This window comes from Taurulus bubalis, assembly GCF_910589615.1.
Source record: "Taurulus bubalis genome assembly, chromosome: 18".
Taxonomy (NCBI): domain Eukaryota; kingdom Metazoa; phylum Chordata; class Actinopteri; order Perciformes; family Cottidae; genus Taurulus; species Taurulus bubalis.
In genome coordinates this window covers 14,518,919-14,591,007 of record NC_136606.1, presented here as the reverse complement: position 1 = coordinate 14,591,007, position 72,089 = coordinate 14,518,919, and the positions used below count along the sequence as shown (strand labels likewise).

The window sequence follows — 72,089 nt, the reverse complement described above, 5'->3', positions numbered from 1 at the left end:
TTGTTGAGTTTAAAAAAGATAAACAAACATTAAAACAAGGATCAAAGATAAACATGACAGTGTCACCAACATGAGGTCAGCGGCAGTTTTGACCCTCAGACTGAAGAATCTGCGTCAAGCCTTCAGACGTCATTACTCAGAGAGCCAATCGACTTGCTGCTAAACAGAAGCTTTGTTCATTTGTTTCCAACAGTATATCGTTGGCCCTCAGCTGTAATTTTCCGCTCTTATTTCCTGTTCCCAACAACAAGATAAAGAGGATTTTATGCTGAAGGATGTCCATTGAAACGGTCCGCAGTGGCTGAGGTCTTATGATGTGAAAGGCAATGCGAGGTCAAGAAATATTTCTTGTGTCATTGTTGAAAACACTTCAGGGCAGCTGTCGTCGTATTCAACCGGTGCTGTGACAGCAAATTATGGTGCAGAGGTTTCTCAGAAATAAACATTTCAGCCCAGTGCAACTGGCTTTGCAGCATCAAATAAACCCCTCTGTGAAAAGAGCGCCTGACTGTAATGTTATAATGGCAGCTGTTGTGGCGTTGAGGGTGCTGGCGAATCCTCAGGCCGCATGTCACAGCTCATCGTTTATGCACATATTCAAATATTTTTTTTAAAAGAGGCTCAAAACTGCTGCACAGCAGGAAACTAACTGACATTAAAGGAGCGCTTGAAGGCTTGATTAAAACTCCTCTTGGCGTCACAAAGTGTTTTTCATTTCACAGGAAAGACAAAATCCCAGCTGGGACTGTTTAGAAGCACTGAGAGAGTCATGAGACAACATTTGTGTTCAAAAACAACAAAATGTTACTCATTATCGAACAAAAGGACCGTTTTTATAAGACTCTCGGATGTATCCAAGCTACGGTAAATTACAGTATCAAAGACACAAAATACACACAGATTAGATAGCAGACATTTACAGAAGCGCTAAGGTACAAGACTATTTATGCAATCTGAATATGATTGAAGGCGAACCAAAAGTATTGTAATTGTTTAGGATACCTTTTTCAAATTCCTTATTTCTACAGTATTTCTTACTGTATTTTTGGGCAAATGGAGGAACAGAAAAACAAATCCTAGAGATTGGTACGTGTGCGAACAATTGCAAAATATAACCATTAAATTGACAATGGTAGTAGTTATGAATGTCACAATTATCCTTGAAACCTTTATTTCCCCTGTCGGTAGTGTTGCTCCACTCTGTGTTTGCTCAATAATTCAAACTGCTGGACCGCCTTCATAGTATCAGAGGGAAAAGTAGTTATTTCTCTGTCATGAACACTTTTAAGCCATTTAGCTTTCAGTTCGTGTTCAGTGGTAAAATACATGGCACAGAGCCACCTCCTCAAAGAATAAAGAACTATTGGGTCTCTTTTTTCTGTCTTTCTCTCTTGCAGAAGACAGAGATAATTAGCCAGACAGTGAAGACAAGGGAGGGAGAGTCTGGATGGAATAAGAAACAAGGACATGGCACACTGCCAGCAACGTTCATCCAAAAGGATCTATAGCATCATCCATGAAGAAATCATCCATTTCTCCTCATATATCTTTGGCTCCTCCCTAATGCACTGTAATTCAAATATCCCATGAAGTCAGTAATCTACGTAATCATGAAACAGTAAGCATAATGCCATGTTCACACAAAATATTCGCACGTCCACATTACATGTTAAGTCAATGCACAGACACGTTAGGTTGCGAAAAAGCGGATTTTTTGCCGGGCGTCGCAATAAAGGCAAAGTAGCGTTGCGAATATTCACAAATCCGCTTTTCCGCCTTTTCGCCGGCGTTGAAATTTTTCATCTCCAGCGAATAATTTGCCCCGACACGGAGTTGCGAAAGCCAATCGCCGTTGAGAAGCTCCGCCCGGCATCACCGCCATCCTGCCGTTACTGAATCAAACTGCTGGTCCGCTGAAGGAGCGCTGGAAGCGGCTTCATTCAGACACTCGCAGAGCTGCCAACTTTTCAAAAAACCTTGGAGTGAGATTTTGTTGGGGGTGACCAACATTTTGCCGCGCACGCAGCCACACACGTTGGTGGCTCAAATATCAGGAAATTTGAATTATTTTGCCGTTGTACCCATGTCGTACCCTGCATTCTGGTGGTTTGTGGGGCCCAAAGTCGTTGATAGGGGCGGCCTACTGGAGATGGACAACATTGGTTACATTCTGTGAAGCAAAGACATAGCTGATGGTCCACCCCCAGGACATTTTGGTTTAAGTAGATGTTATTTCATGCATTCTAGTGGATTTTTGGGTGGTATGCTAAAGATGTAGCCTGGTACCAGCCGAATTTAGCCCCGCCCACAACATTTGATGTCTGGAAGTTCGGTCTGGCACTGCTCCGTTGGGGAGAAATTATCCAAAAGCAAAAATAAAAAAATAATATTGTGTGTGCAGTCACATGGTAATAAAAACAATATCAGTACACTCCTTTAAAGGTTTACGCGTTGATGCCTTGCTGTCGAATCACACTTAAAAGCGGCTTCGTCTGCGAGCGAGTGACGCAAGATCCCCTTAGTACTGGGCCGCACAGAAAGAATGGAAAAAATAATAATCGAAAAATAGGTTTTATTTTGAAGAATGACCGGATATATCCTTCTGTGCATCTTGACACATGTCAAGAGGTTACGTGATAACGTTACTCGTTTACGTTTCAACTCTGCTGGAGTGCCGGTGTTCTGGATTAAATTAATGGCAGAATATCCTGAAAACCTGCAAGCAACATCCAAACCATGAATGTGAATACAGATCGTGATCAGTAGTGTTGCATGCTGCTGGAAACCATGAGTGTGAGTAGAGACGTGAGGACTACATGTCAGTCAGTGATCATCATCATTATGTATTAGAGTAAATTTAACGTTTAGGATGTCTATGCAGCGAATAGGTTTACAGATGCGCTCCTTAGCGCCACCATCTATCATCGGGAGTTTGAAAAGGAACGAACGCGCCTCGGCCCAAAATTAGAAAAAAAAAATTGCCGTGAGAAATTGGTTGTGTGGCGTGAGTGCGTGTGAAAACATGCAAAAGCGTGTGTCACACGGCGAAACCGTAAGAGTTGGTAGCTCTGCACTCGTCCTGGAGGAGTCGGAGCTGTTTGTGACTACGGATAATATTATGAACCCAGACACGGAGGCGGTTGATGTTCCGACGTGTGTGGGACTTCCTCAACAAGTATAAAGCAGAACTAGTGGTTATTTCAATGGTGGATGGCGGAAATAGTAAATGTTTTCACAGACACAGAGATAAGCCCCGCCCCCTTTCCCCAGCGAATGGTTGCGAAAAACGAATTAACCACAGAGCGATTTTTTCACTGGCGGCATGATATAGGCGAAGTGGCGTTTGGTGTGAACACGGCATAAGAGGTGAGGTCTCTGGACGGGGATGTCGTATGTGTACAGATTGTAAAGTCCTATGAGGCAAATTTGTTATTTTTTATTTTGGGCTGTACAAAGTAACCTGAATTTAATTTAATTGAAGAGCGACAAACTCTGCGTAGGGAGGAAAGAAGGGATCAAGCAATGAGGAAGCACAGAAGCAAATTTGGGAAGTGGCCAATCCGTAACTTCAACTTCCGGGTTTGTCATGTGATGCCAATGGGCCCATATGGACTTTTTTCCAATAGACTTACATTATAAAAGAGACCACTTTAAATCAGCGGATACTTTTTTTCTTTTTTGTTAAGTCAACTTCCAACTAGATGAAGCGGTCGGGAGGCGGGCTAAAAGGAAACAAGCCCACAGTTCCAGTTCTATGCATCCACGCTATGGATGGCTGCGTCCAAAATCACTGCACTTTCACCCAGGAGACGCCATTCATGTCCTGTGTGAAACCAAAAAGTTGACTTATTTGTAACCACTCTCCTTAAACATATTCAAGTGGTTTTGTTGCCAAAATCTAACCAAGTTGTTTCCCATAAAAGCAGATGTTTATTTAGAACAACTGTATAACTGTAGCATGCTGAAAAGGACAAGTTTTGCTGGACATTCGTAACGTTCTCTCTAAGATATTATACGAGCCGTTGTATGAGTATTCGTAAAATGATGACAATGGTCACAGGAGAGAGTCCCAGAGGTATCGTGGATTACTTTGCATGCATATGTGAGCATATAATGTCTGATACCTGCAGCAGCGCTCACAGGAGCATGCACACAAATGTCTCCTCTCCTGTGGATTCACAGTAATCTCAGCCTCGGGACGCATTCTCACAGTATCTGCCCCAAATCTTCTCTCTCTCTCGCTCTCAGCTGTATCTTCATATGCAAAACTTCCCAGCCCACTATCAGCTGTCACTCAGCCCGAGATCGAGTGGGATTCTGGCCGGTCGCCATGGCAACATAACGGCGCTTAATGATTGCTGTCTGGCTGTCAATCCCACAGCTGAAAAAATACTTTGTGTCATGTGTTATTTATATCTTTTAACCGTCTGAACCCCAATCAGCTTTAGGGCGTTTTTTTTGCTCCTGTCACATTTGACTCACTAAGGCCTCGGTTCTCACGACAGTATATGATTATGTGATTGTTGCCGCTCTCGGTAAACAGTCATGGCTAGAAGTAAGTTAAATCCAAAAGAGTCTGTTGCGCAGTATACCACAACTATAATGCTATAAATCATCCCAAAAAAAATACAAGCATATATTGAGTGGTGGAACGGATCTTTAAATCAACAAAAAAAATCTTGTTTCACAAACAAATGAAAACACCAAATTGGGGATTGTTGCAACCTGTCATATAGAAGCATGAGGCGTGTGCATGCAAATAGAAACCTGCTGTAAAAACATTTAATAATATATATGTATATATACAAATCAGCAGCAATGGCAAACATCCCATTGTCTTCCCCTGCAAAAATGTATTGTATTGCATTGAAAGCTGCAGGAATGGGTAGAATTTAAATGTTTGCGCTGGTATTTGTGATATCCTGCAGGGACAGATTCACCTTCGGCTGCTTCACCCTCTGTGACACTAGACTGTTTCTCCTCTCCCTGTGTTGACGCCTCAATACAAAGACTTGGCAGCAGCAGATTGAGGGCCGAGGAGGTCTGCCGGACACGAGGCCACACCTCCAGCTGATGCCTACCTGCTCGCATGAGATTCACACCACGCTGTTTGTATACTCACAGAGCAGCCCTCACAGCCTTTATACGGATACTCAATGAAAAACACACAGCCTGCTGCTGACATGTGGATTATAACACACACGGACACGAACACACAACTCTATGTGGCAAAAGGTCATTTCAGACCCACGCTTACCATCAAAAAGTCAAATGAACGTACCGTTTTTTGATTAAGCAGTCAGGAGGTTTTTCTCAAATTCAAGACGACGGTTTTCTTTTGATATGTGTTAACATCTTAAAGTGACCATTTAACTTGAATACAGCTCGAGTTGCATGAGGCTTTCATAGGAGGGTAATGACACAGGGAGCATCTGAAGTGTTGGTTGGATGTGTAGCTTCTCTGCATCCTTTTGACTCCTCTGACAGCTTTCACTGACTCATTCACTTTGTGGTTCATGTGAATCTCAGGGAGAATAGCAGAACTTCCATGGGGTACACAAACACCCACTCATACAACTCTGAATAAGTATTCCTTGTGAATACAGTCTAAGAGTAATAATATGACATCTTTTGTATATGAATTAGTTAATAAATGAATAAATCAATTTGCAGCCACTTCATAAAAGCTTTTATAGTTGATGTGGTGTCAGATTCAGTCTTTGCAGTGAAGGACCATGACAGAAAAACGAGAGATGTCTTTTACATTTCTAGCAGCAGAAGCTGTTTGTTGGGATGACTGGAAGATGAACGGTGTGATTACTGAACAGGCAACAGTATAGCAAGTTTAATTCAAACTTCATCAATGACATACGGACAAAGGAAGAAAGACATGTTCTGGACTTTAAGCAATTAATTCAGAGTGGCTCTAGATTGAAATATCTGTTATATGTTGTTTATGCAAAATTGTTTGTATGAAAACCTGTTAATGGTATAGGTAAAAGAAGTAAAGATCTCAATGTCCCTTTTTCTCTTTCTTTCTTTCTTTATGTCTTGCAATGTCCTTCTTTCTCTGTCTTTCCTCTTCTGGCAATGTAGTCTGAATAAATACTAATTTGTACTGTAAAAAGAAAGAGTGCATTGATAAATATGTACATAGAAAAATAATCTCCAGGGTTTTTATTCTCAGTTTCTATCTACTTAAAACATTTTTTTTTTTAATGTTTAACCCCGGCAATCTTCTTCAAGGTGAGTTTTCTTCTTCAATAAGAAAAGAAAAAGTGCTTCAAGCTACATCCGTATGCGGTGTGTTGGGATTATATTCTTGTGTCCCTTGTCATCCCTCAGACACTATTTCTGTCTCCTGCTTGAGATCAGTCTCTCCTGGAGCCGGGCGAGCCTCTGTGTCTGGAAGTGTGTGATGTGAATCAATGACTCATTTCGTGGCACGCTAATAAATCAAACCTCTTCTGCAGACCACAGTGGGTTTCATTCTTTGCCTGGATGCAGATGAAAAAAAGCTTCACGCAACACGAGATGCAGAGACCGATGATGTCACAGGAAATCCTGTTTAGATACAGTTTAGCTGGTTTACTGGTGCATTGTGGGAAGTCACACAGTAGGCCAGCAAGCATAGGTTTCAAACTGAAAAATATAAACATATGTATGTTCACGTGTGTCTGTGTGTGCAAGTGTGTATAAGTGCAAGAATAGGTGTAAACAGGAAGAGAGACCTTTTTTTTATTTTTAAAATACCTCTTTGAATCCACTTTTGTACTCGCAGCAGCAGGATGCAACACCCAGAATACAACAAGGCACAAACACGTCACCGGAAAAGTGAAACTGACTTCTGAGGTTAGAAATAACTCAGAGATACTTTAAACATAAAACGATCCTTACGGATAAATTGTACGTCATCCATCAACGTATTCACATATTTCTTATAATATAATATTTGCATGCATGCAAATGATTCTCCTCAAAACTGTTCGTACCGACAGCGATGCAAATTGCCAATTTGTGACAGCTTCAATAAAAGATTACAATAGATTGACGCAGAGAGAAGACCAACTATTAGGATCCTCCTATTGGCCGTCTGTATCAGGTCAGTTGATGGAGAGCCTCGGCTACTGTAAACTATTCCATTGAGTTTCATTTTTAGTGAAACGGTCAGAATGACTTTGAGTTCCCTTTGGTAAACAGCTACACACTGCACATGTTTAGGGATTGTATTGTGAAAGGAAAGTGCTTAACACTAAATTGTTGGCTATTAGTCTCAGTGAAAGTTCATTTTAAAAACAAATATTGTGTGGTTGATGATAATAAAGCTTATTGATAGAACACACATCAAATCGAGCAGCAAAGTGTTTCACGGGCAGACAGAAAATAAAAAAGGATGTACAAAACATACAATACAAATACACGCACATTTCTACATAAATAAATATTTACAAACACATATGAATACATCTGAACGAGGTCTGTAAACTACAAGTAGCCTACAGATCTAACAGGAAGTAACTGTTCCTTTGACTTCCTGTGGATTCTTTAAAGGCGGCTGAAAATTGTCCGACTTGATTGCAGTTTTTTGTCAACGCCCCCTGCTGCTGCCGCCTGCTCTCGTCCACTTTCCAGTTCATCTTGTGTATAATGTTGAGTGTTTAATCACACCCATTGATTGATCAAATTTTGTCGGGGGTTCAACTTCCATTTCATTGACTGGGGTTTGTAGAAGTGACAACCACATAGCAAATACTATTAATTGAGATAGAATGTTTTCCAGAAAGACACTTTACATAATAGAGTGGTATTAAATCTTCTCATTTGTCTCTAAACAAGAAAGCAAATATGCATATTTTACAAGATCTGACAGCGTTTACTCTGTCGCATTCTACATCATTTGGCAGAATAAATATATAATCCTGAAAAAAGTAAGCTTTGCTTATTTTATATTTCTGGAAACTGGTCTTCTTGCATGAAGATTTGAGTGAGAATAGCAAATGTTACTGATGCATTCTGGTCTATAAAGTCATGTGATGCATACATGCACTAGTTTCCTATCAATCCCATGCACCACAGGGTTTTTCCTACTAAAGTCATACCCAGCAGCTTCTAGAAAAGTCTCTGCTAACGGAATATATTTCCAGCTGAATGACTGCTGTGTTACATTAACATAGCGAAGAAGTAACAAGATGTGGAAACTGCAAACATCTGGCAGCCTGTAAATGTGTCATAAAGATAACGTAATAAGATTTCGCTCATACTGAGAGGAAGTCAACATAAGCCTGTATCGTTATCTTCAGCGTGTTCTCTCCTCAGTGTAAACGTTCGATTCACACTGCGGCAATGACCCAGTTTTTTTTTTATGGGAATCATTAAAATTTCATCTCATCTTTCTTCTCATTTCATGTAGTGGGTTTTTACCAAAAAAGATGTAGGAATTTAGCTTGTACTATACATGCGTGCAGGTTTAGGCCCCAGTTATATTGAACTATGAAGAAAACAAAACCTCTACACTCAAAACTAAAACAACAAAGCAAAGATATTTGTTTGGGGATGTTGCAGAGCAGAGAGAGTATGACTTAAAGTGTCACACAGATTTCTCCATTGGCATCTTATCAGTGAGGCTAATGAGAAAATGTCCTGGAAACAGAAGAACTTTTGACACTAAAACCGGTCAAACACAGAATCACTGAACAATTAAAAAAAAAAAATGTTAAGCAACATCCTCAAAGGAGAGATGTTACAAAAAATCTATAATATCTGAAACAGAGCCGCTTTTCACACGACCATATTGATGCTGTTTTTGGAAATATAATGTGAGATTATGCAAAGTGTGTGCAGAAGCGACCCCAGCCGGAGGATTTGGACACAAACACTCCTACAAACATGTTTGTGCTTCATACATTAATTTAGTAATGCCCTCTTGGCTTGAGCTGTCAGCCAAGTGTGTGTGTGCGTGCGTGAGACTGTGCAAGTGTGTGTGACAGAGTCCAGCTGTGTGGTGATCTGGCCAGCAACAGGGGGAGTCAATCAAAAAAGGGCAAAGGGATCACTAGGGAAAAGGAGGAGGAGAAATATATGAGAAAGGTGAAAGCAGGAAAAAGAGGATTAGAGGGTGATAGCGAAAATGTCATCGGGTGATAAGGAACCAGCACTGGAGATGGTGAAATAAAGATGGAGGATGGAGGAAGGCGGCAGGAGCCTGAAACGCTGGAGCAGTGGTTTGGTATTTTGGCAGCCCTGTTTTCTAAATGTTTTTTGTTAGCAACATAATACCACCTGGATCACGTGTTTCATCAACATAAAAAAATTTACTTTTATAGTGAACCTATAGTTTTTTCACTCCCTCCAAGTGGTGAAAAATCCGCAAATGCAAGCTTAGCCGAGCTTTTTAGAAACCTGACACGTTGCCATGTCAAGACATGGATATATTTGAAAAGTCAGTGAGTGAATCAAAGGTTGAGTTGTTCAAAGAAATCACTCATCTGATGCTGACATTTCCCTCAGAATACATTTTCAGGTCTAAAGATCTTGTCTTTGAAGGAATTCAATAAATTTAAGAAAGAAATAATTATTAGGTTTTTCACGGTGGTTCATTCCATCAATCAGTTTCCTTATTCTCGGTTGTCCAAATCTGACTGACAAGAAAGCTCATGTGGGCTCGTTCAATAAGTACAAAAAAATAGTATAGAACTGGGAATGGGTGGTTTATGGCGGGTGGAGGACCAGAGTGGGAACTGAAGAGGGTGAAAGATTGGGAGGATGTCCTGTTTGGGTCATGTGCTTCAGAGATTTCTACTGTGGGAAAGTGTGTGTGTGGTGGGGGTGGGGATGTGTGTGTGTGTGTGTGTGTGTGTGTGTGTGTGTGTGTGTGTGTGTGTGTGTGTGTGTGTGTGTGTGTGTGTGTGTGGTCTGGTTTAGCTACTTGTGAGAACTGAAGGACATTTTGGATGGTCTTCATGGGGATCTTTAGTCATGGAGCTGGGCATGCAGTGTTTTGGCCCCCCGTCAAATTAAGTCAATACATCGTCCTCGCAAATGTAGGAGACCAGCATTTGTGTGTATCTATTTGTGTCTTGTGTGTGAAGAGTGTTCCCCTCCCATACTTTTGGGCCTCTACACACGCAAACACAAGACATGTATCATGAATTATAAAAGCAAAACATACCACTTGACCCCTGAAGTGATGAGTCATACGGTGTACATTGCATCTAAAATAGAACCATTTGAAAACATGCGTGTGTGTGTGTGCGTGTGTGTGTGTGTGTGTGTGTGTGTGTGTGTGTGTGTGTGTGTGTGTGTGTGTGTGCGTGTGTGTGTGTGTGTGTGTGCTGGGATCAAGACAACAGAACGGAGGAAGAACTTCATGGAGGGAACTGGGAAAACAGAAGCAGCCATTTAAACATGTATTCTCCATACGCTGTGTGTTACTGAGACAGAACATGTGTTAATGTTTCACTTTAATCTCAAACTATAAGTTGCAGGTTTCATTCATCATGACAAAACAAACACTGGTAAAATAAAATAGAGTTCACAATATAAATAAAGAAGCGGCCCTTTGATTTCGTAGAGAGGATTCTTAAATGCTTCTTGTTATTAAATATTGGGCTTTTTTTTGTTTTTACTTGTGTTTGTTGGAAAAGCACAAGTGTCCCTAATAACATATATGATGCCTCCATTTTTTTCAAGTTTCCCAGTTAAACTGCAGTCAGCATACCAACAGCCCCCTAATTCATCTTCTTATCACTGAACACTTTAACCCCTCAACACTTTACTGTCATTATTTAAGTAATTTGAGCCAAACCATGATGTTTTTACTAAACCTAACCAAGAGGTCAGGAGTGTTTTCTTTTTTTTTCATTTACAATGTTAACCACGTGTTTAAAGCTGTTTAAAACTGTGACTGTAATCCGGTAGAAAATACTTTTCTTTCGAACCATAGTTGCAGTTTAGTAGTATGGGAACGTCATTTTGTTGGAGCCAGGATATTTAATCAATCTAAACAGATCTAAACAACTCTTCTGTGCAGAGCCTCTATGAGCAGGGTTTATCCTCCTCTATATCAGAGGTCATAATTAGGTTCTGGCATGGGTCAGTTAGCCAAACTCCAAATTGTGTGTCTCATATTGTTAATGTGGGGACAACACCATAGAGGCACAGGCAACATGTGTAACGCTGCTTTCTTTAAATTTATTTATGAGCAAATAGTTTGTGTTCGGATTATATCTGAATGTAATGTAAAGTTCTGAACGTCTGTGCACTGGTGTATCCGGTGTGGTTAGACGGAAATTATGATTTGGCAATTCAAGAAGCGGATATTTCAAGTTTGATAAGAGTTGAGAGTCTCATTATTATCCATGTTTGATGAAGAAAGCAGCTCCCTGACTGCCAGTACTCTTATTCTAAGCATCTTAATCAGATTTCATATCACAGAAACAGAGAACCATATACCATGGAGGGCCAGCTGTTTTTTATTCCAACCAAATACTTCACCAGCTGATTTGCCTGATTCCTCTCAGTTGAAGGAGGTGAACTCATCAGCAGAAGTCACCTGCTGAGGTGATTGGGGAGTGAAAGCCTGCAGATTGTTGGCCCTGCATGGCTCATGGTTTCACATTCCTGCTGTGTAAGCATGTGTGTTTGAAAAATAAATACAAAGCAGGAAATCAGTAGTTTCAATTTGACAATACTACTAGCTGAAAATAACTTCAATAAAATGCCATAAATTGACGTAAACCTTGAAAAGGCACAGTTGGGCCTCGGTGCTTTGTCACCCGTCACAACAGTGTAGCCCTGCGGGGAAGCATGGCACTCTCGCACTTCCTGCACCGCTTTTGGTCAAAACCGCCGGGTCAACCCACTTCCCTGAATTCTTCTGTCAACTCTGGGAAAAAGCTTTAATATCCTTCCTGCCTCCAAGACGCTGGCCGTGGAGGCGTTGTAGAAAGCCATCCTCGAGGGCGACTGCACTGCGATGCGTCCCCTCAACACATCTGAACTATTGTCCGCTCTGTTTGTGTCTCTAAACCTTGTTGTTTGGCCCCTCAGAAGAAACAAGAAAAAAACTCTTGTTTCGCTTCCTGGAACATTTCAGATGGAATAAATATTGCGTGATATCTTGCCGTTTGTTTGTTTAGGAGGAGCCCGTAATGATACTGTGATTGTTTTCTGGTCAATGAGTTTGTCTTTTCCGGCTTTGTGCCTCACAGTCAGCAACGTCAACATCATTGACCATCACCCACTGACAGAGATGACTGCATTGTTTGACTCTGGGTTTATTTACATGATGCGAAGATAAGATTTGAAACCGCACGACTGAGTTTTCTTTGTATTGTTTCAAGATTTACAGACACACAGCAAATCCTTCATGGATTCAGCTGTCCTGTCTGTTTGTGTAGGTCAAGATAATATTGTTGTCTTAATAAAAGAATGATGTCTGAGTCTGAACGCACGCACACGCACGCTCGACTGAGAAACTCTCACCGTGTTCTGAGCTGTTGAGACTGAACAAACTCGATTCATTTTCCAAAAGCTCCTTTTCTCTGGCGTGTGAAAGCCGTTGTTCATTCGGTTTTACAGCTCATGTAAGGCCAGTGGAAAGGCAAGAGAATGAAACTAACTGAAACAGAGTTGAGAGTAATGAATTCTGCTCAGGTTACAGACACCAAACGGCACTTTTTTGTGCTCCAAACATGTTTGGTGCATTTAAAACCGACACAATTGCTGTGCCATTTGTTATTCATTGCCTATGTCTTCCTGTGTAAGTTAAAGGCTTATTGAGGCTCGCAGTGAAGCTGACAAGGTAACAGCTGACACCCAATCCGAAACATGCTAGTTCTACTCTATGAGTTTCTTATTATTTTCTCTGTTCTTTTCTGTTTTCTCCCCGTGGCATTTTGTTCATTGGTGTTCGCTCGGTCGCTTCAGGACTGTTAAGTTTATCAAACAGACATCTGTACCATCGTCTGATTTATGTTTAAAAGCCATACCACTATTTGTGGAACAGTTTTTTAAACTGTAGGTAATCTAAATAAAAGTAGGAAGGTCGATAAGCAGGCTAAGTAAATTAAATTTAAAAAGCTGCAACTCAGCTAATGAGTTACGATATCTTCCTCCATTTTGGACACACGTATTCTCAGTTTGTACAAAAGTCAATGGGGTTAATTAGTTGACCGCAAGTTTACTACACACAATATATTCTCACAAGCTAATCCACTGATGACTGAAATGAAATGTGTTTTGTCCTTTCAGAAGCTGGTGTGACCAAATGTTTGATGCAGCAGACATTAGGCCGGAGACATTCTTTAACCACGCGATTAACACGCAGTCGTTCTTATTGGTTCACGGAGTCTGATGACCTTCTGTACTTCTCATCAGACACAATAGCTATACAGAGCTGTCACCACCAGGGCCTTTAAATATCTGTAAAGATGACTCTTCATCCTCATACTGTCATTTCAAATGTGTATTTGTCATAGAAAGTGTTGGGCTGGTAACAGTGCTGAACATGGAGGTAAATATGAATGTCTAAGCAAAGAAGAGAAGAGCTTAATTTCACGCTCCTACGGTACAATGCAGATTGGATAGATCAGAGATTGGATGCGTCTGCAGCTTTATGTATTTGTGTCGTCTTTTCTGTCACATGGTGTGTTTCCTGATCGCTAAAGAAACAGTGAGAAAAAGCAAACTGGGACATGAAGCATAGTTCTAGCTTTTGGTTTTGAGTTTAATTAAAACCTTATATCTAGTAAACAAGTCATCCAGCAGATCTTCAAATGATAAAATGAACATGCCGATGCAAGCCTGTAATGATTGCACTTCCTTTTGACAGGGATGATGTTTAGCGCCGCACAGAAACGCACATTATCATACCTCTCAGATGACACATGAAATGACTGAATAAGTGGCATTAGATTTGTAAGCAGGGTGCACTCAGTGGGGTGGAGCCGCTTTTGGACGACTTCAGAGGCGCCAGATTCTAGGCGTGTTGGTTTCATGTAGGAAACACCTGTAGGCCGTGTGATGAATCATGCCACTTACTGAATGTGGAGTATGTGAGTGTTTGTTTAAGATGACTGCACCTTCTGACCTGGGCTGGGCGCTTGGCTGCAGCTCTTTCAAAAGGAGGTTACACAAAAGCAATCCTACAAAAAAAAACACCAGAAGAGTTAACTCTAAAGGAGTTGTTCGTGGAAATGGAACAGTGAAAAAGACTGTATAGAGAGGTAGTTACAGAATGTAAATACATGAGTGGCTATTGCAGGAAAAATTGGCAACCATATAGTGTCAAAAATGTGGTTTGATTTTGTGAAATCTTCAGAATCTATACCGTGAGTACTTGGAGAGGTTTCTCACAATCTAACAAGTATATTGATATCGTGTTTGTGTTGGCTTATGTGGTTTATAACTGTTGGGCAACGTTTTTTTTTGCATCAAATCAAAAGATACACCTTTTTCTTTTTTAGCTGATTTAAAGAATTAGAAAGCATCAGACAACAGATGCCTCTGGTTTTGCAAAACACTTCTAAACAATTGACCTCATGCAAGAACATGCTCGTATTCTTATTTTGACTTTCTCTCACTTTTTTTTCTCATAGGAGTGGGCACCTACAAGTGTGCCTCATCAGACTCATCAAACGCTCCTAACGTCATATAACTGTGTAAATGGCGAGCATATGCATGGTGAATGAAGGGTGCGTAAATTAGTTTGCACATGATACATGTAAATTACTTCTACGACAGGTGTTGACCACTCATAAATTGTGTCCGTACCTAAGAGGAAATCGGAAATACAAGAAAATTGGTGAATACAAACTCGTGCGTACGAGTGCTTATTGTGTAAGACCCAATGAGTTAAATCCAAGATATAAACCAAGATACATTGCATCGCATAATTTGAGCTAGAGAGTGCTTGTTTTCTGTCTACTTTGCTTTGTTTATGTAATGAAGGAGAGCAGACACATATTTTAAGAGAGATTTAATCAGTTTCCATAGACAAAAGTGTGCAGGTGAGGGCTGACATACAGAGATCGATGCCTTGCGCTTTGGAATAGAATAAAATAGCAGTGCTTGGTTTAGTTCGCCTCGTGGCTGAGGAGGACTGCAGATCAAAAACCAATGAAGTGTGTACATAAAATCAAGCCGTTCCCCAAAGGAATTCACTTCAAAGCATCGGTGTGGTCTGAGTAACACTGGAGAGTCAATGCAGATACAGTAGACAGCACGGACAGAGAGCATAACTGTACAGAAGGAGGTTTCAATGTCAGTTCATAGTTCTTCGTTTCCATTGAGAACCCTCTCTTTGTGATTATTAACAGTAGTTTACTCGACAGTATCTGATAAGCTACACTGTTACAAAACAGTCCCTTGAGGCTCAGGTAGTCACACAAGAAATATTACTCCCAAAATATATGGATCATCGTGTTGCCTTGTCCTTGGGTTGCACAACCAGTGTATCCTTTCCAGTGGCGACAGTCATTTCAGTAACTCAACAGTTGAGATAAAACTTGCAGAATCAGTACTAAATCCAAATGTGGCTTCTTCTTCTTTCTTTTTTTTATCCAAGCCGTCATACAGTATCATGTTACAATGGTGTCCTCTGGGAGTCATCTCCCACCAGTTTAGACTTCAGTCACTGCCTCAGAGGCTGAGTGGATACTTTGGCCTTCAGCAAAGGTTCAGAGCTCAGACATAAATCTCAGAGGTCAGCGGTCCGGATCCATGAGCTTCAAAGAATTTGGTCGATTGTCCCGCTGGTCAATTTACCCAATAAGTGATGTCAATGTCAAATTCCTGTGTCTCCAAGGAAGAGTTCGGCCATTTGGGAAAATAAGACTATTTGCTTTTGTGTCTAGTAATAAGAAGATTGATAGCACTTTCATGTCTGAAAGCTAAAAAAAAAAGAAGCCACCAACAGCAGCTGGTTAGCTTAGTTTAAAGGAATACTTCACCTATAAAATGACAATTTGTACATAAATTACTCACCATGTTATACCTTGAATTCTTGAAGATAAGTGAGGGCCGTGTCCAACAACAGCAAAACTATATCAATATCCGTTTCCAAACTCTAACACAGCATGTGACAGAAACTCTTGTTTATCCAGTCGCGTACTCAGTACTTCACAAACACATGCATTTTCGCCAAAATCGGACCATTTAAAACACTTTAAATCTGAGAGTATTTTCCGCCTTTTTTCGGATTCTCCGTTTACCCCAGCGGCATGCAAGAAAAAAAACTTTTCTTCATGAATCCCAGGTAACACGTGATGAGTAATTAGTATACAAATGGTCACTTTGTGAGTGAAGTATTCCTTTAAGGCTGTAAACAAGGGAAATGGCTAATATGGCATCATCCAAATGTAACAAAATCTACCAGCACCTCTGAAGCGCTGTAATTACCATGTTTTATCTTGTTTTACAAAGTGTAAAAAGCGATAAGTTGTGGTTTTATGGGAGATTCTTTACTATTTTCTTGTTGAGGTGCTGCTCTAAAACATATTTTTCTTCTGTTTTGATACGGAATAAACTCTTGTGATTGAGTGTGTTAATAAGTGAGCTCTATGGGTGCTGTGCATTTGGACAGAGCCAGGCGGCCTGTTACCTCCTGTGTGATGAAGATGATGTGCTTAAAAGACCTGTTGAGCAATTGAACATGTTGAATGATCATGTTGAGTGACTGTATGTCAGAACTGTAAAAAATCACACTTAATATATACAAATATTAAAGAAACTACTACGTTGTACTCCCGGGCCCTACTTCCTTCATTTTCCCTGAAGTTTAGGTGATTTGTGGCATCACTTATGGGGTCATTTGACCAGCTGAAGCAACCTCCTAAAGCCTCTGTGCACTCCTCTGTACAGAATAGTTTTAGTGGAGACGTCCGAACTCCGCCCGTCTCCATCTTCTTCCATCTTCCTCTCCTCTTAAGCCAGAATATCGCTCCTCTTGCTGCACCAGACCACCAGACCGATCATGGCCAATGTGAGGAAAACGGGGACAAGGATGAGGATGATTAGCGTCTCGTCCGGCGGGTCCACCCATAACACGTGGTTCATGGGGCAGTGGGAGAAAAAGTGCTTGTGTATACCGATGATGTAGCTCTCCACCAGTGGATTGGGCCAGTAGCAGCTGACGATTTCGGCCTTTTTCTCTGTGCAGTCGGTGAAGACGTGGTACTCACTGGGAAGAGAAATGGGTGGAAGAGAGGGGAAGAATTAGAAGAAAATCACAACTGACTTCTGCTTGGCCACACAATCATTTAAAACCCTGTTACTGTTTAGCTGGTATTCCTCAAAGCGTTGAAGGTTCGGTATCTAATCCATCATTGTAACCGAGGATTTTCTCCCATTTATTTTTTGGCCCACTACTCTCCTCTATTTAAACGGCCGTTCTGTGATGTTCAGAGTCTGCGTGGCGCTTTCCAGGCTCAGAGCTCTGCTTTGATGAATCCATTCAGCCAACCCTAATCCTTCCTCTTTCTCAATCTTGAATTTCAATCCACCAGATCCAAGTTTGTTTCTCAAGACATTCTGGAGCCATTAGTATTCTCAGCAGCAGAGCAGTGAATTGAGCAACAGTGGTATCAACCCTGTCTCACTCCCAAATACTGCAGCCTCGATGCACCGAGACACCCTTTAACGCAGGGGCCGCTAACAGGCGCTGCGCTGTCCGGATCAAATATGTGGACTCCGATAGGTGCCGCAGCTCCAGTGTCATGCAAACACACACACGGGAGAGACGGAGACAGACCGGTCGGAGAAGTTCTTTCACATGCCGTTCTCCAAGAAGAGAAGAGAGAAGTGTGCACAACCAGACCACAGCCTTGATGAATGACAATTATATCTTCATTCTTTCTACGGGCAGTTTAAATAAAACCAGTGTGTCTCATATGTTCAGAGACCGTGAGGATTATTAAAAGCAGCAATGTGAAGCGATCCTACGAGGCAAAGCACAGATCTGATGAGCAAACGAACACACTCACATCCAAAATGAAGGCACAGAAAATGAATGCTCTCAGAGCCCAATATGATCAGAATCCGAACACATGAATTCCACTGGGCAACAATGATGTTCATGTTAAATTCGTTTTTATAAAATTAAGTACTTTTTACAAAAGTTGTCTGTTGTGTATTACATTTCTGTATCGAGGCCTTCATTTACTAGAAGTAAGAGAAGAACATGTATTTATGATTAGAGCATATATTATTTATAATTAATCCAGTTCGATATGAAATCTGACCATAAATATTGTTAAGATGTTATTCAATTGAACTTTCTATAATTTATTTGACAGTCAGTTGTTGACTGCATACAACTGTTAGCTACTTCAATATACATGGGAGTAAATCATAGCACTAATTAAACATTATTTTGATGCAATTCAGTTACTTTGCATATGTAAATTCTTTGTAGCTGAATTTTAATTGAAGACCCTTTATTTAGCGTCTGTATGAGATGCACCGGTCTTTCAACTAAGTCCAATGTAAAAAAAAACACACCAGCTTATTAGCTCTTATTAGACTGTTGACAATAAACCTTTGAATAAATAACATCTAACATAATATGAAACTTGTATATGCCACTCCACTAGTAGCTGTTGTGATCTGTATACATACTGTATAATACACTGCATATAAGGCAAAGTTGCACCAATAGTATATACTTGAACCAGCAGAAGCTCCTTTTTGTGGAAACTGAAAAAAGTTGAGCTATTTAACTTATTAATGTTACAAGATACTGGGAAATGGACATCTTAATTTAGGCTACCAACGCCATACTTTTTTTGCTCTAAGTAAATGTTTTGTCTATTCAATTCAATTCAGTTTATTTTGTATAGCCCAACATCACAAATACAAGTTTGCCTCGGAGGGCTTTACAATCTGTACACATAACATCCCTGTCCCGGGACCTCACATCGGATCAGGAAAAACTCCCCCAATAAAGATTGTAAAAACCCTTTCACAGGGAAAGCAGGGGAAGAAACCTGAGGGAGAGCAACAGAGGAGGATCCCTCTCCCCGGATGGACAGAAGCAATAGATGTCATGTGACCAAAATGAATAATGTAACAGAGTTTCAGCACATTACATGAATATGACAGAAATTATTCATATAATGAGTAGTAGGCATGGTCCATGATCCAGATAGCCATGATCCATGAAGCAGAAGGAGGTAGAGATGCATCAAATGAATTACACATAAATAAGGATCTTTATATGTGCATAAACGCCAAATTATTTCTTAAAGTGTGGTTTCTACCTCTGCGGAAGACTCGAAAAGTTGCAGCTGGGGGAGTGTTTGGAGAATGAAATAAAGGATGGAGAGAGAAATAAAATATGAAAGTATCAGAGCTTTCAGGCAGAAGTGATCAAAATGCAGGACTGCAGGGAATAACAAGACATTTGAAGTGTTTCCCCCGATGTAATACACAACAGCTAACAACCGTCACCCACGCACAATAAACAGGGTAAAAATAACTCAACTAGATTCACAATTGATTTAGTGGGAGGAATAACTTGGTATTGGATGCATTATATAACTAAGAACATGATCTCAAGGACATGCATATGATTTTTTGGCACATTATATCTATGCATACCAGTTTCTAATGACATACAGGTACCGATAGTTTATACTAAGGCTACTGAGAGCTTAGGTTTAGTTTCTAACATGATGTATTTAATGTCAAAATAGGTTTCAATAACTCCCCCTTTGACATTATAGCTCCACACTAATCATACTGCTCAGGCAAGATAACCCACTGACTGGCTGATATTAGCTTGCTGCTGACATCCACTTAATATATGCTCCTAGCGCACCTTGTTGCATTCACACAACAGACACACACTAACACAAAATAGCATAAGGATGCAATGCTGCTTCTCTTCTTTGGCATTTGCCGTTTGTTTATCCTCTGAGAGCGATGGCTCTGCTTAGTGCTGATTCAGATTAAACAAATAAACACTTAAACTGTGAGGAAGGGAAATTCTTCAGAATTAGGCAAAGCAAACTTCTTCTTTTTTGGTGTGTTGTTACTTATACAGCTGTGCAAAGCAACCGTGCTCTCTTTCAGTTGTTGGTAACAGTCCTCTGCCAGTTGTGTGGACCACATAACCTCTTTAAAATGAGGCTTGCTCATCTAAATGGTTCATTAGTTATCATTAGTGGCAGTAGGAAACAGCATCTGGTCCGTACAGTGACGAAGCATAATTCCTAATAGTGAATATCCAGTATATTATTAAAAGGTCTAGAAAGGCCGACACCACTGTCCTTAGTGCTCAACATTAAGGCTTCTCTCTGAGCTGTAAACTGGGCAGAAAATCAATAATTATTACAGATAAATGATTGAAGTGTGTAAATGCTCGTACGGACACACACACTCAAGGTTGTGTCTTAGTGGTGTCGGCTTATTTCCAACAATAACAATCACGTCGGCTGAGTGTTTGGCCAGCAGCTAGCGCTGCAGAGGGGCACGGCTCATTTGTCAAAGAGAGGAAGCTTTGCAGGGGTCGCTTTTGTTTAAACATGAGGCCCCTTGCTCTTCCAAGACCGATTCTCTCTCACCACGCTCTTGTTCCTCTTGCGCCTCCGCTCGGCCTCTTTCTTTCCCGCCTTCTTATCACCTTCCTCCAGCCTCCAAACTAATCGGCGGCTGAGAAAGTCTGGGCATCCTCCAGTTGTGTAAATTAAGTATTGTACACAAATACACCCAAATGAAACGTTTATTTCATACAAAGTAGACATTTGTGTGAAATTGTCATAATTAGCATTGTAATGATTGAGTTATGGCCAAAAACGTGTTTTGTGAGGTGACATTTGACCACCAAAATCTAATCAGTTCAACCTGAAGTCCAAGTGCACATAGGACAAGTTTGCCTTTAGGACTTTCTGTCAGAAATCTCCTTATATGTAGGCAACAGACCTACTTGGTTAGGTTTAGGAAAAGATCATGGTTTGGATTCAAATAAACTCCCTCTGGCAGAGAGATCCTCGGAGAAACGTCTCCCATGTGCAGTCGAACTCGACATTTCAGCCAAAGTTGAAAAAAGTCCTGTGTTATGGTGTTTCTATTGAAACCAGCAGAGACAATCTGTATTTCTCAAAGTGAACATTCAACACGAAAAAATGTCAGAGAAGAACTGCCTGTACTTTGACTTTAACACCACTTGACACCACTTGAGACACAATTTGGACTTGAGCTCTGTAATGTAAAATACTTGATGCTCTTCAAGTGTTCTGAGCCAGAGCAGAAATTCAGATCAGTGTTCAGTACCACTTGTGTTGATGTACTTTTGAAAGAATCATTTTTTTGGGGCAGCCTCTGAACTGTATTGAGAGAGAGGAGAGCTGAGACTAAAAGAGAGGAAGGTTGAACTTGGATGAGAACTGCCGTTGATATCGCTTTCAGTAAACTTGCATTAAACAGATGTTTGGAAGCAGTGAAAATGAGCTTTGACCACAACACAAACAATGAATACCTTTTAGTCTAATGGTGCAAACTTGTATGCAGATATGTGCCTCCTTACATATCTAGTGGATAAGAATAAACATTGGCATTCATTTGGAGTTGTGTTTGTTTCTACAATCATAAATCCAATATTCACTCTCTTTTAGCTCTGTGTTTGGTCTCCGCCAACTCTCCAACCAGCTCTTTAGCTGCTAAATGTTCCACTATGTTCACCAGCTAGTTGCCAGCTGCTGCTTGGTGTTACGCAGGATTAGCTTTTTCTCTGAAAACATCTGCCTGCTGTGTCTGGAATGACGCTACGAGTGAACCAAAACAGTACATTTCCCGGCCAGACGACGAAAACAATCTGGAAAACAATAAACACTCCATAAAGCTGAGGAGAACTGCAGAGATGGATGATTGGGTTGGGTGACACAGTACTGTGATCTATTAGAAGAATACTGACTTTGGTAGCTTTGGCAGTTGGTTTGCTTTGACAACTGCCTGGATCTAATTTCACATTTCATCACACTACAGTTTCGCTATTTTCAATCCAATTATTGTTTCTGCCAAAGCATTCCTTCTATACATTTCCAAATGGCATTAATGACTGCAGAGCCAACACAGACTTGGTCCCACCGCTGACAGCCAGATCAATATATGGCTGTTAAAATGTCTCAATGCAAGTGTCGGTTGCTAATTGGCCTTCCAAATGTTTACCCTGACCATAATGTCTAAAGTCATCTGGCTCACAGTCACTCTTGATGTGGTAAAACCTTTATTTTATTTTTTAAATAAATCAGTGTATGAATGGAAAAACAGAGAGAGGATGACTGATGGATGAAGCTCCTCTTCCCAGAATATTTTACTTTATTTTTCCTGGAAATCGTTGAATCAGATTTTTTTTACATTGATTTTAAGCTCCTACGTGTGTGTATGTGCAAGAAACCTCAAAACGCATGGCTCTCTCCCTCCCCTTCTGGCTCCGCAGTTAAAGAGAGAAAAAAAGCTAAATGCGAGAGGTGAAAAGTGAACGGAAGGAATGAGGTGAAAAGCTGGAAAAAGATAGATACAGATGGGTGGTCAACGCTCAGATGCTCTTTAAAAACAGCTCTGGTTTTGGGAAGAAAACCTCCAGCTGTCTTCCCACCCACAGACATCCACCCAGCTGCATGAGGCTGAGATGGATTACAGTCTTCCTATCAATTAAGTGTTTTGTTGAAAGTGTCACTGTGTAGAACTGACACAACAAATATAGAGCAAACAGACAGGAACACAACAGTACGTGAGAAAAGAGGACTGACAGAGATTAGATGGGGACTTCGTATCAGGAGGAAGTTTACTTTTACTTTTAAACTTTCTCACAAGAGATTCCCTACTGTTCTCAACATCAGCTCTTCATTTTGGGCCAACAGGGTGAATATATTGGCTCTATCTTACGGGGAAGGGATGCTTTTCTCTGCTGCAGGCCAATTTAATAGCAAAGAACACCAGAACCTATTTTAAGAATTAAGCAAACAGGTTCAGTTATTCCCATGCTGTTGAGTTGAAATCTTCTTGAGAGCATAAAGGAGTAAGAGTGTGGCTGCTCATGATCCCTTTTAGGAATGTAATAAAATCAAGTTAGGCAGTGAGAAATGCCTCGAAATACAATTATAACTGTAATGGAGACAAATGCAGTATGGAGGATGCAGCAGAGATGTATGCAAATTTATGAAGGCATTATTAGATACATTGATTTGTCATCTATTTGCAACAACTTTCACACCACTTCCTCTCAATGTCATAAGACGCAGACATCATACACATACTGCTAACTCTTTATAGTCTGGAAGGATAAATGTTCAGAAATATGTTTAGAAATCCAAAAAACAGGGCTATGTATTATTTTATCAATTTCAGACTGTATTTTTTCTTTACCAACCGTAAACCGTGTAGTTGCTGCATGTTAGTGCGAACAATAAAGCAGCATGACTTTCTATGATGCAACATCTCCAACATGTCAATTAAGACAATAGATTGGAAACAGTTTTAAATTCAATATTCAGGAGGGTTATCTGCATAATGTGTCATCAGTTTTTCAACAGATTTGTTGTGCAGTGCAACATCGAGCATGATAGATGGGGGGGGCGCGGCCGGGATTACATTTCACCCAGATACAACAGATAAATTTTTCTGATTGGCTATTCGTGTAGCCCATTTATTTTTATTGATTGGCAGGGGATTCGGGGGAGACGTGCTTGATTCCTCCATGGTGAGGGCAGCGCGACCAGGTCATGTTTGCGCGCTGCGGCACATTAAATAGCCTAGAGTTTTTTTTCAGCTTGAGAAATACGATGTGTGGCGGGAGGGCGTGGCTTAAGACCGAAATGCGTGACAGTCACGCTCAATGCGTGACAGTCACGCTCAATGCGTGACAGTCACGCTCAATGCGTGACAGTCACGCTCAATGCGTGACAGTCACGCTCAATGCGTGACACTTGAGAGCTCTGAGACTACTACTACTACTACTACTACTACTACTACTACTACTACTACTATTACTACAGAAGACAAGATGAAGTCAGAGAGTGTCAATAACTTTTCATTCCAGCGTTGAATTTTCCTCCAATTACAAACACAGCCTCTAGTTGATGAGATTCCTGCAATATAGCCCAATGCAATTCTGACGTATAAGTACCGTAAAAGTCGGGTTACAAGCCGCTACTACGTTCGGTGGGTGTCCCCGCTAGTTCCTCACTGTAGCCAGCTAGCGCTGCTGCTAGTTCCCCACTAACTTCCGCTAGCACTGCTCTAACTTCCGCTAACTCTCCGCTAGCTCTCGCTAGTTCCCCGACAACCACCGAAGGTAGCGGGACGAGCCCTGGCTCGACGCCTGCAGCTGCAGCGGGGTGCTAGCTGCAGCGGGGTGCTAGCAGCAGCGGGGTGCTAGCAGCAGCGGGGTGCTAGCAGCAGCGGGGAGCTAGCAGCAGCGCTAGCTTGCTACAGCGGGGACAACCACCGAAAGTAGTAGCGGCTTGTAACCCGGCTTTTATGATACTCACTGTTAAAACCTATCTTTGTATTTTCACTAGGCCTCTTCATGTCAATTGGATAATTAACATTATCACGTTTTGCTCATGGCCGTTGCTGTTGTTGTGAAAAGCGTGGCACGCACCTACCCTCCGGTTACTGTTAAACTGTTATAAACATGATGTAGTACCTGATGAAGTATGTGAGGTTACACCAGTACTGTGGATCTATGTGATCCATGTCCCGCTTGAAGCCCTCTCCACAGACCTCCACCTCCCACTGCAGACGGGACTCATTGCAGGTTGTCTTTGGCCGGGGAGGAGTGGGTTCTATTTTGAAACTGTCGGTTGCTGAGAGGACAGAAAGAAGAAGAGCAAGTATGGGTCACATGTCCTGCGTTGTGGGGTTTACCTCTGACAAATGGTCATGTCAGTAAAGCAGCAATTCAGTTGAGTTTTCCACAGAGACTGTCATCTCATTGTATAATATGATGGAGGCATATTCTTACCTGACAACACCCGCATCATCCAGGCATTGACTGTAAAGAAATAAAAAGAAATAAAGTGTCAAATAGAGAGAACTGATGACTAGGGTTCCCACATGTCACATATATTCAATAAAAAAAAAACGTAACATTTTCTGATACATGAACGTCATTTGTGCTTCTCCCTGTGACCTTTGATCGACTGATCGAAATCAACTTGTCAATCTTTGTCGGGTTCAGAATTGATAACGAATCAGCATCCTCTCCTCACTGCATTTTAACTAAATCTTTTGAGTAGGTCAAACTTCCCATTGCTCTTGTTTCACATTTAAACTGTATAATAAATCACCCCTGGCCAGATCCTCCATCAATTGAATCATCAACATCAATAACCCTAGCACCGCTCTCACTGTATACTACATGTATACACTTCATATACTTTGCATTTTTGCACTTTTATTATTTAATTTTCTTAAATGTCTTATGTGTAACTCTGCTTAATGCTGCCACAACTAAATGTCCCCTTGGGGATGAATAAAGTATATATCCTATCCTATCCTAAAAGCTTTGCCAAATCACATGTGATCTTTTATTGTGAAGCGTCCGCAGCTGTTGCATTGTGTTTTTTAAATGAAGGTGGTACCGACTTCGATTATTCACTATATTAGTTCATGGAATCAACAAGAGCTTTTTTCAGCACAATGCAGGGAGTAACTGCACAAGAGATAAGAACCACAATGAGCTATCAGATGCGAATGTGCAGACAACAAGTTCTTACTGCAGGGAATCAGCACAAGTATGTCGTCAAGGTTTCCCAATCCTGGGCTTTTTATTGATCTGTTGCCTGAGATCCACTGCATTTTCAGCCAAGCTAGCAGCAAAACTTCCCATGAGCCTCAGCTGTACTTTGTATTTAGCGCCAACTAATGTTAGCATAAGATATAGTGACAGAGGTAAGTGACAATACCTGTGAAACATCAGCAGATTATTAGTTTTTTGGATTATTTGATTATTTGTGATCATCTCTATATTTTCCTCCATTTGCAGAACTGTTTTTGTGAATGAATGAAACAAACAAATAATCGAACAATCTTCAAGAATGCATTATTTGTGACATGTACTGTCTTTTCAGTTTCCTGTGTTTTCATGTTTTCAGTTTTTTGGTGAACACCCAGCTAAGGAAAAGAAAATAGGAAAGAAACAAATGACAGTAAAATACAAAAGTGCATCCATCATGCACACTATTAATACCTTTTCTCACCCCTCCCTGTTCTCTGATCCAAACTCACAGCAGCTCATTTTTTCCACCACAGGGTCTTACGTCTGACCAAAGCTCAACGTGCTGCTGCACAGGAAGGTGATCCTTCCTTTGAAGTGCCACGCTTACAATGCGAAGAATCGGTTGGAAAGATGCCCCTCAGGACAAAGACTGCTACCAAGTTAGCGTGCTAAATATAGACTTCCCGGTTTGAGGATGTTTTCAGGTGCAGTGTTTGTGATGGGATGAGATTATTATATTTATTCTCTTTGGGTGTGTATCTTAAATATTATAGATATATCAAGTATTTCAGTAGATTCTGATTTTATTAGCTGTACTTTGATTTGCTTTTTATATTGTGTCCCCCCGACAAGATTAGTATTTTTTCAATGCAGATGGTTAAGTTTACAGAGACTTTAAAGGAATGGTATGACATTTTGTTATTTGTGCTTTCTTGTTGAGTTAGATGAGAAGATGGTGTGGTATTCATTTTCTTCTCTAACTTTTTGCAATAAAGCCAATAACCATATTTCCCAAAATATCGAACTATTGCTTTAACATTAGCGCAAAACCTCTACAACATAAAAGTACCAGTATTGCAGTTGAAAACCAGATTCTGTACAAATGTGAATTTTCGATGGTTTGAAATCCAATGAAAACTTTCCTGGTGATTAGGATCAACTGCATCATCTTGTTTTTTTTAAGACAAAGAGCACAAAACAAATAAAGTGATTTACGGCAAATCTCAACCTCTCAGACAGATCGAAGAAAATATTTTTATGAACTGAACTTGCTGCATTCAAATATTTAGCAAGAGCATTATAAGAGCAAGAATTCACAATCGCTAAATTCCTGCAGTGTTGGATTTAAAACAAAACATGTAAAAGCAAGTAAAAGTTTAAAGATGACAGTGACTTGGACTCAGATGAGCGGTTTCGGAACAAAAGGGGCCGTGAAGGTGACAGGCGAGTTTATTAGATGGGATCGGGGATGGCCAGGGGCGCTAGCTGAAATCCCCGAGCTCGTCAGACGTCACAAAGTCAAATACCTACAGCTCGTCTTTTTCTGTGACCTATTGTTCCCTCAGGAAAAATCCACTTCCTGTCTTCTCTTCAAGGCACACACAGACAGAAAATCATTTCTTCAGATTCCAAGAAAGTATGTCCTTTGTGTTGAGTAATCAATACATCAAATCAAATATTATGGCAAATTACAGAGCACTCTGAAAATTGCACTCTTTGAAAGTTCTATGACTTCAAAACTTGGCTTTCAGCCGTCTGGTTCCCACGGGTCTCCTGTGGCATCTCATTTCCCTTCAACTCCCCACTTGTTGGACACTACAGTGCAGATATATATCAGCAGTGGAGTATAGGTTGAGAATATAAAAGGATGGTCATTGATTTCAATTTAAACACAAAAAGTATTATGTTTATCATTACTGATTTATGTTTTCATAAAGTACATGACTAGATTACCAAACACTGTCAAGATTAGCAAAAGTAAATACAGTAAGTCTTCTGCAATAGTTCCACTTAATGCATTTATTTTCTGGAATTGGGTATCTGTGTTTGCTAAATGGAATATTTTGTCTCTTGATGATCTGATATAGCATGTTACTTCTTATCTTCTTCATGTTGTACGCAAATTACAAATTAAATCATCTTAGAGTTTATTGCCTTTTCCCAGTATAATGACGTTAAAATAAATATGCGCTGCTATAACACATAAACTGTATATTATGTGTTGGACGAGGCTTTCTGTTCAGTATAAAGTTCAACCACATTTCATACAAACTGCTGAATAATTTTGAAAAAAGTAAATCAGGGTGCTTTCAAGGCGAGTGCAGCTTTCACTATTCAGATGTTACAAATCATGCCGCTTTTACTCTTGTTCGAGTGCGATTCTCATGAGCTGTCGACACATAGACCCATCAAAGAGGTTATTGAAATGAATAATTGAACACAAGTAGGAGAGAGGAACTGATGAAAATAGCCTACAATAATCTGGCAGCAGGATTCCCTTCAGCATGAGCTCTGCACAACAGCAGCAGGGTAAAGTTTGAAACTAAATCGACTCGATCAGCTTTATGAGCTGCGGGAATCAGCAGTGAGTGTTTATCTGGGAGATTTGGTTGATTTATAGGCTACAGTGCCAGAATATGAATTATAGCTGCTTGGTGCATCTCTCATCCTGGCGTGTGACGGTTTGCCAAATCAAAGTATTCTGGATTTAGATGGTGGATACAGAGGAGGGACTTTAACCAACTGTTCAATCATCATTAACTGTTTGTTGAAAAATGTACATTCAGAATTTATACAGAAGAAACTTTATTTGTCATATTACATACTTTTGACATACATACATGAAAGTTGGCATTAAACCCATCCATAGTGATTTAGGAGCAGTGGGCTGCTGAAAAGCGCCCGGGATTGCGTGTGCCGTACCCCCTGTGAAATAGTGCAAAGCATTTTTAGCATGTCCTTTTTTAAGTATGCAATACACAGCGCTGTGCCATTAGTGTCTGATTTAATATAGAATATGTACAATTTAGTTTATGAACTTACACTTATATTTTATTGAATATTTATGAAATAACTATTTTAAAGGATTTTTTAATGGATGCTTATTTTAAATGTTTATAAAAAATCTTGCGTACCCCCTGGAGTGCCTCCACGTACCCCCATTTGAGAACCACTGCTCTGGAAAAGCCCAAAGCTCATCAGAGGAGACAATCACCCGCAAATAACAGCCTTCCAGCAGCATCTCTTATATATATATACTTCTCCTCTGCAGAGAAGAACAGCAGTAAAGCAATTTATCTGTTGCTGCCACTAGTATCACAAACTGTGAGCTGCAGATTGTAGCGATGTCTATTCAATTGATTGAAACCACTAGTGTCTGTTTGAAATATCTCTGTCCAAAAACCCTTTTGGAATTGCATGAGCTGAGCTGTGAGAAACATAGGATGGATGTCTGTGTATTTGTCTTCACTTCTAAGAAAATGTAAATGTAACTAAAAAGTAATCAATTTGAAATGATTAAAGCCTCTCATTAAGAAGCACAATGGGGTTCTACAGACAATTGAGTCGTTAAGTCTCTCATCAGTCTCATATGGGTGGATGGTTTTCGTATTCATCTAGCCGCTCCCACCTAATTTCAAATCACTTATCAGGTTCCTCTTCAATAAGGTTCACAAATATGCTAATAAAGCCTTTCCTGGCCGCTGTGGTCATGGATCAAGGCCAGCTTTTCATCGTAAAAACCACAAAAAGGGGGAAACTGCTTGCATGGCGGAATAAATGTTCTCTAACATCATAGGCAAAGTAAAAATGTAATAGCTTTTCAACAACCTTTTATCTGGCTTTGAATAAAATTGTGCATGGCTCTTTCTTTGTGAAAGGAATGCTTTAATATGAAAATACGCTAAAATGGCTATTTATGGTGCAGTAACTATTACACTATTGATAGACTAATAAAAAGACACACATGTAATAAAACTGGTATAATTAAGTCTTATTTTGTTCCTTAATTTATTGGAAGGAATCGCCCATACTGCCTGCAGGTTCATTAGATACTCTGCATGTGAGGTTTTATTAGCAAGGCTGTAATTATTGTCTTCCTTCAGGCCACCATACCAAATCCACAAAAAGACAACTTCCACATGCACAGGATGCTTGCACCTAAAAGCAAGAATCAGTAAATACTTGTCATTCGGGGCAAACTTTAAGCCAACCAATCTTTAGCACCGAACTAGAACTGCTGAGTCAACTGAAATGCGTCCTTAGTGCTACATTGAAACAGCATTAAACGTGTGAATTATGCAGGCAGAGCTATCTCAAACTAAGGGATAACTAAATCAAGGTGCTTGAAGGTGTTTCACGCTCTGTGGTCGTCTGCTTGATAAATATTGATGAGAATAAATAGAAGATGAAGGGAAGTAGATGAATTGCCAGAAATGTTCAAATAGATTTAAAGGACAGGACAAGAGGACGTATTCAACAACCTCTACCATATATCAGGTCTGCCTTGTCATCATCATCATCATCATCAGGACAGGAAGGTAGGGCAGAGGAGGGTTCGTAGTAACGGTCACTTTGATTCGAGAGGGAAGTTTTGGCATTTGGCTGCACTTTTTCTGTAAATTGAACTTCTGATTTCATTTCATGACATGGGAAGATGGAATAATGCATCCCAAACAGGATATGAGGACGGTTTTGTCTCACTCTGTATCTATGCCTGGGGCAATAATGTGTTCTGTATTTAAAATCTAATCTGAGAAATTAAAAAGGGAAATGAAGGTGCCAGGTGTCCTTTTGTTTTTTTGTCCTGCTGCACCATCTGTCTGTGTCTTCCTCCACAGATACAGACCTTGAAAATCAGCTGAAGCTTGCAAACGCATATTGAGAAATAAACGAAAAAAGAGAGAGATTGGAGATTCAGAAGGTGAGCAAGAGTAGAGAAAAGAGGGAGAGAAAAGCACAGTGGCTTCCTGAACATCAGAAAACATGTAAGGCCTATTAATAATATATTTGCCAACTTTCTTACTCTGTTGCTCTGCATCAAACTAATGGGTTTACATTGGAGTGAATTGAAAGCCTGGTGCATCTCATACAGATGCTGAAGGATGCCTTGTGAGTCGTTATCAACCCACCGAGGGCCACTGCCCAAGCATCGGCATAGACAATGAACATCAAAGGCAGACTGCAGGAATGCAATGGTTTGAACAGCTGATAATGAAAGACATAGATAACAGTATCATCCGCATACGACAGTGTTAAAACACAAGAATATATACTAAGGTGGATCATTTTAGTGGTCCTAGTAAAGAACCCCGGGGCACGCCCCTTTTAATATAACGAGGAAGGAAGAGGAAGACTCAGCAAACTGGAAATGTATGGATGATTCTGATAACATGGTCAAATGTGTCAAGAGCCTTGTACAAATTAAATAACAAGAGCCGCAAAGTATTCCAGTGCCTCATTTACCAAATTAACAGCAGAAGTTACAGTGCTGTACTCATGTACTTCAGCATCAAAAGACCACTTAAGTATTTCTGAAGAAACTGTGGACATGTGACATGAATAAAGTAAAATATTTGCTTTTCTGAATACATTTGAGCCTCTTTTGTATCTGTCAACAAAGCTCTGCATTCATGAACAACACCCTGACCTCTGTTCTACTTTGAAGATCATTGAGTTCTTGGCTTTTCAAACCGCGCTGCCCTCCGTGTTCCCCATCTGCAGAACAACAACTATAACAAGCTATGTCAATGAGAACACAACCTTCCGAAATAAATGTTTATTTTATTTTGCATTGCACATGACATTGAAGCAGACCAGAAGGAATATAATGGATATCAAATGAGACTTTTGTGAGGAATTGTTTTGCAGATTTTTCTGCAGAAATTGTAGTAGATAAAGATTTTAAAATATCACAATGATAAGACAGTTTTAAGAAGCTTTTGAGACTTTACTTTTTTCCCCTTTTATGTCAGACCTTAAGAATCTTTAGAAAAGACCAAGAATTTGACTTTTGCTGCTTTTACAAGGATAAAGTTATTCCTTTCTGCCGTGTTATTCTTTCTCAGATCCAGGGGAATTCACAGCTCTACAAACAATGACTGAGGTTATCCGTCTGAGGTCACTGAGGCAGAGAGCTTGCTTTTAAGAAATATCCGCACTCCCCAGATGAATAGAAAGCCTTTTAACCACAGCAGGCATAAGCAGAGTTAAAGTGACTGACAGGTGCTGAAGAGTGTGATGTGAGCATACGCAGGAAACATAACACCTGAATCTATCATTATTCGTGTTAAATTAGTTGTGAAACCATATCATAGAAGATGTTATTTAACAATGGTGACTAAATGAAGCATGATGAACAAACAGAATCAGATGATTGTTGGCCTCACACACATGATAGTACAAGTGTTTCCCACATTCCTCACAGAGGATGTTGCTGCTTATCTCACCACCTCCTCCTCCTCCTTGAGGTAGTTTATTTTCCCTTTGGCTGAGAAGGTTGCCAACATATAGGTAGTGATCAGTCTGAAGCAACATCTTACTCCAAGAAAAGACTGATGGATCTATTCTTATCTTGTTCATTTATGATACGCATGTATTATAATAGTTAGTCAGTTAGTGGAACCTTGCATGTCAGCCCCTGCCATCAGTGTATGAATGGTTGTGAATGGGTGCGTGACATGTAGTATAAAAGCAATTTGAGTAGTCGGAAGACTAGAAAGGCGCTATACAAGTACATTTACCATTTAAACAAGCTGAAGACAGAAGCTACAGGATTGATTTCACCAGCTTCTCAGTGGTTTGACCCAACAGCAGAAAGGATAACTTTTTGACAGACAAACAGTGATGGACAACCCGTTCACATTCCCATCTCCCAACACAAGTTGGTCATACCCTTCGACGTCTGATACGATGCACTGAAGCACCCTGTAGCGTGTGAAACCAAGTCAACGGCAGTTACTTAACAAAAACCTCTTTTGCATAAAAAACATACTTATTTGAACCTAAACCATATATTTTTCCTCAGCCTAACCTTCTTTGGAGGTTTATTTTAAAAATACACTCTGCATGTAACAAGCGGAAACTGACACGCTGCCCCTGACACATCCAGAACTGATGCAAGAGGGTTACCTGGAGCGCCACAGTTTGAAGCGTAGTTTGATGCTAACAAAGCATCAGCATTTGACTAGAACGGGCTGCAATAGACTCAGTCGTCCATGTTATCTGTAGAGCTCACGAGCAGGAAAATAACTGACCCTGTAGAGGAGGGCTACCACAGGAGCCCATCGCAGTGTCCTCATCTGACAAAACAACAAGGAAAGGATGTTGTTGGGATAGAAACACTGACCCGCCTGGGTCACGTTAGGATACAGAGCATCACTACAAATCATTGTTAGTTCATGTGAGAGGAACACACTGCTGGTCAGGGGTTAGAAAAGAGAAAAGAAAAGAAACTGTGCCAATAAAACTGAGTACACGGTTTTGCTCAGTCTGAGAAATTGGTCTGTAAATATTAAGCTATTAGGGTAGACATACTGTATTCATGGTCTCTGCATTCTATATGTAATACAAGTCTTAACGTACCGATATCTTTGTACTTTTGTGTCACTGTTCAATAGCTAATTGTTTTTTGTTCCGTTTTCATCCTCCATAATACATTTTCTTCTCAGGGTTGAAATGCCTCTAAGCCTCTTGTGGGTAACAAATAAAAGCTTATGAGATAAAAATTCTTTATAAAACCTTTTTTCTGTTGCCGTGTTCACAAATAACTCTCCTTCATACAGAGGGTCTATCCTAACTGGCTGATATCAGATATTAAAGGGACTGTTTATCCATTTTCTAAATGCAACAGAAAATAGTTCCAAATAAAAGAGTTTACCGTGTGGATTGTGCATTTTCTTGAGTGACTAAAAATGAGGGTTAGGGTGAGTGACTAAAAATTGAGTTTATTTTTGGAAAAAACAACAATAATATCTCAGAAAGCTTAAAGCTGCATTTCTTAATGCAATACAATTATCTGTGGTGTCCTACACATTGCATTATACATATTAATTTGATATATTCTAAATGTATTATTATTGATTACTATACAGCTTTAAGTGAATCATGATCCTTTGTAATATCAAACAATTTTCTCTATATTCTCCTAATTTGGAATGGTGCCAAAGTACAGCCTCTTTATTTCTAGCTCATATGTGACTGATAGTCAGACTCTTGGATTAGTTGGGAGAATCAGTAGAAATCAGGACATGAGCAATAATGTTTTTATAGCATTACATTTTGTTAAAGCAAGCAATTACCTCTGCTCTCAGAAAAAGATCTGCACATTTGCCATTCAAATCCAACAAATACTGCAAATTTACAGATTAGGAACCTCATTTCTAAAATGGATATGTCACCTGTCAATGACTGAGAGGACTGCTGCTCACACAAGGCATTTCCATCTTAATTTCTTCTCAGCTAAACATGGCTTCCAGCTGTCTGCTGCTGCTGCTGCTGCTCTGAAGCCTCAGACTTGATAAACAGTTTCAGATGTTTACCACAAATCTGGAAATACCCACAGTCACAGGAGACCTACCAGAAACATGTGGGATTATTTTAATGTCCTTGGGTTAGTCTTGAAGTTATTTTACTCAAAAGCAAACACAATCACCTCCCACTGTCGATGAGAAAACTATGAGAGGAAACTACGTAATCAGTGAGCAAAGGCCGCAGTGATGGACTGATGGGTGATTATTATTCAGCAAGCAGCGAATGAGCCAGGTGAGGAATGAACAAACTGAGACTGAGAAAAGAAAGCCAATGGGAAAAGTAGAAAAAGAGGTCAATCTGGAGTGGACGATGAATATTGCACTAAAGACAAAACATTGTATTCTCCTGGTTTAGTGCACGTTGCCATTAATTTCCTTTTAAAGCAAAGCTAGCTCCTCAAGGCTAAACATGAAACTACACTGAAGAAGAGTGTCACTTCTGTACAAGCAGTGCAAGGTAAACCCAGACGGATATTCCCTTCTCTCAGGCCTGAGTGGAAGCATCCAGGCTGTTCCTGTCAGAGTGTGTGTGGGGGGGGACCCCGGGGTCAAAGAGAGAGAGAGAGAGAGAGAGAGAGAGAGAGAGAGAGAGAGGAAGAGGGAAAATGACACACATGTCTAAGACAGAGGGCTACTTGGCAAACAAAAGCCGGAAGAGGGGGAGGAGAATAAAATGCCAGTGGCGGAGAAGAGGGAATCCGTAATGGGGGATTTTCCGGAGGGCAATGCAATTTCTTTAACCTGTTTAACCGCTGTGTGTGAGGCAGGTGGTGGAGCGGTGTGCGCTTGTGATTGCGCGCTTGTGGTTTGACAGCATGTTGTGGGTGAGTACGAGGCTCCGTGAAGGGCTTTTGGGATAACATCTCTATATAAATGTAGTCCATTTGTCATCTGGAGAGGGAAATTACAGCCAAGCTTCAGCGGAAAAGGCCCCCGCAGAGAGGATCCATCTGCCTGTGAGCTATCGTGGCTTCACTCAGCGTCTCGTGAACGTTCTGTCTTGTGGAGCGCCTATAGGCGAAATAGTGAAATAAAAAATGTGCGTTCGCATTTCTTTTTGTGAAAAAGAGTATTCACATGAGACTAAACAGTTGTGTTCACGCAGATGCACAGTGCAGGCTGCTGGTGACTGATAAGGAGCACGGATCTGATTATAACACACTGAATTGGCAGAATCAGCGTACATAAATTCCCAATCGTTCTTCGTTAGCAAAGATAATTACCCGGAAAAAATAGCATTAGAGAGGCAACGCAATTCAGGCTTTCATCAGTATTCCCCGTGCGCGTCTCTTCCACTCCAGACAACTGTATAATTTCAAAAGATGAAAGCCAAAAAAATCCACTCTCTTTCACCCCCTGTTTGAGAAACCACAAAAATGAGCTCCACTGCAGCGCTTGCCTCCAACAAAAGCAAAACAAATAAACTGTTTGGAATAACATCACGGCAGGCATTAATTATCTCCTTTATGTTGGCTTTTTTCTTTTAGAAAAACACCAAATGCTTCTAACAGGAGTATCAGTTGCATAGCTACACAAAGACAAAGCTATATATGTACAAGGTTCAATTGAAATGGGTCACTTTTACTTCTTAGATAAATAGGCTGTTTATGCAGGACACTGCACTGTTCTGCCTCCTGTGGCCAGAATGACACATTGATGCACTCTTCCCTTAATGTCCAAACTTGTTGAAACACAGCAGCAGTAAACCTTTTACTCCCGTGAGTGATGCAGTTCCCCACACAGACGATCGGTTATAAATATGTCAACATGTTCTCGCCATTAATTACAGTGCCTTGGCACAATCTGTGTGATAAAAGCCAGAGCACACCAAAGGAATGCATTATCACTCCGACTTTTGCCAAATTCTCATCAGGGATGTAATGGATATACAAATGGGCGGATGGGATTATACAGTAAATACATAAAGCGATGGTCAAATCCTTCCACATCTATTTACCCGATTTGTCCTATTTTCCTTGGAAAAACTGATTCCATAAAGGAATTGAGCAAAAGATAAATAAATAAAAAAAGCTTTTATTTCTGTCAGCTGTTTGACCGACATTGCCAAAGACCTTTGCCTTGGAGGCAGCAGGACTGTGCCAACAGTTCATCTGCCTGTTTTTGACAGTCAAACAGGCGAAAGAGAAAAGACAGCAGAGGAGGCAAAGAGGGAGACGGACAGAGAGAAAGTTTGGTATGCAGAGACAGAGACGCTGTGACAGTCAACAGCAGGTCAGAGACTGTGAGGACCGGTGGGAGTGTGAAAAGGGAATTAATGAATCTGAGACCTTCATTGACATCTTTGTTCGGGTCCAATGCCAGAGGGAACTGTAACATCACTACAGGAGCCCTTTTGTGGAAGTATGTGCTCTCTTTGCTCTCCACTATATTCATTAAAAACTAACTAAATCTAAATCTGACCCATAAATTCCCACATATTACTCATTGTAATTACACTAATATGCAAACAATTCAACTGTGAAAGTTTTTACAGGAGTTTCATTTTGTTTTGTTTTTGCAGCCTCAAGCAGAGACGAGGAGCGAGCAGAGGTCTGGTACACTCTTTCTAACTTTTAGATTTCCAGATCTCTTCCTTTTTCTCATTTTAAAACGCGTAGACCAGGGGTGTCAAACATCCGGCCTGCCGGATAACTGTTAAAATTACAGGAAAAATAAATCAAAATAAAGTAAAAACATAAACAGTGGATTTTTGGTCTTTATGTTTCTAGTTTATTATAGAAAGACCTTAAATTAGGGTTTATCATCCAAAAACCTTCACCAATGATTTAAATATAGAGAAATATTGTCGTTATGTATGTGTTATTATGCTATGATTTTTCCTGGTCCGGCCCACTTGAGATCGAAATGGGCAGCATGTGGCCCCTTCACTAAAACGAGTTTGACACCGCTGGTGTAGACAGCGATTCTCGGTCATTTTGCATGCAGTGACAACAGGATTGGGTTGCAAAAAACAAAACGGACTTGTCGTGAACACTGTAATGAAGTAGCACCATGAACCCTGCCAGTGAGCTTTCGCTTCCTTTTACAACTTCTTACAGCGGTTGCAGGCTATTGCAGACTGTGTCTGTGGTGAGAAAACGTCTCTCCTCAGGAACCAAAGCCCTCTCTTGACACCTCGACATGAGTCTGCTTCTGTTTCTGAATGTAAAAGGCTGCTTGTATGTCAATTAAAGGGTAATCTCAGAATGCTTTAAAGTATCGACCAACCACTGATTCACACAGGGTGCTTTGGATTAGGCGTCTGGTAAACTGATGAGACAGATGTGAGTTATTTCCTCATTCAATTTGTCAGAGTTTCAAGTCATTACATTGTGTCTGCTGTAGTCTTTGGAACTCATTTCATTGGAAATTACTTTTTGGCCGTGCACCCAAAATGGAATAAAACAACTTATGGCCCTCACCTGTCATCACTCGCTAATTTCAGTCTGTCACAATTCATTTATATCATCCATTACAACTACCATTCAATGTTTAATAGTGCTCATTATTCTATTTTTAAATGCGGTATCTGGCTGGTGTGTGGCAGAAAACCACCTCTCTCCTATACCTCCTATACTCTGATACAAAGAGACAACTAACGACCCTCCTCCTCCATCTCTGCCCTCTTGCTGCTCCTTCGAGGAGCCAATACATGTATGACGTCCTCTGCAAATGAGATCAGGTCATGAGAACTTGGTTGGTCCTCTCGCTTCTTCCTCAGACTATTCGAGCTGTCATATAAATTAAAGTCTTGTACTTTCAGCATTTTGAAGCACGTATGACGTCATGAGAGTCATTATTGATTTATAGATTAAACACACAGTACATGCAGTAGCATTAACTGCATCGCTGTTATTGCATTTAGGGGAGTTTCTCAAGCTATCAATTGATTGTTTGGTCTATAGTGAAACAATTTTGAGATATTAAAATGTGTTTATTTCATCCAGTCAACAGGCCAAAGATAATCTGTTTACTGTCATAGAACATAAACTAAATGTTTGCCTCAAAAAATGACTTAAACAATGAATCCATCATCAAACTAGTTACTAATGAAAACAAATATATTCCTAATGTCACAACATTATCTGCGGCGTGCTTCCCCAGTCAGATGGAATAGTCATAACAGGGAAGCATCGAGTTAATATGCACATCTCCAAAGTATGAAACGCCTCCGCAGTCCTCTGACCACGTGGTGCTCGGTCTGCGACTCGGGATCAGCATTAGACTTTGATATGATCAGGATGAGCAAAGAGACAAAGATCAAGACCTTTCTTGTGCATGAATCTTTCACAGGCAGCTGAAAGATTCATAATGCTCTTAACATGCTTCCCACTGCTGTTGCGCTACATAGAGAATGACTGAGCAACACATTTTAGAGATATAAGAAACCTCAGGAAGAGCTTTAGAGGAGGGATCCCTCTTCCAGGAGACAGACATGTAATAGATGTGTACAGAAGAGACCAACATGGCCAAACTACAGTATGGACAATCAGGGCGACAAAATAACTAAGAATTTGTGTAAAAACGCAATCCGCCCTTTTCCTGATATCTGACGAAAACATTAATAAAATATATATATATTTTGACAAATTATTTTCCATGATTGCTAAACTTGAAAGCATTTCATTCCTGGACCGTGCAGGTGATAAACACCACCAGGTATAACGACATCTATGTGTAAGGAAACTGCATGGCTTATGGACACACGCGCTGAACTGAGCTCAACACGCTCACAACTCATCAGCAGGGCTATGAATAGCATTTTATTAAACAAATTCACAAAAGTCCTGTTTTTCAGATGGAACACGTGAACCCCCAAGGCATTTCTCCTTGCTGTGAGAGTGTATGAAGAGCTGTTTATTGGCCTGAGCAAATGCTTCGCAGTCAGAGCCGCTCTTTCATTCTGCCGTGCAGATGGGGCCCGCGTACTCTGGTTCCTGCTGCATCAACCGCACGTGCCTCAAACTGAAAATAATCAGCGTGATCTGGTTCTCCTTGATTGCACTGCATCTGGCCTCCACCTTTTCTCCACCTGGGAAACTCTTTTTGGCTAGACAAGAGCTATCAGGAAACCATCGCAGCGTGTCTTTACAGCATTGGGAACACAGCCTCTCATCACTTTGATAGCCGCCGCAGCTGCAGTGAAATCACACAAAAATCTTGTTCTCTGTTTTCCATTTCCCGAGCATTTTGAGAGACTGAGCATAACACATGCTTTAAGTCACAATCCGAGCTTGGCCACACAGTGCTGCAGGGCCACAGCTGTTCACGTGGTCCAGATCCAGACGAGTCCAGGCTGAAGGACTTGGCCCAACCACATTCTACTATCTACTATAGGTCAAACTCTGCAAAATTTCAAAAAGCCTTCTGAAAGAGTGTTGCATCTTTCGTTATTTTTCAGTTATTGATCCACCTTTTAGGTTTACCGCTCCAGTGACACAAGGTAAACAGCAACACTCCTCTAGATGAGCACCTCAGGTCTCTCTGAATCACAGGCCTTGAAATTGAAATCCTCTATCTCCTGGCTCGTGTGTCCACATGGGAGGAAGCCTGATAATTTCTATCAGCGTCAGACCAGGTGGCGCCAAGACCAAATATCAGCTCACCAACTGCTCACTAAGAGCACTCAGTGTAGTTACAACCAGCTCGTGGAGAGAGCCCATGCACTGTGCTGCGTATCAGCTCAATATCTGAACTCCTCTTCACCACTGAGTCAGATGTGCCCTGTACTGCTTCTACTTTCACTGCTGCAATTATAGATAACAGGGCATATAATAACAACAGCAGATTATCTAGATTCCTGCTTCTGACTCGTCTCTATCAATGCACAGTACCACATCCAGGAGCATCGGCACACACATCTGAACATTGACAACAGTTCAGTGTGTGCGTCCCAGCAAGTGGATTCACCAGTCACACACATGATACATCATTTCATAAATGATTTCATCCTTATACCACCAGCTAATGAGCCAGATCCAGAAATTCCCATTGGCCACGATATAGGTCAGGTCTGTCCACTGGGGCATGATGGCATGGTACTGTATATTCCCCGTTCAATGCATGCGCTATGAGATGGGACGTGTTCCTGATCCGTCACAGCTTTATCCTTATTGAGCACTTTGCAACCTGACACACTGAGACAGAAATGATGAACAGTAATACACTGCATTAATACACTAGAATACCATTTAATTGCTGAAGGCAATTAGATATGATGGGGAAGTGGGAAGAAACTGCTCCAACAGCAGGGGCTCTGGTGTGATGCTGTGGCATTTCTAACTGTCTCCACACAAAATGCATCTTTCAGTCTGTGTAATGTAATCTAAAAATAAGAAAATACTAATAATAATAAAGTAGTAGTAATCACACTCACCCAAAATCCAGACAACAAAAAGTTTCAGTACTGTGAACTCATTTGTATCCATCACGCTGCGAGAATCCAGTCGCACTTTGATTGAAACCTCAACTGCAGCTCCGTGGAAATGTGCGTTTGAAGCGAACCATTATTAAAATCATCCCAAATGTGCAAGTCTGGGCTCCGTCATGCTCCCGTGAGTCAAGATACAATTAGTGTAGGATTCGGGGCAAGCCAGACAACAACAAAAACAACAACAACATAAATCGGATCCAAGAGCGTGATTTCTGACTGTCCTCGTGATGATCGCGACCACTTCTCTCTGCAGCCAGGAGTCAGAGCTCAGGACCACTCCACACTGTCCTGCATCCTCTGTGGGAGGAGGAGGAGGAGGAGGAGGAGGAGGAGGAGGAGGAGGAGGAGGAGCAGGAGCAGGAGGAGGAGAAGGAGGACGATGCACTACTGGATCTACGTTTACTGAGTAACTGCGTTCATCCGCAGCATGAATTGGAGACATTTAAATGTGAGATGGGATAGACATGGAATGGCATCGGGACAGGGAGGTTTACAATATCGTTTTCTCTGTCTTTTTTCTTATTATGTAGACATCTGAACGCATGCATAAACAACTAAAATGAATATGCAGTCAATTACAAACGGTAATATATCAGTTTTATTCTATAATAATGTAATTATAATTGCACTGCAATAAAACAATACCATGTTTCATTATTACGAGATCACTGTTATATGATTATGATCTTTGATCACCTAGATTACAATTAATCTGTCAGGCTGAATCGATGAACTGCTGTCGGTTGCAGTTTGTTTTTTGTGAGACAACACTGACCTCGTCTGGTTACATTTTAAACTGCACCTCGATCAGACAGACGAACTCGATCTGCCCGAGATTAAGCACAGAAATCATAAAAGACTTCAATAACCGCTCAGATCATTTTAATCCTCATTTATTTTAAAATAATGTGGGTCTCTTTTTATCCACCTTTATTGTATCAATGTATCTATTCAACGTTTAGCCTGAAAAAAACGCAATTAAAGGATAGTTTCACTATTTTTCAAGCGTCCTGGTCTCTGTGAATCAAGTCTCTGCATCTGATGTTATTTGTCAGCGAAACTGTTAAACTTCATCCACCTCTCAAATGTCCCTCCATGAACTCTGATTCCCTCTGACTGCCCTGCTTAGTCATTTAAAGTCAAAAACTCGAAACCTATTGGACCGACATGTGGTATTAACAACACAGTAACAGTCAGAACCGGAAGGGGGCGCTGTTCTCCGTCTTCATGCAGAAAGTACATGAACCCAAATCTGCAGAGAGTTTCTGACAGGTGGAGAAAGGTGTGGGAGTGCACTTTATTGATGGTGTGTCTGAGGAATTAACTGTCTCAAAAAATCTGAAAGCACCCAAGGCCATATTATATTTCATTATTTTTTAGATTAGGGGCTGCTGACTGCATCAAATTATGATTTTAGTGTTGTTGCGAGTTGTGCATGTTGTGATTTATAAAGTTTGTATTTCAGGTTTTGCATGAAACCAATCTTCAAAAAAACAGATCCTAAACAGTCCTAAATGTGTCTTTATCATTTGGGGAAATAAGGTATTTGTAGCCTATAGCTTATACACGCTTTGAGAATTTGTAGTTACATTTTTTTAAAGAGACGATAACCACAATGAATAAATTAATTAACATCTGTAGAAGCATCAATTAGGTGAAGGGAATGGCCCAGGGAGGAGGAGGGGGGACTTTTCTGGAAAGCTCCGCGGCCAGAGGTAAGTATATGGTCGCGCTTGTTCCGCTCACCTGACACCCAGGAGGTGTTGAACTTTCACCTCCACGGTGACACATTGGCCTCAAACTGCTTGACTGCAGTCGCAGGTCAACTGCGGTCAATTCCACGCGGCATTTTGTGTTATTAGGTGCGCATCTTCTTTGTCCGCTGGAATAACGAGGGCTTACTAAACCGGTTAAAATAGGATGTCAACAAGTAGTGACGCAGGAGAGCTGCAGCTCAGAGTTGGAGGAGGAGAGACAGCGCCGCCTCTCCACGGGACAGCGCGAGCAGCCGGCCGAGCAACGCGGACCGCGACTACAGCAAGGTAGGAGCGCAATGTCTTCAAAGGGCACTTCACCAACGAGTTAGTACTTAGAAGTGTTCGTGGTGCTTCTTGTCGACCTGGCACATATTGTTATGTCTCCGTTTGCTTTCTGGGGACTTTTTTTGTTGTGCTTTTTTTTTAGCAGCGACGCGACTTTTTCTCTTGAAGGGAGAGAACCCCTCTCGCGCCAAACTGCGTGTATAAATATGTATGTTTAAGTTTCCAACGCGTGTCTGGAAATATCCACGCGTCCCTCAGACGATCGAAAGCGCCTCGCGACTCATGACCAAATATGAGAATATTCGGCGCTGAGCTTCCCGTGAATGTGACGCTTCAACACTTCACATGCCGACCATGTAGCGTTTTGACAGCTGAAAGGGAGCGGGGATAAACTTGTTGAGGAAGTCGATTTTGCACTAAAATATGTTTAATTTGTGTTTATGTTTGGATAAATACAGGTGTCCTGTATTTGTGGAGTAGCCAGTAAGGAACTGAACTGAACTTGTCTTCTCCATGGTCTTGGTTTGACGCAATTTGACAGATGTAAAAAAATAAATAATACAAACAAAAAAGGTTTAGTTTGACATGCTCTTTGTAAACTCGTGTTTGCATGACTTATCTGGGCTCGAGATAACTTTCAGAGAATAAATATAGGAAAACATCCGAGGAGATGTTTGACTGTAGGTTTTGGACTGAGCACTGTGGCTGTTATGTAAGCCTGATGCCGTGATGCCTTCAATGCCAAATACCTGCAATGAGTTGTATTTGTATGCATGTGCCAGACTCTAAACAAACACTGTCATCCAAACATGCCTATACTGTCACCCCGCATCACCAAGTGGATGTAGTTCAGTTCTATTCCAGTGGCTTAGCAGGCGAGCTCATACATGCACCTCCGGGCCTGCTGTTTCACAGAGCCACTGCCATGGATACACAATGCAGCTGCCTGTGCATGTTCAGAGCCCTGCCTCTGTTGATTATCTGCACATCCTCCTGCTAATGCCATCTAAACCTACCTCCTGTATACCCACCTATAGGCTCAATAAGTAAACAGCTCCCATGGAAGTCTGACAGAAGGCGTGGCAGCAAACCAAACAAGTTTCCCTTTGTCCCGGCCATTTCTGTTGCCACTCATGCAGTCGCTTAAAGTCGTGAAGTTGAATCTTAAGAAGACGTTTAGGGTGTAAATTATTTGCAGTGGTTGGAAATATTACACACATTTGTCAGTGTTGAGTACACACCCACACCGAAGTAATTATGTAAGTGTTTGCTGGCAGATACGGGCACACACCCACAGAGAGGCGGACAACAAGCGAAGAATACACCTACATACTTGTATGAGACACACTGGGCATAATGGAGCTGCCCAAAGAGCCGGACAAAGATGGCAATTATGCATTGTATCACAAACCATCAGAACAAGCTGAGACGGTTCACCCGGCCCAAACAACACGCACGCTACATGGCTGCAGCGCTGACTGGAGGTTGCCGTTTGTTTATGTCTATGTTTCAACACAATACATTTTGGGAAAACTTGTTCTCTCAAGTACGGCTGCAACCAACAAAATATATTTCAATTAATCTGTCGATTATTTTTCTCCAGTTGCCAGTCGTGGCCACTGAAAATTCCCAGAGCCCAAGCTGATGTTTTGACATGATTTCCTTGATTGACTCGGTCTGAAACCCAAAGATAGTCAATATATGGAAAAGCAGAAACATTTTATTTATTCACAAAATGTTGTCGTTGTTTATTTATTTTTTTTGCTGATCAACTGTCGCTGTTATTCCCAACTGGTGATACTTGTACTACAGGAATGTCTGTGGTAGTTCCTGAGAGCTACCTGGAGAACTTGATGAGTAGCACAGCTAAGTCAATGGTTTCAGCTTCTTCAAGGTGAACATATTTGCTGGTTTGGTTCGTCTTCTGTGGCTGTAAATTATATCTCTTTGGGTTATTGGTCATACAACTTAAACAATTTGTGTAAGTCAACTTGGACTCTGGGAAATATTATTTCTGCTATGTTATGACATTTTACAATTAATGAATTAATGTAGTAAATAACCGATGAGAATAGCCCTTAAATGCAGACTTAAAGAGGTGAAGAATCATATTGATGTTTAGGAGGAATATCATGACTCCAATAGAATTTCAAACCTTGAGTAAATTGGTCACAATAACCGATGACCTTACAGCTACGACAGGCCGCCTGCAACCTGAGTCATTTATAACATGTAAATATTGTGGAAATGTTTTGTGCAAACAGACACTAAAAGTGATGCTGCAACTAATACATATTTTCAATATTGATAAGCCTGCTGATTGTATTCTTAATTAGTGGATTTGTCTTTTGGTTTTTACAATTTCAGGAAATAATGAAATACCTAAGTTGACATTTGGTTGGCTGGTTGTTTGTTTTGGATTAGCATGTCTTTTATTTATTCACACCTGCAGCCACAGACATGTTCTTTCTCCTGTTGAAAAGCTGTTAGGGCTGAAGCAATCACTCGATGGGTTGATTGATCATTCGACTGAAAAACAATAGTCAATTTTGATATTCAATTAAAAAAAGCTTCCCAAAACATAAAATGTTGCTGCTTTTATATCGAAACTAAAGGAATATCTTTGGGTTTTATACATTTGGTTGGACGTATGGGCATGGTTCTGACTGTCTTTTATGGACTAAACCAGTAATCTTAAACCTCCGACTTCTGTATCTTTTGAGCTCAGGTGGACAAAATGAGAGGGAAACATCGTCTCAGCAACACTTACTGCTTCCGCTAACCAAACATGGTTACCTACAGGTTTACAAGCACTGATATTGGTGTGATGTGAAGTTGTTCTTCTGTTGCCTCGGGAGAGGATTATAAACACTCGGTACCCTCCACATGGAAGGCATATGTCTGCCTTGGCACCAAAGTAGCTGTTGAAGAGCATAACGATCCTCCCTCCCTCCCTCCCTTTGTTACTCCCTGCTTCTCTCTCGTGTCATGTCATGTCAGGCTTTTACAATGACCAAACAGAGATTAAGCTCTAATGAGTTGCCCCTGAAGGCAAGGTGGATAGGGAGAGGCAGAGATGCTCCTTCTTATTATAAAACAGGCAGAGAAAGAAAAATCAAAATGTTTCACTTTGTGATCACGCGAAGCACCACAGGGCCCTTTATATAGCAAACCGCTGAATCAGATCAAAAAGAGAGAAAGGGATCCTGGAGTGTACTGTACAGCTGTCCATTTAATTTGTTCTGTTCAATGAACAAAGGTCCGGGTGACATGTTTCTTTAGATAACCGCCTCATCTTTGTTCTGGTGTCATCGTCGTGCTCAGTAGTTGGCGTTGGATTGCAGCAGTAAATGTGCATGTGCATGTTTTAGTGAGTGAGTGTGTGTGTGTGTGTGTGTGTGTGTGTGTGTGTGTGTGTGTGTGTGTGTGTGTGTGTGTGTGTGTGTGTGTGTGTGTGTGTGTGTGTGGGAGTGTTGGCGCTGGTTGTAAGAGAAAGTGAGCAGAGTGGAATTGTTATATAACTACTGTTTATCAGTCCATCACTAGAACTGATAAGAAGAGGGAAGCACGGCTGTTTGGTTTTCCTTCGATGAACCATCGACACTTATTTAAATTGTCTATATATATATATATATATATATATATATATATATAGCATAATAAAAATAATAATTACATCCATACTTCGGGCCTGGAAGGCCACCCATTTGATGCTGGGCAAGAAATTGAATGCTTAAAATTCAAGCTTCACTGTTTGTGCAATTAGAGGTTACTGTGTAGCTACAGATGCACTAAGAAGCTTATTCACACCTTGAGCGACCATGTGCAGCTTGGACTTACACACTGTTGAAATGCTTGTCAGTTGTGATTTAAGGTCTGTCCTATCTTTGCCACGTGTAGCACACAGTTCACAGCAACAATAGACAGTTAAAACGATCTTTTGACAGTACTTTGATATTGTGTCACATATTTGCTGGACAGTGTCATGGAAAATGCAGGGATTTGCAAAGTTTTATGAATTAATAGTATTTAATTTTTTCTGTCTAAAATAAATATAAACGACATTCTGGCCATCGGGAAAGGCAAACTCTAAGTAGAAGAAGGAGCAGCAGCAGGAATGCTGTCTTTGTGCCGCAGCTGCTTCGTTGTGGGGTGTACTGTAACCGGCCGTACGGCTGGAACCAGCACATTTTTTACATTACACAAGTGAAAATCTTAATTTATTAGCCTAACGTTAGAATTAACTCCCTCATCTTCTCTGTTGTTTTTTTCTGTTTTTTTTTAGTGAACAGCAGAATGAAAATATCAGTGAACGGTTCCAGCAGGAGAATCATGATGATGATAATGATGAAGAAACTGGAAAACAGTGTCACCCATCAGCCATCAGACAGGAAGATACACACGAAGGTGACATGCACACACACACACACACACACACACACACACACACACACACACACACACATCAGACAAACAACACGTATTTCTGTCCACTTCATTATTCTATTTAATCTTTGAATTTACAGCAGTCACCAAAACATAACCCCCTATTCTGAATCTATTGCAGCACTAATATTAAGGACATACCGACTAAGAAAGGAAGAGGCCGCTCATTGTGTTGAGTCAAAGGTCCAAAACCAGAAGCCCACTGGACCCAGATTCACCTCCTGCCTCCTCCTTAGACTCTCCAGAAATGCAGGCCTTGACAAGCCAGAGCTAAGCCTCAAGAAGAATTTAGACCCCTGTTTGCACAGGTAAGCAAGGAAAGGAAAAGATTATTTCCTGAGCCAAGTATTAATGAAACTGAGTGCTGATTTATTATTTGCATTTGATGTATTTATTAGCTGCTTGCTATCTTTAATAAGTCTTGATATTCCCTAAACTTTCCCAACAGTTAAACTAGACAGACCAACGTCTGTGCTCAGTCACTGAAATCACAAGTCCTCTCTAACATTTAGTCAAACAGTAACTGAACCACTGAACCCTGTCTGCATACTCAAGAATGTGACACACTATCTGGAAGTGCCAGGTCTTTGTATTAACAAGGAAGTGCACCCGGTTGTGTGGCCTCTATGTGACCACTAGGAGTATGTCGGACATGGTGTGATTATTCTGTTTATCCATGAGTTAACAACATGCACATATTTGTTAGTACGGGGACTTCACACTACGTGCCCTGGTATTCAGTAAAGGAAGATAACAAGCGTGTACCGCCTTCTCAGGAAGCTTTTACTTTCCTTACCTCCCCTATCAGTAATCATTTACGGCCAGTCGGCTGTTTTTTTTTTTGCATCACAGTACTTCCTCAAGGCAGCGATATAAGACAATTGGAAGTCATTTTAGGTTGGACTAAAACAAATTCTTCAGATATAATCTAATATGACTTAATTTCTTTTGTCATTGTGTATGGGTAGGTTTGTATGTGCTGTACATGTTCCCTTTGAGTATATTTGCCTACCTATATGTGATGCAGTGTGTGCCAAAGATTGCAAACGCCTTATCAATAGAGGTCATGGATCAAACTGGCTTTATTGGTTCAAGAGAGAACACACCCCTTTTAGTGTCTGCGTGTCACTTGCAGTCTTTTCATGCCATCCAACATTGCCTTATATAGACAGTTCACACTGTGTGTGTGTCTGCATGTGCGTGTGCGTGTGTGTACAGTACGCCCATCTGTGATCCATGTGCTATCATGTTCAACACAGAAATGCCATGTAAGTGCTCTCATAAATGCTTATGAGGTGTGACTTCAGTGCATATGTTGTGAGAAAATTGTTCAGTAAACTGTCAGGGAAAGAGGGAAAGAGGAGAGGAATGTTGAGCATCCTGTTGATCAGCATTGCTGTGACAAATGTGAGACATCCAATCCAATAAAATTAAAAATCTTGAAATCTTAAATTGATTTGGTTAAACCGTTTGTATCATTATATTGGACCCACACAATTTTAGCTATAATTGTAATGTGCTCGTACATGTTTGCACTACAATGTGTTTCAAGGATAACACATGAGATGCTACTTCTGCTGAAAAAGAAAGTTGATAAAGAGGCTATAATGCGCCCTGCTAACCAGACATCTCCTTTATACAAAAATCCTAATATCGAGTGTGATGGGTGTAGAGGTCTGCATGGTTATGCTGATGCTCCCTTGGGTTGTTTTTAGTTTTTCATGACGGTGAACGCGGTGGACTACCGTGCGTAAAGGCACCGCGCTCTGGTGCAGCACTTCTCACATGGATTTATCGTCACGTGTGTCTGCTGCCTCCTGATGCTGCAGGGATTTAAGGAACTGACAACTTTTACAGTAAAGCAGATGTGAAAAGCAGATTCTGTAGGAATCACCCAGATTCATTCATAGATCAATGCAGACTGCTTTTGGCCCCTGGACTTTCCTGCTTTAACCACAGTGTTTAATTTAAATAAACTATACATTTTTGAAGCAGCATGAATCCGTTGTTGCAGCACATTTACAGCAAGTATTTAGTAGCAATGATTAAATGTCATCTCAAAATAACGTTCTATGAATCTCTCTGTGGGTATGCACCCCACTGTTGTGGTAGTTTTCATTGTGCTGAAATGACCCAGAATCAAAACTATTGCATACCCTTTTTTTTTACAATTTTTTTGTGCCTCTTTCATGTCCCTTTCCAGGCTCTGTAAATTTAAACCGGAGAGCAGACAGTTTAACTAGAACTACTAAGTAGGTTTCTATTCTAAAGAATTACACCCAACTACAGCCAATCAGAATTGAGTATTCACCCAGACCATGGTATACATATGTAATAACAAAAGTTCCAAAGCAACCATATTCATCATATCAGAGATTAAAGAGTTTTCATTCTTCATATAGAGGGAAACTGTAAAATGGTTTGCATACTGCATCCTATGTCCAATCTGCAGTTAAGTGACTGGTGGAATCGTATGACTAATGGTTTTCATGTCTTCCTTCTCTTCTGTTCTGCCAGTTTAACCGAAACACAGCAGGCTGACAACCGCACCTGTCAGGTAAGAATTTTCTGGAATCATTACAACGTAGAATGCTATCTAAAAACAAGTGTTAAAAATATTCCCAAACAATCAATACTTACACTACCCAATACAAAGCCAATGGATTTGAAATCCACGAAGTAATTATCTGTGTAAACATCCCAACACAACATTGCGTGTTCTTAAAAACATCGGAATGATTATTGTTTTAGGCGTTAGAAGGGACAGGGTGTGTGTGCTTTTGTGTGTCTGTGTCCTTGAAAATCTTCTGTCTCCTTCAAAATAACCTGTTTGTCAAAGCCTGAATCTCTTGAATAGCTACAGCCTGGGAACCTAAGCTTCAGCAAAGCTCTGGCCTCTGCCAGCACACAATTTACAATTCAGATAGCAGGCCTCTGTTGCATACTTGCACATTTCAGAAAGCATTTTACTTCAGCATGCAAGTAATTTGCATTCATATAATAAGACCACTGTACAAAGCTGATCTGTGGTAACAATATAAACATCTAGTTTGAGATAATGGGTGGTCATATAAATTGTTAGATATCAAAAGGTATTTTAAAATCTAGAGTCCAGATGTTGGCATGAATAAATAAATCAGGATACAATATCGATATAATTATTTTCTCTCTTGACAGGTTAATGGACAAACGTCCCCAGCACACACCTCCATAAAGAAAGACAGTGACTCTACATTATCTGAAAGGATACCATTTCCAGCTGAGAAGAAAGAAGAAGTTATCCCAGTTGTTTGCAATGAACCAGAGACTACAAGGGACTTGAGTATAACTCATAGTTTCTCAAATGGGGAGTTTGGATCACATGAGTTTAATGGCTTGCACATATTTCCATGTGGGCCGCAACCAACAAGTGATACTAGATCAGTTGAGTTAGAAGAAGATATAAAAGACCTTACAAGGTTTGAGAAGCATACTGTTCTTGGGGAACTGTCCAACCCTCCTAGAACCATGTTGTCTTCCACTGTGGGAACAGTTCTTGCTACACACCGGAATGGCCGGCTAAGACGGACCAAAAGACCTGAGATAACAGGCAATTCCGAAGCCCAGGGGAGTTTACAAGATGTGACAAACACGGCTGCAAACCGTGCCCATGAACGCTTTCAGGAGACTGGAGACATCTCATTGACAGATGGGTCGCAAGCGCAACCAAGGGCGCCATTTCTGGGTACCAGGAGGAATACTGTGGGCTGGTCAACAAAGAGTGGACCTGCAAGCTTTGACTATGAATCTAAGAGGAAAATGATTCAGACTGTCTCTCTGGATGTAAACTTTGGAAGGATGAGCAATACAAATATGTATGGAGGTGCTGTAAGCCCTGTACCCACAGCTGCACCTCCTCTGTCGCCCCGCTCCCATGAACCAAACGAACAAAGGAGGAATCCACACACTGATCATCAAGGAGGATTGTCCTCTTTAGGCTCAAAACCAACAACCAGCAGTATGCTTCTGTCTTTAAGAAGATTAAAGTCAAATGGCATGAACACTAATGCTGCCTCTCCCATCCCTGAGAAAAATAGTTTGCCTTTAAGCAGTTCGCCACGTGATCAAGATGGAAAATTATTCGCAACACACCTTTCTCAAACCTTTCTTAATAATAACAATGAGCAAGAGAGGTCAAAGGCTCTCCTCTCTCCATCGTCCATTTCTTATAGGACAACTGAAACTGGGCCGATATTTCCCCCATCCTCCTCCAGCCAAAGAGACAGGAACACATTTGAAACATGCTTCTTTTCAGCTTCACCTACAAGCCAAGACACACCCTTTTCCCAACAAGCTCAAACAATGACTAGGGCCGAGTCCAGTCGTTCATGTTTCAAACACACATTTCCAATTGGAGGGCCAACAGAGAGGCGAGAAAACTGCAAGGGTTCAGACAAAAGTACAAATGTATTCTCAGAGCGCTCTGCCTCTTCACCAAGACATTCCCTCTTAAAAACCTATTCCCTCCCTAGAAGGACCACCCTAACATCCACTTCCTTTTGGAAAAACGTTACCCAGGAAGGCAGTTCCCCTCTAACCCTCAATGATACAACAAACATCAAAGAAAAATCAAACACATCCTTAGTTCCACCCTGTAATGATAATAGAGGCTTGGCCTCTCCAAGTCCAACTGACACCAACAGCTTTAGAAGTCAAATCCCCAATAACACAGACAACAAAAACCCAACAGAGTCAGTTCGCAAAGGTATCATGAACCTTATTATGAAAAAACAGGGAGGAACTGACAACCTCAAACAAAGAATAGCTGAGGATTCACCTGACCACAGATCAGACAGGCTCGTCAAACAGCAACATGGCTCCAATTTGAACAACAGAGAACCACAAAAGCCTCATAGTTTGCCTGGTGTTTTGTCTCATTCTAAAATTAGCAGAGCTACAGAGCAAACAACACTGAGTCATCCTCCTAAAGATCTCAGCAGGCATGATGTAAATACTAGTTCATTTACAGCAAATGTAACTGAATTACCACCTACTTGGTTAAATCCCAAGAGCTCAAATACACCCACTGAGAGCAGCAGCAAATACAATAATGAGCATTGCACATCCAAAACCAACAGCACCCTCACATCTTCACACAACAAAGAGTCTCAAACGTTTACCAAACCCTCTCTTTCTCTTGCGAGCACCAACACTCTTAGTAGTCAAGCTTTTACCTCAAAAACTATCTCTGGTCTACCCCTCACCACAAACACTAAAACTACTTCCTCCATCCACTCTCATCCAGTTGCTTCTCAGACCAATATTTGTGCGCCAGCATACACTGGCTCTTCTTCCCAAACACCCAAATTCACCAACACAGCCCATGCCACACCTCTTGGCTTTGAAAGAAGCTTTGCTTCTGTTCACAAGCCTTTCCACCCCAAAACTATATCTAGTCCCGCAGTCAATGCTTTCTCTAAAACAAACTACAGTCCAGTATCCACTGCTTCTACCAGCCATTCTTTTGCCGCTGGCAGCCATCCTGCAGCCATGACTGCTCCAAGCACATCCCTCCTTACAGCTCCTGTAACTCCTGCCATTGCTTCTTCTCCCACCACTATCCCTGTTTCCTCTCTCTTAACTCCACCTGCCACCCCTATCATTATCAGCTCCAACGACTCAGTCACTTCCAGTCTTAAGGAGAGAAAGACATTCTCAAACAGCCCAGAAAGCGACCCAAAGAAACTGCACTGTGTAGAAGGAAAGAAAGTGAGAAGAGTAACATGGGAGGACTCTGTGGACCTGAAGCATTCTGAGCCTGTGACAGTTGAGAAGGCCGAGCTATTTCAAGTCCCAACGCGTTCCAGTTCTCCACAAGGTGGAAAAGTTCCGTCCATCTTTTCCTTTAACAGATCAAGCAGTCCAACCACAAACGCATCTCATCTTTGCTCCCCTAGCTCAAAAACCTCCGGCATACAGGTGGGGAAAGGGGGGAAGTATCGATCCATATCATCTGACTCTGCTGATTTAGAATCCAGAGAGCAAAGACCTAGTGACGCTATGATCTTTGAACAGAGAAGACGGGACGTAACCACACCCAGACAGGAGAGGACACTCTCAGTGGAGTCTGGCACACCTGAGTGCCGTTCTTCTGCTCCTCTATCCCTCCCTCCTGACTTTTCAAGTGGTTATAAGCTTCGCTATAGCTCCCCACCTTACTCCACTCTCATGTCTACCAGGTCAACACAGGGAGAAACTAAGACTAAATTACCCAGATCACCCCTCTTCCAACAGTCTCAGTCAAATTATGTGCCGCATCTTTCTATATGTACTGATTCCATTGCAGCCATGACCCCGCCCAAGCCCAAACCTCCTCTGTTACCTATCAGCCTATCTTTGCCTTTCCAAATCAAAATCACCACCAAAGGAAATGTAGAGCGTGGGGTTTCAGAAACTGATCAAGTCAACAATAATCCCACCAAGAGCAACAGCCAAGATTGCCAGAATGGTCCGATAATACTTGTCGACAACAGACTTCATGAGGCACACAACTCCTGCTCAACATGTGTAACTGAGACACTGGTTTACAGTATAAAACCTAAAGTAGATACAGCTACAGCTGTCCCAAGGAAGACCACACCTAAACCTTTGCAACATACCACAAACACACAGACTCCTGTGGAGACCAAGTTAAGTCAACAGTCACACAGAATGCAAAGTAAGGAGGCTGCAAGAGAACCACGTCGTCATTCAGATCAGAGTTCCAGTGGTAGCAGTTCAAGCTCAAACGGAAGAATGAAGGAGAATGCACTGGGTATAAGCAGATTTTTTTCAGTAGAGAGCAACAATGAACAAAGCCCAAAGAAAAGCCTGTTTGCACTGAAGAAAACTGTTGCCACACCACACAGCAGTTTGTCAAGATCCCAGTCAGAGAGGGCCAGCAAGACTAATAACAAAATGGACCAGGTCCTTAACAGACTGAGACAAACATTCAGCACCAGGCGGTCTGATGATGATGTATTGTTTCCATGGAAATGGAAGCGAGCTTCTCAAACACCTTCTCTTAGTGGATCAAGTGATGCCAGTGATATCACTGTTGAGAGTACCCAAAAGCTAGAGCAGCAAGAGCAGAAGAAAGGGATGTTGCTTAAGGACGATGAGAAGGGAACAGAGGGTACCAATAGGTGGGCAACAAAAAACAGATACACTCTCATACCACCCTCAGCTGCTGGGAGTACAATGGCAGGAGATGAGCTTTACATTTGGTCGGACAAATCAACTCCGCAAACTGACCAAGACGAGCAAACTGCTTGTGCAGAACGCATGGAAAGTCAAATCCAACCTCATTTCACAATAACCAGCCCAACAACACACCAATTAGACTTTTACAAAGACAACGGGACAGATGACAAACCAACCAACCAGCTCCTCTATTGTAGAGATCCCAGTCCTTGTACGAGCCCTAACCCCTCACCTGATTATCCCATCCAGTTCAGGAAGTCCACACCCAGCCCTAGGAGCCCCTTCTCCCCCTTCTCCTCTCTTTCCCCTGCCTCCCAATTTACCTCAATGGATGTTACAGATGACAGTGTATTCTACAGCCCAAAGCTACAGCGTCAAAGAGAATCCCCCTCCCCAGGTGAGCCGGGAGAGGGAATCCGCCTGGGGGGTTCAAGAAGAAGCCGGGCATCTACTGGTCCTCCAAGTCCAGGACAGAACACAGAGCGCTTGGCATCCTCCTATGCAGACTTAAAGTATGGCATTGAGCCTGGGAGGTCGTTTTCTGTGAGTTCGGTACTGTCCAGTCGTCCCTCAGGACCTGGGCGCATCTCCACTGGATCCAGGTTCATGAGTGTGGGTGACCTAACTGACTCTGCATTAGCGTGTCGAGACACTCGCATGGACTTGGATCAGTGGTCTATTACTCCTGATTGGACCAAAGAATATGATTGCCAGCCCAGCAAGGACCGTCGACTGTCATTTTTCCCCAGCGACCCTGGTAAAATGAGATCAAGATCTCTTCCTCGATCACTGACTAGGCGCTTAGCAAATTCGAGCTCAGAAGTCTTCGCTTCTCCACCTGTAACAACTACAACCTCAAAGTCAGCCCGCCTTTGGAGCCCTAACATGAACACTTGTCACTTTGCATTGGATGCAGAAGGTCCGCCAACCCCTCCTCCAACCCCTCCCCTGTCACCGGTGTCCAGACGCATGTCAAAACCTCCCAGCCTTTCCTTCCCCAGTTCATCAGGAGCATCACAGCAAGTGGACAACCTGTCCCCCAGAGGGCTTTTGCCCTCCAGAGGTTATGTATCCAGCCTTAGTACCTTTGAGGAGTCATCAGACAGCAGCTCAGACACGACAACAGATGATGAATATTACTTAGAAACAGGTGAAGGCAAAGAAAAAGAGACAGAATTGTGAAGGCAGAACAATTGCTTTGAATCCTCCCATCTGTCAAGTCTCTGTTTTTCTGAACTTCATTATATACGAGAAGAAAGATGGGCCAACATATATCATATTCGGTAAAGGGACCTCCGCTGCTTGTCTCCTGTTTTTTGTTCTCCGCTCTCTCATTGTCACAAAGGAGACTTGAGGTCAATAGAGACAGTTTTTTTATCTGCATGATTTGCTTTTCAAAAGTGTTGGTTGTCAGAAAAGACATTAAATGAGCAAGCATGATATTGTCAGCAAAGTTTTAAAGATAGTTGTGTATGTACAGTATACTGTATATAACTGCAATCTGCATTGTTTACCTTTATAGTGTGGTCAGTTGCATGGTATCAGTGAGGGATGTACATCTGTGTAGTTGTTTTAATGATCAAACTACTATGTAAAGTTATAATTTGTCCATAACACTTATCTTTAGGTTTGCATTTCATCCTGCTAGTTAATAAGTGATAAGTAATGTTGATACATGCTATCATGTAATATTTCATTGTCTGTTTTCTTCTATGATTGAAGATTGAAATGAATCATGGTAAATGCTGTAAGTATAACACAGATTTATTTGCTTAGTGTTGCATTGAAAACATTTTGTTGAAAAAAGTTAATATGTAATCATACTGTATCTTACAATTCAATATTTAATGTCAAACATTATAAAGTGCTTTATTCAGTGCTTGCTGTTATTTGCACAGTGACAATCTAAAGTCTTAATATATCTATTTTATAAATAAATGTAATATTTCCATCAATAACTATATGTTTTGTATTTAAGTTTGTATTAAGTCTTTGTGCTTTAAAAGTTAGGTATACTCTTGCTGCTGATTTATCCAGACTTAACGTGGTTTCCCATCGCAGTGTTTACATGCCATCATAAGTGAAATGGTTTGCTAAGTATTGGCATGACAAACAGAAGATGTGATGCCTGAGGCCACATTCCAGCCAACAGGGAGGTTTCCAATGACTATCATAATCACAATGCTTTGCTGGATGCCATCTTAAAATCTAAAAGTGTCCGCTGTTAGGTGTGGCTTCAACAGTTTCACATTATTCGAGTGGGTGTTTCCTTTTTGTTCTTGGCTGTGGCAACACATAAACTGTTATGGTGATGGTTAGATAAAACGTCCATTAGACTGGGCGGATTGAGTTGTAAAATTGTTGCTGCATGTTTGCTCGTCATGTACTTTGTGTACTTGTCCGTCCCTTCGCTGTTTAATTTTTACCAGAGTGTCATTCACACGGAAACAATACAATCTGCTTTGTATTATTAGCCGTGACATCAACTGGGAAAGGCATTATTACTTCACATCATGTCATAGTCCTCAGAGCAATTATTTTGAGTCTGTTTATCCATCCTATGTCATATGTCATAAAACAAAGTGCAGCACTGGTTTCACTGCAGCGCTGAAACGCTTGCTCCAGCCAGCAGCCTCATCAAGAGCCCTGGTTGCCTGAGAAAAGACTTGTTTAGGGCACTAGGCTGATAAGAAATGCCGACAATAGACTTATCTTGTGTTTTGTATCCTGATAAAGACCCAAAGCGGCAATATTTAAGGGCTGCTATGGCTATTCGTTGGGTCTTTGTGAATGTAGCCAGATGTACTTGGCTTGTATACTGAATGTATGTAAAGTCCACAGAAATATGTTTTCTTGTGTTACATCTACTACAATTCTTCATTTAAAGCATACCAAATCCACAACCCAAATATACACAAGACAGACTTGTAACATTTTATTTTCCCTGATAAGAAACATTTTGTTTAAATAGGTACGTTTTTATTATTTCTTAAAATGTGGGTGGCTCCCTCCATCTGTGCGTCTCATTAAATAAACCTGTAAAGCTGCATTCTCTGCCGTATAGAATTAAAATGAAATGGACAAAACAGCAGTATCAGCTTTCACAAAATAACAAACACCCTTTTCTTCTCATGGAGAGTTGATGCACCTGGCATGGTCATGTGGGCATCAGGAAGCCTGGGGGGGAGGTATGTGTGTGTGTGTGTGTGTGTGTGTGTGTGTGTGTGTGTGTGTGTGTGTGTGTGTGTGTGTGTGTGTGTGTGTGTGTGTGTGTGTGTGTGTGTGTGTGTGTGTGTGCGCAGAGCATATAGCAGATACAGTTGGTCAAAGTGAAACAAAATAGTTTCCAAACAAAGAATGTTTTGAGGCACAATAATATTATCATACATATTGTTATGGAATGATGTAGTCTGGTTTTATTTTGATATATTTAGGGATTTGTTTAAGTATTGAATACACAGTAGGGAATCTATTTTAGATTTAGTAAGTATACATGTTTTGAAAAGCGATTTTATAATTCTGAGAAATGTTTTTTTTGCCTGTTAACGCTTGTTAACCACCACACTGGACAGATATATTGCTTCAAATAAAATGTCCATTATCATGGAGGAATGTGTTCTTGTGAGTGGAGCTCTTTGTCCAACTAGTGGTTGTTTAGTGTAGTGATGTGACATCATATTCACCACCCATGAGGATAAATTCCACACTGTTTGGGTCATGTCATATGATGTCATACCATCATCGCAATAGCTTGATTATAGAATGAATACTGTGGCCAGCTTTTTGCAGGCAAGGTCAGATGAGATGTTATCAATGATCATAAACAACTCCTGATATTCAGTTTACTTTAAAACCGTCATATAGTTGTATATCCCATCAGGCGTCTCAACCACCAAGAAGCAAAGGCTTGAACTCTTCAGCTCATGTCGAAACATGAAAAGCATCCCTTTTGGTTTGAACACTGTTCTCAGGAAGTGCTGCATGAGATTTTAATTAAAGAGATACTAACTCACAGTGCAGGTCTCTACTTAACTATTTTTCTTTGTAGTGTAGTGATTCAATTCATTTATTTTATAAAATACAGGGGACTTAAACAAAGTGGTGCATTAATGTATTCTTTATTTCACTCATGTTGCATGGAGAATAAAGGAACTAAAATACTACAATCAAACTGCTGTTCATCCTTGAAGAACCTGTCCGAGGCTTCACTCTTCGTCATGTGCTTTCTGTACAAAGAAAAAATGGCAGATAATCAGATTTGTTTTTTAAATTCCTGCCAAAGCGTGAAGTTTCTCCCTCTGCTTTGCATGATTCCAAGATAGTTACTAAATAAAAGTCGCATTAATCCTAATGATTGCTGACCTTAGTGCCAATGTCACGGCTCTTTGCTCTGAGCTTGTTGACCTGAGACTCGGCAATGTCAGCCCTCTCCTGTGCTTCCTCCAGCTCATGCTGTATCTTGCGCAACTTGCCCAGATTTGTATTGGACTGTTCCTCCTAAAAAAAAATCAAGACGTGAGTATGGAAAATTTTGATTGAGCTGACTCATAAAGAGGCAAATGGACCACATTTCAGGAAATGACAGAGTAGTATTTTCGCCTACAGCATCCTCTGCAGATCGCTTGTAGGATTTAACTTTCAGCTGCAGCTTATCCACCAGGCTCTGCAGACGGCTCAGATTCTTTTTGTCTTCCTCCGCCTGTTGAATTAGTACATAAGACATATTGCTTGTTGAAGCATAACTTTTCATCTTTTGGTGAATGTGTATTACGGAGTCGTGTCTCACCTGGTAGCTGAGCTCTTTGATGCGCCTCTCGTACTTACGGATACCTTTCACTGCGTCACTGCTTCTCTTTTGCTCCATGTCCACCTCACTTTCCAACTCTCTCACCTATAAAAGAGAAGTTATGGATGGAGTTGTATTGTATTGTACGCTGGTACTGAGAGGTGGAAGTTAGAAATACTCACTCTGGCCTCCAGCTTCTGGATCTGCTTCTTGCCACCTTTCATGGCTAATTGCTCAGCTTCATCCAGACGGTGCTGCAGGTCTTTGATGGTCTGTTCCATGTTTTTCTTCATACGCTCCAGGTGAGCGCTGGTGTCCTGTTCCTTCTTCAGCTCCTCCGCCATCATGGCAGCATCAGTAATGGCCTTCTTCGCCTTCTCCTCTGCATTTCTGCACTCCTGCACCGCCTCTTCCACCTCATTCTGAAGCTGAGCTGAGTCGGCCTCGAGCTTCTTCTTCTGATTCAGCAAGCTGGTGTTCTGCACAGAATCAAAGTTTCACAGTGATGACTTTGAGGTAAATACAAGATCAAAGAAACTAAAAGTAGTGTGCAGCTTAAATATGCTGAAATACCATGACATGAAGATTTAAAATACCTGCGAGTGCAGCAGCTGAACCCTCTCACTGACATCCATCAGCTCCTGCTCAGCCAGTTTACGAGCTCTCTCGGTCTGCTCCACCACAGACCTCAGCTCATCGAGCTCCGCCTGCATCAGGTTGTTACGTCTCTCCACCATGGCAATGTTCTCCTTCAGTTCATCATTGGCACGGAGAGCATCATCCAGCTGCAGCTGCACGTCCTATTCACAAAGTTTTAAAAATGTTTGTGTGTGTGACTTGAAATCCGTTATTTCAATAATTAAAAGAAGAAAGAAAACATGTATGGCCTCTATAGTACCTTCAGGTGAGCGTGGACTCCCTTGAGCTGCTTCTGAGCCTCGGATGCCTGCCTGTTGGCCAAGCTCAGCTGGATCTCCATCTCATTGAGGTCTCCCTCCATCTTCTTTTTCACCCTGAGAGCCTCGTTTCTGCTGCGAGTCTCAGCCTCCAGAGAGCTCTGCAGAGTGTCCGTCACCCTCTGATGGTTACGCTTGGCCTGCTCCATCTCCTCGTCCTTCTCAGCCAGCTTCCGCTCGATTTCGGCCTTCACCTGGTTAAACTCGAGCTGAGCTCGGAGGATCTTACTCTCCTCGTGCTCGAGGGTGGCCTGTTAGAAGCAATAGAAAGGTACATCCAGCAAACGGATCAATGGAAAAATGGCGTGTACATTTTTCGCAACATGTAATATTGCTCACCTCAGCTTCCTCGAGAGCAGATTGTATGTCAGTCTTCTCCTGCTCCAGCTGTTTGCGGATCTTCTCTAGCTCGTGGATGCTCTTTCCTCCCTCACCAAGTTGCTCGGTCAGGTCAGAAATTTCCTCTGTTTTGTGCATATTTATTTATTTTACTATAGCTCTTTCCATTGTATTCAGTGTATGTTTAAAAGGAACATCATGTTTTTTTATTTCTTACCTTGGAGATTCTTGTTTTCTCGTTTCATGGTCTCCAGCTGATCGAGAGATTCTTCGTAAGAGTTTTTCAGTTTGAAGATCTCAGTGCCGAGGGAACGAGCCTCTTTCTGGGCAACTTCCAGCTCACTCTGGGACTCCTCAAACTTCTGCTTCCACTCAGCCAGGACCTAATTGAATTGTATATTCAATAATGGTATCTTAAAACTGCCTTCTGTACTCAATGAGTCCCTGTCATTTTATGTCATTACCTTGTCAAAGTTTCTTTGCTTCTTGTCCAGAGCTGCAGCAGCAGCATTAGATCTCTCCACATCCACCATGAGATCCTCAATCTCACCCTGAAGCCTGTGCTTGGTTTTCTCCAGGGAGGAACCTTTAGCATTAGCAGCTTCAACAGCTTCTTCTGCATCCTGTAGGCGTTGAGCGAGCTTTTTCCTAATTGCAAAAATGAAAGTAATTATTACCTCTCAGACAAAATGGAAATATCATGTTAAAATGTCTCGAGATCTACTGAATCCTTACTTTGCCTCTTCCAGCTCCTCTGTTCTCTGGATGGCATCAGTTTCATACTTGGTTCTCCACTGAGCCACCTCAGAGTTTGCCTTGGACATGCCGCGTTGGAGCTCAGTTTTGGCCTCCTGCTCCTCCTCAAATTGCTCCCTCAACAAATCGCAGTCATGGCGAGCAGACTGCACTGCGTGTGCAAGTGCATTCTTGGCCTTCGATAAAGAAACACGCGGTAAAGTAGTTTTGCCAGTAGACATCGTTCTCTGTATTTTAAAAGCATGAGTTCCTACTGAACGACTGTACCTTGACTTCCTCCTCTAGTTGTCTCTTGAGGTCCTCGACCTGCTGAGTGAAAGACTGCTTCCCTCTGGTCAGCTGAGAGATCAAGCTGCTCTTCTCCTCCAGCTGTCTGGCAAACTCACCTGTAAGATGAAGGTGTGTAAGCCCCACATCAAGCTGCAGCTTGAACATATTGTAACACTCAGGTCTGCATGCACTATTAGTCTGGGGTTTGTTATTTGAAGGCGTGTATCGGCAACAGTAAATTTTTATGTCAAACTGGTTACCATTCTCAGTTTGAAGCTTTGCTTTTTGCATCGATAAGTCATTGATGGTGCGCTGGCCTTCTTCCGATTTTATCTTGTATTCGCTCATTTGATCCTCCAGAGTGCGACACATTTTCTCCATGTTGGCCTAAGTGAAATGATGCATATTAATGTAAATCATATAATGTATACAACTCAACAACACTTTTCTGTATATTATGTATTAAAGACTTGCTTAACATTTCGGGAAATCAGCTAATTAGCCTACTGATATTTAGATGAGAACATCAATACCACTTTCCAAACACAAGTCATTTTGATCTTACTATGTCACTCTCTTCTGTCCTTTGAAGTAAGGAGCTACTTCCTGCCACCAGTTTGCTTATCTTGGCACAAATATTGCAAACAGGGGGAAACCACTAGACTGGCTCTGCCCAATGATAATTTCATGCGTTCAGTGTCTTACTTTAACTTTGACAATGTGCTCCATGTTGGACACCACATCATCCAGCTCCAGTCTGAACTCGCTCTTCTCTTTCTCCAGCTTCTGCTTGACTCTTTGCAGGTTGTCGATCTGCTCTCCCAGGTCAGCCACGCTGTCTGCACTTTTCTTTCTCAGTGTAGCTGCAGTGGCTTCATGCTGGAGAGTGGCCTCTTCGAGGTCTCTGCGCATCTTCTGAAACTCTGCCTCCCTCTTCTTGTTCATCTCGATCTGGGCAGTCGTGGCTCCTCCGGCCTCCTCCAGCCTCTCACTGATCTCCTCCAGCTCTCTGGCCAAGTCAGCCCTCTGTTTCTCCACCTTGGCCCGGGCAGCTCGCTCGGCCTCCAGTTCTTCCTCCAGCTCTTCAATGCGAGCCTTGATGAAATGAATTTGATGATTATAGAGTTTAAGTAGGAAGAAGATATTTAAGTAGAAGATAATGCAACAAATAATGTTTTTACCTGCAACTCTTTTAGTTTCTTCTGGAGTTGGATACCCATGGCTTGTTCATCCTCAATCTTACCTAGCTGCTGACTGATTTCAAAGTCTTTCCTACATTTAAAGACAACATTGGTCACTTGAGTCATCATCTGTTTTCTCACAATGGGTAATTATGACTGAAAGATTAGCTTTACTTTTTGAGTTTTTCCTCCAGCTGCTGCTTGTCATTCTCCAAATCCATCAAATTTTCTTGGGTTAACTTTAAGTCCCCTTCCAATTTTCTCTTGGCTCTTTCCAGATCCATCCTCACTTTCTTCTCTTGCTCCAATGATCCTTCAAGCTAACAGACAAGCCAAACATGACTATTACATTGTGGCTCGAGAACCTGAGATTTAGTTGCAAATACCACTATTGTGTTCTCACATCATCGACTTGCTGTTCCAGCTTGGCTTTGGCCTTGGTCAGAGCATTGACCTTGTCCTCCTCACTCTGCAGGTCGTCCAGTGTTTGCTGATGAGCCTCCTGAAGCGCTTTCTTCTCTTTGGTCAACTTAGCAATGATTTCATCTAAAGCTGCCATCTCTTCAGTCATGTTTTTAACCTTCGGAATCAAATCACAGTTGCTGTTTAGTCAGGAATATAGAAACATTCTTCATTAATACATGTAACCGGTCTTTACATTTTTGTTTTTTGAGACACCTTTGAAGTCACAGGCTAACTTTTTAGCATACAGTAGCCTGTTTACACATCAAGCAGACATATTTGGTTTTGGCCACCAAATATACATCCAATATTTTCTCTGGTTTATGTCTCAATTCTTTATATGCTAAATGTGCCAATAATTTTTCCAGCTAGTAGCGATCTGTATTTGTCTGCTTGACTGACACTTGAGACTACCTGAAAGCCTCAACAGAATTTGTTGGGGGGAAGAATAAACACTTTAAATCTGTCTTTTAAAAGCTTACTAATGTCCAGCAGTGTATTCAGTTTATTCAAATGCACAACCTTTGGAAACCTCTGTCCGAGTTATGCTTTTGGGTCCAAAATCCACTCAGGATTGCTACTGCAAGCATACAACCGTCTGCTTTCATTACCTTGTTCTCTGTGGCATGCTTTTCCTTTTCCACTTTAGCCAGAGTCAGCTCCAGATCATCGATGTCCTTCTTCAGTTCTGAACACTCGTCCTCCAGCTTTCTCTTCTTGGCAGTCAGCTCTGCGTTCATCTCCTCTTCATCTTCCAGTCTCTCTGCGAGCTCTTTGCTTTTGGCCTCAAGCTGGATCTTATTCTTGATGAGACCCTCACAGCGCTCCTCAGCATCTGAGAGATTGTCTTGTTCCTGCAAACAGTAGATTTAACAAATGTGTTATTCATCACATTTCCGTGAGTACATCGTTGTACGTTTTTTGGAGACTGAATGACTCATCTTACAGCTTGAATGTGGAGCTGCAGGTCGTTCTTCTCTTGGAGAAGGGTGACCGTTTTTTCCTCCAACTCTTTCTTGCGGGCCTCAGATTTAGCATGAGCCTCTTTGAGCTTCAAAAACTCCTCCTTCATGTTTGCCATCTCCTTCTCAGACTCAGCTGATTTCAGCAGAGGTTTGATCTTGAAGTACATCTTCATCCAGGGCCAGTTCTTGACACCCATGAAGGCCCGCACGTTCCACTGGATCACCAGTAAGGAATCCCTGCGGTCAACATAATTTAGCTGGAATCTATTTTTCTGTACCCTGTCTTGTATTTTAGTTTCTTTTTTTACAGTAAAGTAAAGCACTGACCTGCGCTCAACAATCTTCTGGAACTCAATTCTGGCGAGTAGTCCTCTGGATCTGGCTTGAAGTCCTGTGATGATGAGAGAGAGTCGTTCGTCTCTCATCTCCTCAAGAAGACCAAGCAGACCAGCTTTGAAGAACACCTGATATTGAAAGAACGTTTTGCATAACATTTTTCTCCCCGGCACAATTATTTATTCCAACGTTGAATCCTCCTCTTTGTAGACAGAACCAACCTTTGTGTGTCCCAGTTTGTACTGCTCATGATCAATATCCAAGGATCCCAAAAGTTTTTCTGCTCCTTTCTTATTGTCAATGAACTGTCCCTCAGGGATAGCGCTAGGGTTTAGGATGCGATATCTGAAATGGTGCAACCGTAACATCATTCAATTAATTAAATGAATTTGCAAATAAATTACAATAACAATGCCTTTGGATCAAGACTCATGGATCACACTCAATACATATACACAAGTTAGGGCCTGAGACCCAAAGCCCCCGATGACACTCGGTTACATCACTGAGGTTGTCCAAGAAGTGCATTGCGAGATTTATCAAAGCGCGATCAATAAACATTGCTTTTCTTGCCTTTGTTTTAAGTCTCCATACTGGATCCTATTGGGGAATCCCTTCCTGCAGATCCTTATGCCTTCCAGCACACCGTTACAGCGCAGCTGGTGCATGACGAGAGGATTCTCCATCGTCCCGGGAATCTTGCTCTCGTTGGGAATGATGCAGCGTACAAAGTGGGGGTGAGTTGACCTGAGATTGGTCATCAGTTTGTTCAAGTTCTCCTGTAAATGAAGACAATGAATATGAACAGGTCGCGTAAAACATTTGGTACATATACCAAACTGTAGCCATATTTTACCCTATGCAGTGCAGATACAGTCTGGAAGGAAGAACCTTTCTTCTTTCCCTTTCCCTTGCTTCCTGCATCTTGGGTTGTATAGAAGTTGTGTATATAAAGGTGTAATTGTCATTTTCTTCTTTGTTGATAATCTGAACAATTCAAGGATGAATAATCAGTGTGGTCAAAGACCCCTTACCTGAATCTGCACCAGAATACCCAGCAAACAGGACAGCCAGTAACTTCAGGTTGGACTTCTGAAACAGTCCAACCACCGTCTCATTCAGTGGGTCCTTGTTCTTCACCAGCCAGTTACCGATGTTGTAATCCACAATACCAGCATAGTGAACCAGGGAGAAATGAGCCTCTGGTCTCCCCTTAATTGCCCTGGGCTTCTGGAAGTTGGGACTTTTACCCAGATGGTTGTCATACAGTTTGGCTTTAAACGTTGCATCACTGGCTTTGGGGAACATGCACTCCTCTTCAAGGATGGACATGATGCCCATGGGCTGAAGGAAGGAATTTATTATTAAACCTGTTACAAAGGTTAGCTTTTGCTTGTTACATGAATTATGAAATACAATTTAACTTTGCACCAACCTTCTCAATGAGTTCAATGCAGGCTGCCAAGTCCATACCAAAGTCAATGAATTCCCACAGAATGCCCTCCTTCTTGTACTCTTCTTGTTCCAGCACAAACATGTGGTGGTTGAAGAACTGCTGCAGCTTCTCGTTGGTATAGTTAATGCACAGTTGCTCAAATGTGTTGAACTAGGAAGAGCATTCAAAGAGAGAAGTTAGTAAAAGTGTATTGTATACTCAAGTCTCAATAAAAGCCTTTATACTCACATCAAAGATCTCAAAACCAGCAATGTCCAGCACACCAATAAAGTGCTGGCGAGGTTGCTTGGTATCCAGAGAGTGGTTGATTCTCACCACCATCCACAAGAACATTTTCTCATACACTGACTTGGCCAGTGCACCGATAGAGTAGTTCACCTAGATAATTGCCTCAAATCAATTACAATGAAATTTAAACATAATTATTCAGACCGCAGATGTGTTTCAGGGGAGAGACGGCATTTTTCAACTTACTTGCTGCACATTTTGACCTTTGGTGACCCATTCGTTGCCCACTTTCACTCTTGGGTGACAGAGGCCCTTGATGAGGTCAGCAGAGTTCAAACCCATAAGATATGCGACTTTGTCTGTATCTGTAATGGATTGTGTTTAGAAAAAGCATAAACTACATTGTTTTATGTTAAAAAAATAGTCATGAATTGGTGATAGTTATACTCTTTTAAGATAATAAAAGTAAGCTGTTCCATTTTGTCCTGATGATCTTTTACCCTCTGTGCCGTCAGGCTCTGCTTGCTCTTCCCTCTGCTTCTGTTTGAACTTCATGTTTCCATAATGCATGACGGCGCCAGTCATCTTGTAGATGCCATTCTTCTCCTCTTGGGTGAAGCCCAGAACATCAAAAGCCGCCTTAAACGACACAAATTAGATCTAAGTTAGTTGTGAAACTTCATGTATGGAGTCTTTAACATGCACTCTGTTTCTTACATCAGTAGCCATCAGCTCTTCTGCATCATCAATAGAGGCTACAGTTGTCTCTCCTTGGGAGATGAAGTTGTAGTCATAGGGGTTGTTGGTGATTAGCAGCATATCTGTCAAAGAAAAGTTTCAGTCTGTGTGTGTATGTGGCACTTCTTTAGGTTGAAATATATTCTATGGTTCATCCAGTGCTCACCCAGCAGTTCTGGTTTCTTTTGGGACAGAATCTGGTAGAAGATGTGGTAGTCTCTTTCAGCCTTGAGCTGAAATGTGACACGGGATTTCTCCAGCAGATCTGACAAATATGACAACGATATCATCTGTTAGAGTGCACAACCTCCCAGGGTTCTGTATTGCACAGTAGATGTTCATGTCACACACTCTTACATGTCTCAATGTCAGCAGATGACAACTTTCCACTGACACCAAAGTGGATTCGAATGAATTTACCCTGTGAGAAAGAAAAAATAAAAGACAATTTGATTGCACCATTACAAAAATGTAACTTAAGGATGAATATTTTTGTTTTAGTGCCCCCAAATCCCCTTTTTTCCTCCAAAAACAGATGTTTGGGAACTCAACTGTGAGCTGTGTTAAGATTGAAGCATCTACAGTAGCCTGAGATAAAACCTGGGTTTGGGGAGCTGATGGTCAGGGTGGCAGTTAAAGTTCCTATTTAATAAAATGAGTAATAAGAAAACTCACAAATCTGGAGGAATTGTCATTTCTGATGGTCTTGGCATTTCCAAAGGCCTCCAGAGCCGGATTGGCCTGGATGATTTGATCCTCCAGGGTACCCTGCAGATTTATTAGGTCACAAAGTTTAATATTATGTGATCATAAAAATAAAAAAGAGTCTTAATATGTATAATCAAACCAACCTTTTTCTCCTGAGCAGGATCCTTCTTGCCAGAAACAGCTGCAATGCTGGCAAAGTACTGGATGACTTTTTTAGTGTTCACAGTCTTTCCTGCACCAGATTCTCCACTGCACATGAAAACGTAAACAAACTACTTATCAACGAGACAAAACAAATTCTGCTCTTCAAATGAAAATCAGTTGAGACTCTTTTGAAAAACGTACGTGATCAGAACAGACTGGTTTTCTCTGTCTGCAAGATTGAAGACAATGTTCAGTTCTCTTTGAATGTTTGGATGTTAGAGATTGTAAAGCATTGCATCAGAGATGAGATGACATAAAAAGAGCTTAACATACCTGACAGCATGTATTGGTAGGCGTTGTCAGAGATGGAGAAGATGTGAGGAGGAGCTTCACTCCTCTTCTTTCCTCTGTAGGCGTTGACCACCGACTGATCGTACACTGGTAGCATCTTGTAGGGGTTGACCGTCACGCAGAACAGCCCTGAGTAGGTCTGTGGACAAACACACATAAAACAAGACTATCTATTTGGACTTAAAGTTCATGCGGTGGAAAAATAAAAGTAGATCTGCGCTCATTACATACGTAGATCATCCATGCAGCATAACGCTCTTTGAGGTTAAACAACACAGCAGGTTCATGGAGGAAGGTGAACATCGCCATGTCTTCAATCTTATCGAACTTTGGCGGGTTCTGAGGGTGGACATCTTCCTCCTTGTGGGTTGTAGTCTGAAAATATTTACCATGGAGAATATCTCAATTAGAATTTCTGTAGAAGTCTTTAAAGATCATAGTGTACACAGCGTTTGTATCTGACATAATTACTTTTCCAAACTCAGTATCGACGGTGACTTTGTTGCCGTCTCTGGAGGTCACTATGGCTTTAACGTACTCCACCTCAGGGTCGGGCACGAAACACTGCCTCTTGATGTCGAAGGGTCGGGTCTGGGACTCCAGACGCTCCTTATCTGACTTTCTCAGAAAGGAAGCGGCAACCCCGAATTCTTTCATGAGGGCGTCGCTGGACATCGTGAAAGCTGTGAACCGAGAACATGTTTGAAAGCATTTTGATTGCATGTTTCTGATTGAAAACATTTACATAGAACATTTTACAGACTATCTCTGGGATTCTCGTAAACATCCTGAACTTAAAAGGCTGTAATTGTAGTTACCTATGAATGCAGAATATAAACTTTGTTTATTTAAAGTCAGCTTGATGAAAGGCATTTGCATATAATTCAGAGGTGCTTCAGAAACTTCTGTTGTTCTTTACTCATGTTATTTTGAGTCTATTCATTTTCATATATTGATTTTATTTTGAAAAACAGACAGTATGGAGCTGTTTACCTGTTTCCTTTTCCTCTCCCCTTTGAAAAGTGTGGTCTCTAGATAGAAACAACAAAAAGGTCACAATGCGTTTTCAATATGTGACATGATAGGAAATGTAAAATGTTTGTATCTTTACCTGCAGGTGCTGTGTTCTCGGCCTTAATCCTCTTTCTGAACCCCTCTTTATATTCATCCAGGAGGCAGAGCCTTGGCACCTCGCCCACCTATGAGGGAAGAGCAAGAAAACAAAGGACGCTAATCAAAGAAAGTAAGATCTGTATTTGGAGATAAAGGTGTGGACAATAGCACTCATGTAACCATTGGCCCGAGAATGGAAATGTATGAGCTGGCCTTAAATCAGCATCTATTTTTATTTTGTCCTTCAAGGGACTGAAACAAGTTTTTTTAATTATAGAAGATATAAAGATAATTCAGCTACGTATTCAAATTGATGTCATTTTTATTATAATAAACCATGTTTCTTACACATTTTACATATCGTCAGAAATGTGGATCTATCCTTGTTTGTTGTATTTTGTGGAAATATTAATTACATAATATGTGAGCTTCCTTACACCTTTTAAACATTTTCCTATCAACATTTAGTTTAGACTAAAGACAACAGCACGACATGTTGGTCTGTCATTTCTATAATAAACACTTTGCGGGTGTCTTCTATACACGGAAAGCTGTTTTTTTGTCTTCTATTCTCCTGGAGGACAAAGATAAACTTGTGAATTTTTTACTTAGATTCCTTCTCCTGGTCTTTATCTCCCAGTGGACCTCAGCGGTCCTCCTCCATCTAAAATAAAAGGGTATGACAGCTGCCTGCTTTCAGAGGCCATAGTGTAGAGAAAACAAAAGGGTCATACAGAACACTTATCACGCCCTTCATGTACACAGAAGCTGATACTGTAATAACTCTCGCGTTAACAGAGGAGATCCTTAAAGTGTGTGTTTATTGAGTGGACGACCTGAAGACCACCTCAAGAAGCACACGGCCTTTTGACTTTAACAACTTCACACTTTCAGCTTCAGACCTTGTGCGTTGACAGTTGGTTGTCTACACCAGCGTAGCATTGCTCAGCGCATCAAAGGCAACGCCGAGGCTGTCATTCCCAGCTGTCTCGTGTCCTTCTGCTGTCAACACTTAGGATGAAGCTCCATGAGCCTTCTTATATGTAGCAGGGCCCTGGTCTGCTTTTCAAGGTGATACTTACAGTAGACAGATAGCCGGTGGTTAACAGACATGTCATGGGTCATAATTGTTGTGTGTGTGTGTGTGTGTGTGTGTGTGTGTGAGTGTGTGTGTGTGTGTGTGTGTGTGTGTGTGTGTGTGTGTGTTTGTGTTGCTTTGTGGGTGCACTGTCTTTATTAGATTAGAGGATAATATTCTTTTCATGATTAATAAAGAATTTGGTCCGAGTGACACCAGCAATGTTATAGGCTGACATGATGATCCAACACATTCTTACGCCAATGCGTCAAATACCGCAGCTTGGTCATTGCTCCGAAGCAAACATTCTGCATATGAATGCCGAATCTACAACAGTTTTGGTTCTAGTCCGAGGAGGATGGACCAATCACATTCGTGCATGCTTTGGTTGAATGCAGGTAAACAGACCGTGTGCATTGCATTGCATTCTAGGAAACGTCTGTCATATTTATATATTTATTGGTTTGAAAATCAACTTGTAAACTTGTGAAAAACTCCAGTCTCCCATCTCAGATTGCTAATCGGACTGTTAACAATTAACCAGCGCAGGGAAGAGAAAGTACTGGCCCAGAAACTGGCTGCTGGCTTCATCTTTACCACACAGACATGAGTACAACACTAAATTGCTGAATATTTTTCTTCGATTGACAGACTCCAAAGTACTCGGCTTCCTAAAAGTCAGTCAAAAGGTTTCCAACTCATTGTCTTGAAAACAAACCGCATAAACAGCTGTTTATGGCACATTGTTTCCTGGATTTCGTCCTTGAGCTCAGAGAACCTCATGACACACTGAGACAGATCACAAGTGTACAGTGACACATCATATCAAACTTGGACTCACACCCTCACACCTACTGGCTCTGTCTCACGCTCACACACCCCCGAGCATACCAAATATGAAACTTCTATTATAAAACAGCACTGCTTCACATCCTACACTTGGACATCAGTTTATTTTTTTGGAGTGGGCAGTTCTGTGTATTATACAACTGTTTGACCAAAAGAAAGGAGGTTTCCCTTCCTGTGTGCTTGCAAATAAATTAAATAAATTGAAATGAAACCTATAAACCAGTGAAATGGCTTTTTCTTATTTTTTTGTGTCTTTTTTTGTGCTGTTGAAAGGACATAACGATGAAAGTTTAGTGTGAAAATCATGACCGCAGCTGCTGTTCAACAAGCAGATCACCGTGTATATTGGCACTAACTGCTACTTCACAGTGTAACTTCACACTCCTTCTTTTTGGCCTGGCATTGTTTCCTTCAATTTACCCTTGAGGACAAAGATAACCCTGTGACATTGTTTTGGGATTCCTTCTACTGAGCTCCACTGAAAGCACCGTGTTTGTCCCTCTCAGCAGTGACTTCACCAGTGTGTGTGTGTGTGTGTGTGTGTGTGTGTGTGTGTGTGTGTGTGTGTGTGTGTGTGTGTGTGTGTGTGTGTGTGTGAGTGTGTGAAATTCAGGGAAAAAGGTTTAATGAGCTAAAGACAAAAAACAAACAAACTGATCCCTGCCAGCAGCTCTAAAGTCAGCTGTCTGCAGTCTTAGCTGCGTTTAATTTAAACCAACATCATGTGCCCCGAGAACAAATGAAATTATCTTTAAGTTGATTTAGTGTCCAGCAATTAGGAAACATAAAAGGGACTTTTACATCATGGTGTATAAGATTAAGTTGTAATGTGTGTTGAATTCTCAAGTGGCTACGATGAACACGAGCATCAATCCAGTTATTTCTGCACCATGCGACGTGTAAAGCTGTCTACAAGGTGGAAATGTGTCTCAGACATCGGAGATGACATCAACTCCTCCAAGACCTCTGCATTGGATGACAAG

At 41.3% G+C, this 72,089-nt stretch overlaps 2 protein-coding genes across 2 annotated transcripts; both read right to left on the bottom strand.

The window, feature by feature from the left end:
- Positions 1-16,923: 16,923 nt before the first annotated feature.
- Positions 16,924-40,676, bottom strand: LOC306750639 (receptor activity-modifying protein 3; the record flags this gene model as incomplete). The annotated part of the gene is made up of 4 exons (XM_079234102.1): positions 16,924-17,179; positions 24,647-24,806; positions 24,965-24,994; positions 40,625-40,676. The coding sequence occupies 4 exons, from the start codon at positions 40,674-40,676 to the stop codon at positions 16,924-16,926; spliced, it is 498 nt and encodes a 165-aa protein (XP_079090228.1).
- A 17,813-nt stretch (positions 40,677-58,489) lies between these two features.
- Positions 58,490-68,741, bottom strand: LOC306750487 (myosin-7-like; the record flags this gene model as incomplete). Its single annotated transcript, XM_079233919.1, has 37 exons — positions 58,490-58,616; positions 58,753-58,887; positions 58,994-59,089; positions 59,177-59,281; positions 59,359-59,655; positions 59,773-59,976; positions 60,075-60,383; positions 60,472-60,596; positions 60,689-60,854; positions 60,936-61,119; positions 61,207-61,403; positions 61,495-61,613; positions 61,758-61,884; positions 62,203-62,592; positions 62,679-62,769; positions 62,853-62,998; positions 63,082-63,258; positions 63,752-63,994; positions 64,087-64,342; positions 64,433-64,569; positions 64,663-64,786; positions 65,015-65,220; positions 65,298-65,371; positions 65,476-65,785; positions 65,877-66,047; positions 66,126-66,275; positions 66,372-66,490; positions 66,626-66,764; positions 66,843-66,946; positions 67,030-67,128; positions 67,221-67,284; positions 67,539-67,631; positions 67,715-67,820; positions 67,917-67,944; positions 68,049-68,205; positions 68,298-68,441; positions 68,538-68,741. The coding sequence occupies 37 exons, from the start codon at positions 68,739-68,741 to the stop codon at positions 58,596-58,598; spliced, it is 5,817 nt and encodes a 1,938-aa protein (XP_079090045.1). The 3' UTR covers positions 58,490-58,595.
- Between the last annotated feature and the right edge of the window lie 3,348 nt (positions 68,742-72,089).